The sequence below is a fragment of the Vanessa atalanta genome, chromosome 4 (genome assembly GCF_905147765.1).
Source record: "Vanessa atalanta chromosome 4, ilVanAtal1.2, whole genome shotgun sequence".
NCBI classification, from domain to species: Eukaryota; Metazoa; Arthropoda; class Insecta; order Lepidoptera; family Nymphalidae; genus Vanessa; species Vanessa atalanta.
The window spans coordinates 7,934,344-8,006,432 of NC_061874.1; the positions used below are offsets into that span (position 1 = coordinate 7,934,344).

General features: G+C 30.6%; 1 protein-coding gene across 1 annotated transcript; it reads right to left on the reverse strand.

The window, feature by feature from the left end:
• Positions 1–16,507: 16,507 nt before the first annotated feature.
• Positions 16,508–44,645, reverse strand: LOC125077800 (carbonic anhydrase-related protein 10). The gene is made up of 11 exons (XM_047689864.1): positions 44,417–44,645; positions 38,204–38,435; positions 31,772–31,822; positions 26,869–27,005; positions 26,107–26,298; positions 22,302–22,397; positions 20,493–20,559; positions 20,203–20,357; positions 17,312–17,443; positions 17,190–17,238; positions 16,508–16,640 (listed from the first exon to the last, which is right to left on the reverse strand). The coding sequence occupies exons 2-11, from the start codon at positions 38,265–38,267 to the stop codon at positions 16,618–16,620; spliced, it is 966 nt and encodes a 321-aa protein (XP_047545820.1). The 5' UTR covers positions 38,268–38,435; positions 44,417–44,645; the 3' UTR covers positions 16,508–16,617.
• Positions 44,646–72,089: the final 27,444 nt, after the last annotated feature.

The window sequence follows — 72,089 nt, forward strand, 5'->3', positions numbered from 1 at the left end:
TTTGGAGTGATGTTGACGATGAATTTACTAAGTTATTGATATATATTTTATAAATATGATCCGGTGACACTTGAGATATATCTATTCAGATACTAAATGTATTTTTTTTATCCATAATCAATGCTCCAGTTTTAAGATATTTTGAAAATAGTAAGCGCTATTTTAGCGTTCCGCAAGGACTGTCCTCTTAAGGTACGATATAATTTTGTGATATAATATAATTGTTATTGCTTGTTAAATTGTTGATGAATATATGAATTGTGTTTTTGCAATTATCAATATACAAAGTTAGTATAATTGTATTTAACTAACATGATTGTATTTTTGGATATTGAAAAAGAGTAACTACTGAGTTTCTTGCCGGTTCTTCTCGGTAGAATCTACATTCCGAACCGGTGGTAGATTTTCTTTTAAATAATTTGTTAAATGACGATTTTAAAATGCTTGTAAAAGCCTACTTAAATAAAATATATTTCGATTAAGGTAATTGTTTAGTTTTATTGTTAATTAATAATTGATAAAAAAAAATCTAACACACGTAAATTTTGTTCAGATCTTCTCATTCACTTTTTAAATACTCGAATCTTAACTGTCACAATACAGACGAATGTTCCCGATGAGGGATCGCCCTAATACAAACAAGCGATTTCTCAGACCCGTCAGCCTTTTGACTAAAACGCTCTTTTAGAGAGCTACGTAAGCAATGAGCCAAATAAAAAAATATTGGATTCACGGAAATAGCTAATTGTAAAGTCATATTTAGTGACGCCATGCGACAGGAACCAACGGCGAAAACGTTGTGTCGGACGTAATACATTTTTAGCATTACTGTAAGCAATCCATTAATAGCAAAGTCGCTATCACCAGGTATTGAACAGAAGATTTCATTACGCGTAGTGGCCGGTATCGTCTTTATAGTGTCATAAACGAGGGAATAACATTAAATGGGAGCATAAAAAGACGACCTATGGCATTGCATTCCTGTCTTAACGTTCATACAACGTTAAACTTTCATTTTAGCATGCTATTGCTATTATCTTCTTACTTTATAAATAAATATCTTGACATTACATTACGTTCAATATCAGATCATTGTTTATTTAATACATTATATTCATAATGTAATATTCAGGCTTTGTTGCCGTTAATTATTTTATTTTTGATTAAAATGTGTGATCTTTTTGAGAATAACTTACAAATTTACTTTCATGATAAAAAATAAATCGTTGTAAAATTTGAATTTATTTTTTAATTATATATTTGCACATGGTATAATAAAAATGTATCTAACTAATAATATATAATTAATTATAAACATTCGTAAAATGAACTGAGTTTCATGAGTTCTTATAAATAAATCTTATTATTAATTTAAATAATTCTTTTTAGAAAAAAACGCCTGGATTTAGGTTCGGATTCTATCACAGGACTGATTGAACATTATTTGCGAATATTATTAAACTGCATTTCAAGTCTGTTTATTTGATAAGGGCAAATTTCTTGTCGCTAGAGGCTGCTTTCCGAAACGGTGGTAGTGTTTAAACATTGGCGATTCAAAAACGCTTCATTATAAAGTTTACTTGAATAAAAACATTTGATTTGATTCGTTGTACAATCTTTCGATAGTTTACATTGGTCATTCATATTTAAAGCCCGTTTCAATTGCAAAGCGGGTCATATTTTTAATTTTTAAATATATTATATTAAATTGTCTTTATTCTTTCCCCATTTTTTAAACATAAAAATGCTTGAGTGATTTTCTATGAATCTATAAATCTCTAAAAGATTTTTTTTTGTCAGTTTGAATTTTCATCGTTAGCTTCGATATCGCTTGGACCGACAATTTCTTTATCCACCAACGTCGTTATATTTTAGCTGTACAAGCTTAAATAGCTATATAAACTTAAATTATATATAAAGTTTCATATTAATCGGATCAGTAGTTTTTCGAGTAACCGGAACAAACAATCGTACAAACAAAACTTGCCTCTTTGTAACATTGATATGATGATACATTATAAAAATATTTTTAAATAAATGAAAATGGTGGAATTTTTAACTTAAAATACATTTTTAAATGAATTAAAAAACGTTATTATAACAAACATTTTAACGTCACCAAAGAGAGCGTATATATATATATAATACCTGTAATCGACGACAGAGTAACATAATATATGCAAATCCATCAATAAAGCAACCGGCCGTCAATAACTATCTTGTTACAAAATCAAATATAGGGTACCAGTATTAAAATTAACATCGCTTAATTGATGTAAACAAAGGGGGGAGGTAATGGAAGGAAGGTATCACTCCATTTAATTGACCATATGCGCTGAGGTTGCTATGTTAATTGAAGTTAATAGCGTTTCTGCCCATTCTATATGGAAACATAGACTGTTTATAAACACAAAATAATTGAATTATTTCACGACCAGGCTTTCAGTTTCAATTTAAAATAAAGTTGAATTTTAACATCGTTCGGACTTTGAACGGGTATTAGAGATTAATTGTTACTCTTTGTTTTGCATGTTACCTAGTTTTTGGAATCTTTGAAGTATTAATTGAGTCACGTTTTAGGGGTTGGTCGTCAGGTGCTAATCGTAAAAAAGTAGCCTTCGGCTTCAAACTTGCCTCATACCAAATCTAATCAAATTCGGTACAGTGTTTTGGCTGTGAACGGCAGATAGACTGACAGACAGAGTTTCTTTCACATATATAATATTAGTATAGAAGTTGCAAACAACAACAAACCATTTATTATTATAAATTCTCATTATTTTCGGGTATATGAATTATAAGTAGGGTTTTATATGCACTAGTGGGCTGAAGGTATCGTCTCTGTATTTACGATTGATTGATTCTTCTCGATACTGTTACTGATATAAGTAAAGGAAAGTATTAGGTTTTATAATCAAAAGTTCGCTGCAGGGACTTTTATCTTAATCGGATTTTTTATAGGCGCGTAAATTGCCTCGACAAATGGAAATTCTTAAACAGATTTTTATTAGTGATTCTCTGAAATACTCATTTGTTGCTGTTAATTTGTTTTTGCATGGCTTGTTAAAATCGAGTTTAATTTAATGTAAAACAGATAAATTTCAAGTAAAATTCATGTATTTTCAATCGATGTATTATATTATTCATTGAAGTTCGTTTCTGTTTGCGATGAATTTAGAAAATGCTTTGTTGATTTATTCCGTTTTTACTACTAGACAATTTTATTAACAGAGAATGATTTTAATCTGAATATATATATTTTTTTATTCTAGAATAAAAATATATATTGTTTCTTTTAATACTAATAATTAATAAAAATAAAAATAATATGAGATTAATTTCAATATAACATTACTAAGTACGCGTTTGTAATGTAGCCGATACGTTACTCATCAGAACAAAGTGGCCGCTTGCACTAAGACCAATAGTCCGACAACGCATTAGTTAAATGGGTACGCTAAGTCCTACAGTTCTGTCTAAGTTACTCCACAATCCGACCAGTAACTTAGATCACTGCTGTTTTGCAATCCTATATCAAACAATGTCTACTTCGAAATGAAACGTCACTGCTTCAATGGTGATTCTGACAATAGTAACTCTTAAATCTGATGTGACTTTGTTAAAATAAGTCCATTTATTAGAATAGAATAAACTATAATTATATGCCATATAAAATATATATTGTTTTTAAATATTTGGCTCATAATAAAATTGATTAAACCAATTATTATAAACAAAAAATCTTCTAAATTATAGTCATCGGGAATATTTGTAGTACATTAGAAATATCTCAAAAATTTGAGTATATTTAGTTTTTTTTTTGTTTTTGAAGTCGGTTGAATTATTTAAAATTTATAATTTTATTTTTATTTTTCAGTGTAGCGAAGGTGGGATTGAAATTACTATAGCAAAGTTACCAAATTAGATAAGCTTATAAAGTTGGCAAGTGTATGCTGCTGTACTTGAAGTAAAAATATTGGACGCATTGTGTAATATAGAATCAAGTAAATTACATATGAAACTTATGAAACTTAATTTATTATATTTTTGAATCTTCGATTTGTTTCGAGTCATATTTACTAAATTGATAAAAATGGTGCCTGGTAAAGGATTTGCATCGTTTAATCCGGAGTACAACAAGGATCTAGTCTAGGACCCTTTCCTTTTCTTGTATTAATGACATTACTACTAACACTCTTTATTTGCTGATGACTAAAATTCAATGGAATCAGTCTTGCTGTGAATAAAGTCGCATGTCTCACAATTAGTATGACTTTTATTATGAAAATATTAATTACTACTTACACTTAAACAATATATGGTGGTACTTTCAAAAAACGAGCCTGCACAAAGCCCTATCGCGTAACTAAAATTAGAATAAATACAACTAAGTAAATTTATACAATATAAATTACATCTTTAACAACATATTTTTTTTATAAAAATACAAAAGTAGTTTCTATGTTTTGTAAATAATGTCTTTATTTTGAAGAAGAGACGTAGCTTTCATTTCTCCTAGTTCATTATCGATATCGATTCATTGCTTATTCTCGTACAAAGAGTCAGGTGAAAGTTAGAACAAATTGTAATGTGTAATTGCATCGTAAAATATTACAATAACTCTCAAGGTGATACCAAAACTAGCATTGTCGAGAGGACGGTATAGAAATAGAAGAACTAAATGCAATATTCAAACCAGTTCTGCGATGGGTCACACGGGAGGGACCAGACAAACGTATACATTGCTGATTACAGTGAAGATAGCGCTTCTTGTATGAATTCGTTTTCAGCAAAACATAAAAAAATATAACCTCGTATTGAGTAATGGCTCGAAAAGGCAAATGGAAAAATTAATAAATAAAAAGAACCAAGGTGATTCAGTAGCAATGCTTCATTTTATGGAATTACATATTCCTATTTGCAATTAAGCTTGAAGCTTGTGCAAGGAGTGGAGGGTATGACAATTACCCGAGGGGTCTGGATCGATCCTGCGACTTTTTTCATCGCTAGGCGGCCCGTAAACCATTGCGCTTTTGAAGCTTCAACAGATCGAACAGTGGATTCGCATGTCGCGGGTTCATATTTAAAGCACCATTGTGTTTTCATGTACGTTATATTTTAATAATTTGTATAATTCATATGCGAATATATATACATATAAATTAATTGTTTTCTCTCTAATTACGTCATTATCTCATCGTATTACCTCCCCTGAATTTTGATATTATGGGACGGATCGGATAGTATTTGATTCTTAAACATTTGCCTCAGGGGCTAATGCATGCATGAAATTCTATTTTACAGACGTATACTTCCTTTGCGAGCATCCTTTGAATGAACTTTGTCTGAACAAAGACGAAAATCTTGCTTTATCTTTAAATATGTTATGCGAACAATACAACTTTATTATTTATTTCTAGATGACGAAACCCAGTATTTTAGATATAAAAAGGTACAAAAATGATGGAAAGGTACAAATTTAATTTAGAAAGAGCTGTTTAAGTCTTTCATAACTGCTGTTATTTCGATAATTCGCTTCAATTAAAATCCAAAGTCAACTAAAAAAAAATACTGCGCCACAAAGCATATTTGAAAGTTTGACGATGAAAAATAAATCTCATAGGATCGCTATCAAGCTATTGTGTTTTAATAAAAAAAGAATTAGTCACAGCCGACATACGGGGACGGTACAAAATACATCGGTTTTTACTGTAAAGAAATTATCAGTTACATTAAATTGTGAAGTTAGCCATGCTTACACTTTACTTCTATGTTCCTGAACTATTTGTGGCCGAAGCGGTTGAATAGAAACCGTGCTCTCTGGAATAAGGAACTTGGGATCTGTAGACAGAACTAATTAACATTGACTTAGTTACATGAGAATTTACAAAATATAAATTAGTTAACGATAATGTAATGTTTTCTATGTATTGCCCAAAGCAAACTACTAAAGAAAATCGTTTTTCTTACCCATCGAGTAATATATTTCGCCTCGTCGCCGTGAATCACTACCTCGTAAGCATCTAATTTAAGGCTCCTAAAAGAACGGCGCGGACAATGAGATGTAATTAAAAGTAATAAATCTCTCAGCGGCAACAAAACGCGCTTCAATGAGCTTCGCATGTCTGCGGCCGGGCGTGGGAAACACGCCTGCAAGAGTTACTATGACCACGTTGCCTAATTGAATTTTAATTATCTTGAAATTTGATTTTTATTATTTAATCTAATCCACTATACATAAATAATGCATGATTTTTTTTTTTATTTTAATATCTCCGAGTCAATTCTATTTTGTTTGTACCGAATATTAAAGCAGTTTTTTTTGACTGTAGTAATTTTGTAATATATTTTTTGAATATGAATACAGCAGTAGTACATAGAAAAATGACCTAAGAAAAAAATAGTTAAGCATTTAAGCTTTCATTAAAAGTATGAAGTTTTTGAACTCAACTTTGTTATCATTTTATTTGCTTAATGAAAGGTTATTTTTATTTGATTTGATAGAAATGAACATTAAAAATAGGTATATTTAAAGCTCTTACACAATAAAGTATTACCTGCGATTTTAGTGTTAAACTATATTTAACATGCACGTGCGACGTCGCGCGTCGTCTAAAACATGCGCTTAATTTTCTTATGAAGTGTATGCAAATTCTAGACACGATATAAACTCATATCTATTAAGAACACGGTAAAGGCGTTGCGTTTTATATGCCACTAGCTTTTATCAACGGGCTTCAATCGGCATAAGAAATTTAGTAATCTCGTCGAAATGATTTCCAAGATATAATTTAATTCTCTATTATAATCGATACTTTGTACTAGTACTTTAATTTATCCATTTATTAGTCACCCGCCACGGCTTCGCACGTGTGTATGCTGATACTAAATATACTACAAAATTTCATAACGTTCACAGTTCGGTCTTCAGTTCAGTCGTCAGTTTCAGTCATTAGACAATACAAACCGCAGGGACCGTTTTAAATCTGTAATATCTTCGAAAATATTCATTTAAATTACATGCTGTAAGGGCCATATTGATCTATATTAAATTCAAAATCTATTTAAGTTACTTAATTGGATAAGGATTCATGCAGTATTTCTTAAAATCGCTTTGAAAATTATTTCTCGTAAAAAGTAAACGATAAAAAATGGTTATTGTGGGTTATCCTTAAGAGATAGACATATATCATTACGGACTTTTTTGAAGACCTTTTTAAGGTGTGCAATATTGTACTACATTATTTTGATCTATGCTATGTGAATACTGCCACAGATTCTACCACTAAAACAAATTTTATTTATAAGTTCTTTAACCTGAATTACAGGTACATTGACCTGAAAAGAACATACCATATTAAGTTCCAAGATTGTTGGTGCATTGGCAATGTAAGGAACGGTTAAACTTTCTGACTATGGGCTGTGTGACCAAGTACTTATCATTGGGTACATACATTCATCCTCCTGCTTAATTAAAAAAAAAGCAAAAATGTGGTACCTAGCATACTCCAAATACGAATAACTTTTATGGAATGGTTTTTCTGAAATAACATAGATTTTTCAGTTAAAAAATAGAAGCTAGATTAATTTTTACGCACGGATATTTCAAAATACTCGCCTCAGTGGTCGTGGTAATATTTGTCCCCGGTAAAATCTACTGCCCACCGGTCGTACCCTTGAGATAATAGCTTGTTTCCTAAAACCTTAATGTAAATCAACAACTTCACCGTGTTGCTCAAAATATAATTAGTAAAAAGAATGTTTGTATAAAGGGTATTTATTGATTGTTTGTAATATGTATGTTACTGTAAAAGCTTGAACTAAGGTAAATCTTAAGATTTTCCAGTAAAACCTAAGATTTACCGACTTGAGTTGGTAAATGTAAGTATTTATTATAAAGGGACGACTTTTTCGGACTTTCACCATTCCAGCCTAACCTAACCTAAGATGTAAATCCTAAGATTTACCAAGTGAATGGTGGTAAAAGCTCGAATCCGATAGTTTTATGGACATTTATCATTCATAGCTTTTACCGTAACATATACATACTTATTAATTTTCACTCAAAATATACTTTTATTATATTATATATACGTTATCGTTTTTGTTACCTGTATGTTTGTTTTTGTATCTGACTAAGTTTTGTCAGTTTTTAACAGATTTTTTTTAAATAGTAGAATTACTTGAAATCCTTAACTTGTTCTCTTGGCTCTATCAATATGTTAATCTATGGGTTTATAATCGGTTACCCTTATTGGAATATTGTGTAATGATGCGGGTACCAACCCGTCGGATACACATATAACACAACTTTATCCCATTCAAGCAGGTTCCTCACATAGCAAGGAAGCTCAAAACTAAGAAAATATTTTAGATTCTTATCGAATATTAGAAGAACATTCTTAACACAAATTATCCTATTAACGTTCATTGTTCGACGCATTTTAATGAACTCTAGCTGAATGGAATTCCAACGCAGGGATTTATTGTAGAGTCGTATTTCATGCGATATTTTTAACATGGTTTTTTTTTGTATAATATATATATATATATATATATATTTGCTCAGCATTGCTCAGTTCGGAGGTATTGGTATTTAGTATATTAAATCAACTATAGAATTAAAAATTGTAGAGATTTAATGTAATGTTTATTTTAATAAATTTTACTAAATTACAAACAATATAGAATACAATTACTATTTAATGTTAAAAGCTTAGGATATAAAACTATATATAATTTTAAAATTTACTGTGCTACGGATGTCCGGTCTGAAATACCGAGAACAATATTAGCCAAGGTTTCGCGTCTGGGACTTGGGGCCTTTCATGCTGAACCTTGTTTTGAAGTTGTAATCTTATTTCATTTGAAAAGCTTTGTAAAAGCACAAAACTTTTCAGTCATCATCATAAAAGCATACCTATTTATTTAGTATATTTTACTGCTTCAAACATTTCCAAAATTAAATATTGTTATTTACTTGTAGCTAAATGTTTCTTGTGTGAGAGACATATGAATCTCCAATTTCATTTCTTTTATTTTTAGACCGATTATTTTAACCGTAAAGGTTCACACCTGATGCTTGGAAATGATTTTTTAGCAAGAAGGCGATCGACAAATGTCTTGTGTTGTCAACCGTAGATATTTGTTCACAGAGGCCAACGCATGCGTGAAATCCTATTTTACGGCTCGTATCCTTACGTTGAGAGCGCCTTTTGAATGGGCCGTGACTGAGATCAAGTCTTAATATTCTAATTTTACTAAGGATTTTAAGACTTATTATATTCAAAATGATTGTATTTTAAATAAAGGCTTTTAAGAAAAACCTTTGGATATTAAATAATACCGGATTACGGTTTGAATCTATCATATTTCTTATCTAATATTGTAGAGTTAGTAGAGTTTTGTAAAAAATCTGTTGGGATATCATCGACATATAAATTAAATTTATTTATTTATTTGACATTCACAAATAATTATTTCTCCAAAACTTAATGTCGTTAAGGTCTCTAATTGTAATTAAACGTAACGTGACAGGATGTGTTCTTGACAGAATTATAATTCTGTCAAGTATAGTGTTAAAGAAAATGAACAATCATCATACTCTCGTAGGTATATGTATATAAATTAGTGCATATAAAAAATATAAATGACTAAAAAGTATAAAACTTAAAAATCGTATTTTTATAAAATATTGCTATATTTTCCACTAATGAGTAATTCATATGCTGTATTTTGATTTGCATAGGCTGGTGTCATTATAACTACCATATAGAGCAAAAAATGATTAATATTTTCTATCATTCTTTATGGTAATTTATCGGTAAGTGACTACATAGAGATTGTAAGAAATGCACCATTCCTACATCGCCAATAAGACACTTACCATGGTAACTTAGATTTTATGACCCTTTGCCTTAGTTAAACTGGCTCATACTTCAAACTGGAATACAACAACACCAAGTATTGCTCTTGACGGTAGAATATTACCTAATGAATATTTTCTACCTATTTTAAAATAAAATATAAAATAATATTTACTGTAACATTTTCAACTAAGTTATAATATAACAATGCTGTGATATTCCACAATATAGGCAGTAATATCGAATAACATACTGAAATGCGGTTTAAACTCGCGAATCCCGTGACGCAGCTTTATTGTTCATCGAATTTTAATGAACCATCTAACTCGCGATGAATACCGATGGAGGCCTTCTGTTTCATTCTAAACAAGCACGTCGTAGTACCTAAATTGTATTCGTATACAAATAGCGATACCGTTTTTATTCACACTGTTGACTTACGAGCATGTAACTTTTTCAAATGTAAATTTATATGCATATGTTGCTGAATAAAATTAAATATTTATTTTCGACGGTATTTGATTTTTTTTTTAATTGTACCTATATATTGATCACGCTATATAAAAATTTAATATTGTTTATTGGAGTAGACTATCGTTACAATTTTTATATCTATATGTTACGCTATATATTATTACATAAGTTATCGGCATAACGCTTAAGCTCGCATGTTTTAACACCACACAAATTAGAGCCTCTATTAAAACGAGCGTTACGCTACAAGACCTCATACGTAATGTATGGAAATACACCAAGCATGTCGCGGATTGTTGCGGCCGATGGTGCGAACGGCGAATGTTGCCGCGTGAATCGCACGAACGCCAGACAACGCGATGGGCGATAGAAACAAAGTATCAGTACGGATTCGCAGCGAATAGTTTAGGAACTAATGTCATTTAGTTGTATTCGTCGAAAAGTAATGAACATAAAAACTTATGTTACTAAAGTAGTAGCTAGATCTTGGCCAGCTATTAAAATAAAATTCTATTTATGAGGTTATAGAATGAAACAAAGACTCAATTTCCACAAAACATCGGGTACTTCACTATTTCTTCCAAATATAATTTCTTGACCGAGAAAATTACTCCTCCGCAGCAATATCGAGAGATGATATGTTTGTATATTGCAAGCCACGGGTAGTTGCAACCAGTATCGAACGAGAGTCTACTCGCAACTACCCGTGGTTTTTTGATATCCACCTCGTTTGCGTTGGCCGTTCCTGTGACCACACCATATTCAGAAATATAAAATGTTGCATTTATATATATTCCAGTCAATATTTCATAATAATAACACTTTTAAACTACACTTCTTAAAAATTAAATAAAACAATAGAGATATAAATTTGTGTCATGAGACTAGTATAATTTTTGATATTTATGATTTTTAAAATCAGTTCGCCTTTTTGATACATTAATTTACCTCTTCAATTAAGTTATTAAGTGTATCTCGAGCGATGCCTTAGCACAAACTACGTAGTTTGACATATCGCAAATAACAGCATGTGGACGTATTCTCACGCTACGATCGGCTACGGACTGTCGTAGCACAACTGTGTTTCGTGTGATTCGTATCACTTTATACCGTAGAGATTGTAAATATTAAGTACGACTTTCGTAATAATTACGATAAATTTGGACACAGCTACCATCTAGTGACCTGTTTGGTGTCTGTTTCCTGAATGTAATGAAAAATTGCTATCTTTATTTTTTTTAAATATATTTATTGTTTTAAAATGTATGGTTCCATAATATAGAGTAGTAAGTGTAGCAGTAGAGTGTCTTTAAATGTAGTATACTGCAGTATAGTTTACTTGTAGTATACTGATTTTGAAGATTTTGTTAATGTAATGTATACTGAGCTACCGACATAATTTTTATAAGTACAACAATAATTTATCGTTATAAACTATATATGAATAGGGTTGTTAGAAGATAAAAAACAATACAGATCAAACAATCAGGTGTGCTTAAGATTCCATAGTACATCCGTTCATACATATGAGACCTTTTGATGTGAAACATCTAATGCGGAGCGTCAGACCGAGTGTTGGCGCGATGCCCCGCTTCTTTCGTGCGTCGCTACGCTGTGTGGTTAGTATGTAACATCTAATACTCTGTGGTATTGTTTCGCCATGTACAAGTGAATGTAAGACTCTCTAATCATTTTTAATATTTCACATCTATCAGGCGTACCACGACGGCTCAATTTTTTTTTACTGTCCGACTTCAAATTGTAAATTTTTTATGTAAGGAAGTTATCAATTAGGATTTCTTCTTTATGGCTGTGTTCCTTGGCGTCTTAGTTGATAGTAACGAATTGTGGAAAATTTGAAGAAAAAAAACTCGTTACCTATTTAAGGAATGATTATTAATTCGCTATATAATATGAATATATGGGTTTTTAATTTTAGGGTTTGAAAATGAAATATAAAGAGAAGGGATCAATATTTTACATGCTCTAATTTTCTGCATGAAACATACCAAAGCCAGTACAATAGTTTCAAAGGGCATCGACCTGTGGGACTTCAAAAATCAAATTGTCGCCGAACAGCTGAATACGACAAGTGAGAGTATATAGAGGGGTTGAATAATTTACGATGCACTAACTTTAGCCAGCTACAGATGTCGAACTACATATATCAAAGCGACCCGATGTTACAACTTCAATAAAACTTTTGTAAAACTTATTCAAACGCGTCGGCCGGTGAAAGCTGTTTTTAACTTCTTCCCCTCGAGATCAGCCTTACAAATAAAGAGTTAGTTGAGGTAAAAAATTTCTTATCCCGCTTGCCACCGAAAACTTTCTATAACTTATGAAAATGATTTTTTAAAGTTGTACCTTTCTTCATATAGTAAAATATGCTCCGTAGTAAATAAGTGTTGTATAATTTGTTATTATATTTTAGTTTATAAATAATTTAGTTACAGTATGAATATATTATTACGCACTCATAATTACTTCAATGAAATTCAACCTGATTCGATGGTTTTATCTATAATTAAAACTCCTTCAAAATATATCTCATCAATGACACCGCTGATAATGAACTATAAGTAATTAAAGTCTTGGTCTTATAGAAAACATATATATGTATTATATTTATATTTTTAATACACTTTTCCTCTTTCATTCTTAGAGTAGTTGTAAAGATTATAAGCATAAAACATTTAGTCACAGACGAATTATTAAAATTAACGTCTTAATTAATTTCAATTTCTTAAGTATTTTCGAATTCAATTAAATTCAATTATTTCAATAGATAGTTAAAATCATATCGACAAAGTACGAAGAAGAAATTAAATTATATATTCTCATTAATGTCTACTTGAAATCAGCAATCACTAATTACACTCATGTGCCGTAATCTCATAAAAATGTTTATGTTTATTTGCTGACAAACGACGAAAGATAACAATATACAAAGGATATTCTTTCTAATAGCGTAGAGCACAAAAGGTAGTTCATATTGAATTCATTTCTCCACGATCATTGTTTTTGCTAACGACCTCTGTGGCCGCGCACAAGCTCGCCCGAACAGCAAATGCATTTGCATAAAGACAAATTGGCTTCAACAAACCGTATGCGACCCGCAATGAAAGTTTAACTAGAACTTCTATATTACATCTCTTAGCTTATTTGTAAAATGAATTCATTTGAAATCGAGGCAATAAAGGAAAATATCTACAACGTTATATCTGCTTCACATTAGGGTTAGTTATTTAACGTGAATGGTGCGAGGGCCCAATGGTTAAAATAGTAAATCTTAATCGAAAATTGCAGGTTCAAACTCGAGTAATTGTTACCGAGTTTTAATAATAATAAGTGTGCGTGTATTGTGTGGTGAAGGAATACTTAGGCAGGAAATCTGCGTGGGTTGTATGAAACTCAATATACTTCTATAATTCTGCACATATTATGACACCTTCTCGTTAAGTGGAAAGGAGATAGTGGTCCACCCGTGGGCAAAAATGGTTATACTTTTTATGGCGTGTCTTATCAAAGAGGGGTGATTTTAATTTAGCTACTACACTGTATAGCTAGTTATTTTCCTCAAAGCTGATAATAGCGAATCATGGTAAATTTTATTGTTGCAATTTGTCATAAAGAGTACATGAAGGCATCGCGAAATCTCTGACACTCAATGAATATAAAGCAAATAAACTCGACTCGAGTGCAAGCTTACACTCGTCTTCGAGTGAACACTCGACGCGCCCCACTCGTCAAGTGTTTAGCTGGCTTTGTAAACACCCTCGCACTTATGATTCTGTGATACGTGAATTAGTTTTTATAAAAATATTTTATTTTTTAGTAATTTATTTGAGCCCATTAATATTTCCAGACAAAATTTATACATATGTACGAGTGTATAGTAGTAAAAAAATATTTAGTCGTATAATTACATTGCCCTGTGGTACATACAAGTCTTCTTGTATAATAAATTAAAGAAACGACGAAGTTGTTCTGTTTAATTTGTTTGTTAAAGCGTGACGCTTTCATATCTTATCTACTCAACCGATCATCATGAATATTTTGCGGAGACGTTAGGGACGTACATTACATTTGACCTTTCCCTTACATGCGAGAGAAGCTACGGGAGGAATCTAGTCTAACAATAATCCCTGAATTGGCAAAAATATTCAGAATATTTTAACTTTGATAAAAAAAATCGATATTCGAAAGACAAAAATTACTAATGAGGAAGTGACGGCGTAAAATTAATTTTTTAAAAATAAATTCCATCGTTAACAGAAAAGCAATATTTTAAATATCGAGCGTTGGTTGGGCTAGACAATATTATTTTTAATGAACTCAATTTGTGTAAGTCTATTAAGGTGGATCGAACGGAAAGTTTTCCAATAACGCGGCTACACGTTCCATCGGGAAACTGACTTATATGTCTTAATTAGTTGTTCATTGCGATCGTGTTTGGCTTATGATTTATCCAAAATTTCTGTTATAAAATAAAAGGATTTTGCAGAAAAAAATATTTATTCCACAAATTATCATAATCAAGTTAAAAAAAACAGGTATTTTCTGTTTAATTTGTGTGAGTTAATAATATTCAAAGCAATCAAATATGAATTTTATTACAATTAAAATGATTTATGTTGTTTTTTTTTACAACGTAACGTTAATCTTGTCTCTTGACGTATCCGTTTGCATTGTTGAACACAAATAAAAATCATTAAAAAATAATGATCAGATTTGGAGCGAGTTTTTCATATCGTATTTTGTAATTAATTATTACAGCAAAACGAATATATTTGATCGTTGCGTAATGTTAATATTGATGTAGTAAGTCATTATTATTTAATTATTTGTTTGGTTATAAATATTACATTAAAATATTATTATAGAATTAAATTAATATAAGAGGGATAAATATTTCAGAAACGTTTTTGTATATATCTGATTTAACGCCCAACACCGAGATACAAATACTTAAATGATGAGTTATATTATAAATAGCCGTTATTAACTCGTAACATTGTTGTGAAAAAAGCGCCTTCCTTTTTTCCATTTAAACACTTTTTGTAATGTCATAATATCATCGCCACAGTTTTGTAAGTACTAATTTTCGGGTATCAAATGTAAAGAACGTCATGATGGAAGGATGAAACTCGATTAAATTAAGTTACAACAGCGAAAAGGAGAGCCAATTTCGATTCTCATAGAATTCAAATGAGCTTTTTATTCAAACACAGGACTCGAGGAAACACTAAAACAGACGGTTCTGCTCCATTGCGTTAGAAAAACGTAGAGGTATATTTTTAAACACGCGATTGCAGACTTTGTGACTCTGCAAAATGTTTCCGAATATAACTGGAATGGGCTCCCATTGCTCTCATAATTTACCAGCGCTTACTTAAAGGGAGGCTTTGAATTTAAAGGCCAATGAATAAAGGCATCAAGAAGTATCATTTAATCAAATAAAAAGACAATATCTATACTTTTTTTTCCAGATAAAAGCCAATTTAAACTCATTACATCTTTTATAGCCATGCCGATATATTTTATTATACATATATATTTATATTCTAACTTATTAAAGCTGTAGATGCTTTACAGCACTATACAAATCTAAATTTATTTATTTATTATAAGTTTGAAACCCATTTACATTTTATATATAAGAATGATATGGCTTAATTTCAATTTTTAAATATGTATATTTAGTTTGATTATTTACTTAGAATGATTATGTAATAAATATAATAGTTCTACCTACGAAATAACTTAATAAGGTCAATAATATTTTAAGATATAAATAAATTATATTAATTTTTATTTTCAAATAAATATATTATAATTATCAGCGGTTTTAGTTATATATTAATAATAAAGGATACAAACCCGTTAACATTGTGTTAAATTTTATAACTAATCTAATTCTATAAGGTACTAAAGTACAATGGATAGACAGCGAGAGGCATGTTCTGAATAATCTATCGGAAAATATCTGTTCTAAATTACAATTTTTCATAATCAACAATAATACACACGAGCCTATAAAATTTCTATAATAATAATTTTATCTAATATATCATAATGTTACTTAAGCGCTATAATTTATAATACATTGTAATACCTACGTAAAGTACACAATTAGCTCTTTTCATAAGCGATATAGTTTAACAAGGCTGTACAAAATTTTATATACAAAGACTTAGAAATTATTATTTTTTCATATAACATGTCTACACATATTACTTCTATATATGAACGCCTACAGTAGCCGAATATTTCTTCAATACTGTGTCCAGCTTTTAGCTGAAAGGGAAATATGAAGATTAATGTAATTTATTTTCAGTCTTCCTATTATAGAAGATATTTTATATTTGCATTTGAATATTTCTGTAACAGTTTATTCAATTTTTAATTAAAACGAATAATATTTATTCTATACGTTATTTTTCAAGTAATTGTTATTTAATGAGTCTATCATTGCAAATTTTATCTCGAACAAGTGGTTAGGAGAGATTTAGGTTCAAATCCGGGCATGTCCTACTGTTTTATTACAGACGGTTGCTTTTCTTTTTTGAGTGTTTTCTATTGAAATTAACTATTAGATAATATGTTACGGATATATTATGATATTCTCATATAATAAGAATGCAAGGATAATTACTTATATTTATATTACTACATTATTAAGGCGAAACGAAAAATAATATGAAACCGACAAAAAATACTCGTGGACTGTATATGACATGTTTAAAATGGTAACTGGGGCTACAGCCAGAGATAAATTAAAAAAAAAACACACACACTATAACGAACGACGATTTAGCTGATGATGATGATTAAAATTAATCATACCTTTATAATGCATATCTCGATGCATGCTGGGACAAGTCTTACCAGGATACTGAAAATAATTTATTTTTTAATATACATTTTAAAACAAAACAAATTCAATTCCTTAAAATAGTTCTAATTACCTTGCTCAAATCAAAGTCAATGTTAGTCCTTACTGCCCTGTGGTGTAGCGGTTGAGGAGGTCTGAAGTTGTTTCCTAGTGGGGCCTTTGGGTGCCTCGCGTCGCCTTGCATCAATCGCCGTAGGGCATGCAGCTAAAGTTACATATAAATTTAATTAACCACACAGTTAGCGGAACACTGACTAACTTTTCAAATTTGCAAAAGAGCTTTATACAACTCTATTTGTGTTAAATGTAAACCGTTTCGCGAGAGATGTATAAATTTCAGTTGTTGCCGTCATAATACGATTCCTATTGCATGTAAATTAGTCGAATTATTTAAGTGAATGATTAACCAAAGTAAAATCGATTACGTAATATTTTGTCCATTTTCATTTTAGTAAATATTTATTTGTATCTTATCGTATTCTATTTCGAAGTACACATTATTTAGCTTAGTACTTATTTGCAAACATTTACCAAATTCCGTGAAACTTTTCAGCATATTAGATCTGAAATTGCAGGTACTGAAAATGTATGCTATTGTTTTCAAACTCATTTGTGTTTCAGGAATAAAACGATTTCAGGTAAATTGAAACTTCTTTTATATATAGTAGTGTTGGTATAGCGGACGCGGCGGGATTAACTGGCCCGGCGCACGCGAGCCGCTATCATTCTCATCGCTGTTTACGCCGTATTAAACCGTTTGATTGTGATTATAGACATCACCTAAAAGCTAAGAATCATAGATTGCTGAAAAGATTCCCTATAGCTCTATTATCATTTAAGCATAATGTTCCACTTTATATATCTTGTGCATGTAATTTGCAACAAAAAGTTTTATTAATCTATATCGTTTTGAGATACGATCAAACAAATTCGAATTTCCGTTTCGATTCGAACAGATTGGAAATCGAAAGTGACAAACTTGGGGAGCAGCGTAAGACTTGGCGAACTAGCCGCAAGATTGCCAGCAGTTTCCACTAGCAGTTAATTTCCCTACCAACAAACGGAAAACATAAACAATGATTTATAATAACAGCCGTACAACGCGGCACTTTCAGTTTACTTTTAACACGTACATAACTCACGGTGGAGTCTTTGTCTAAAGGCGAGGGACGTGAGTTGTTTATTGTAGCATGAGCACAAATGAAAATGTTATTACGCTGGCCTCAACTACGGGCCGGTTCACGGACTTAGCGAGTACCCCACACGCTAGATGTGTCAGCGGCCGGTTATATATCTACTCATACTTTTTATCTGATTAAATATTTTCATTAAAGATATCTAAGCACTTTCCTTTAGATAATATCTAACATGCCTATAATATTATTAGTGAAATTATTTGAATTATTTCTTTTTATCAATGTATAATTTTTTAGATGAAATTGTTTATTTTGTGATTTTATTTTAATGTTTTTCTTCAAACATCTTTTTTGAATTGTCCCCTATTCATAGGGTATTAAGATGATAATTAATATACTAACTGTCTGTCTGGGATCATACTTCAAAGAGTTATTAAACATTTTAAGAACATAATAAAAAACTGAATACATTTCAAAGACCCGTCTTGGTGTTCGAACTCAATGTCTCGAGATCTGCAGGCTTACAAGCTAGTCAATAGGCTATATATATGTTGAGAACTTAATTAAATAAATATGAGTTATAAGGTATATTTAGCTACCCTTCTTAATTTCGAGTGCAAGCCGCAGTCGGGTCTTTGCTTATGAATATTATTACCGTTATACTGATGCATGCAAACATGAGCAGTGAACAGGTTTTCAGTTTGATTTACAAGTACCGGCTCGTATAAACGTAGCAACGTCGAGTTAAAATTTTGAGTAACTTCAGCTTCAAGTATGAAGGGTTCGAATATATGCTGCTATTAAATAACTGTCCGAGCGTTATCGAAATAATTGCTTTGACCTTTAAAAAATAAATAAATTTCCATGATTCTAAATTTAAATACACATGTCATGGCAAGTGTATTTAAATTTAGAATTGACCTTTTATGAATATTCTTAAATATTTAAATGGTATTTTTACATAAGCTTTCATTGTTTAATAAGGCGTGTACAAATAATACGACTTAATCTTAAGTTATGCTGTGTAGTTATGAGGTAGTTAGGATGTAGGCAGGTTCATTAAATATCCAAATAGCTTCGTAGCACGCACGTTCATATATAGTCAATCATTACAGTCACACTTATATCATAATGTATTTATGTTTATATGTTACCGCGAATTATACTAATATATGAACATACAACTACATAGAATTTGAAAGTATATAGGTAAAAGTAATTAAATATTGCTAATTAATTATTTCAATGTAGACAGAGATATAATTTAATCAACCCGGGCGTCATTTTCGTCACTGAATACAAGACGAACTAAATAAATTAATGCTCTGAATATTATCTACTGAGAAGTATGAGACGGAACATATCTACCTCTTAAAGATAAATCACAATAATACTCCAGCTTTGTTATTCTTTAAGAATACTCTTCGTATTTCAATCGTGTAATGTTGAAAACCATTTTGCAGGAGTACGCTGTTTTATTTCGTACGTTTTTTTAATACGTCTTTTTAAAATTGCACGATCGTGTTCGACTATGGTTTCAGAGTTTATTCTTATATTATAATTCCACTTATTAGTTAAACACGTTAACGAATAATGACTGTAAGTAACATGTCGTTTTTGCAATTTGAATGAACCGTTTCTAAAAACTATGACAGATGGCGTTGTCATATTTCAGCCTAATCTTTAACCTTGAACTTGGTTTAACTTTGAACGATATAACGTTGCACGTTGCAAGAAAATGAAACGGACATTCATAGAAAAACCACAAACGTTTATGCAATATATACAATTTATAAGATATCTGTTAAGTTGCAATAGATTAATTTACCTGCTGTTTAGTGATGTAGATGGGTTTGTTAATAATGATCCATGTAACAGTCTCGTAGCAGGCGGGCGCAGTGGTGGAGCCATCGTATGTCATATAATAGTCCGTGTCGGGCAGTAACCCTCGGACAGACAGACGGTTGACTGGCATTTCTGCCCCTAATGAAATATAATTATTTGGTTTATTCGAGTAGCTTTAGATATTTCTATTTTATATTTTATCTATCATAGTGTTCTTGAATTGAATTATTCATTCAAAAAAATATTAATTGATATTTAATAGAGTGATTATACCTCCATATTTTATATTTTCTAATTCCTCTGTTAATATTCTGAGTTCTGGATTTGACAAATCACCAAGCTGCAATAAAAAAGCAAAAGTTTTAAAACAATTTTAGACGTAATTATTTTTTAACCTTAATTCGTAATTAATCAATTTACATGTGAAGTGGATATTGATATAATTTACATTACTAATTGCATATTGAATGTCATATTAATTTAGGATAATTACATCAAAGCAAACAGAATCATCTAGCTCATGAGTTAAATTTAGTATTAAGAGAAAAATAAACAAACGTCATGAACTTGAATAGTAAATATACCGCACGGAATTCAATTATTATACAAACAAGTTATGGGAGAGTTAGAGACTCGTAGGTAACTCAGTAGATAGCCGTGTGAAAATCGCTGGCTTTTGCATGTTTCATATAGCGTGCTAGCTTGTGGAAATATGAACGTACTCGCAAACGCCCCTTGGGACAACAGTCTGCCTTCATTAAGGACTCGTAAACGATCGAATAGTTTATAACGCTACAGGAAAACTGTCTTGCAAACAGTATAAAATCCACGCAACTAATTAATTGTGAACACTGGATTAATTGTGAACGTAGTCAAGGATAATATTAGCACGTAGTATTTCTTACTTGACCTTTATTCGGTTTTGATTGTGAATATATAAACATATATCTTTCGTATAAATCAATGTGACAAATTAGATTTTTTTTTTAAGATCACTGCAACAGATTTATTTATTAATTATATTATTATAAGTATTGAGTTTCTTGCTAGTTTATTTCAGTAGAATCGATATTCCGAAACAGTGTTAGCTTTTGATTTACAATTTATATTTATTAGCATTTGTTTTGTTCTGCATTATCAAACAATCTGCTAAAACGCATTCCACCTAGTATTGGGAATTTAAGAAAACTTCGAGTATTGGATTTGGAAGGAAACAAAATTGAAGTGCTATTATTTTGGTCATAAATTATTCTTATTTAATTTATTTAGAAATACGTGTCCGAATAATACAAACAATGAAACAGTGGGTAAATTAAAAGTCTTTAAGGGTCGAACAGTTGAAAAACTTAAACAAAAAGTTTGGGTAACTATTACATCATATTTTTGTTTCATGCTATTAACATTAAGGATATTAAAACAAAAGGATAAGGAACATTAAGGATATTAAATTAACACTTAATAAATATCCATTCGTGTTTTTTTTTTCTAGATTATTTGGTAAATCTAAAGAAAATAAAAGTAAAAATGTATAGTTTAGTCTTACGTTCATAACTTCAGCATAATATTTGTTAATGTTTATTTTCGTTATTGTACAATACTTGTCGTATCTGGTAATATCGAATATACGAATTATTTATATAAGAAGTAGCGAAATTCATGTCGAATTTAAAATGAAACAAAGGAAACTAGAAATTCATATAACTATCATATAGAATGAAGTTATTATTGAGAGAAATATCGTTGTAAGCGATCCATATTTTTATATCATAGTTCAGACAGTTCTTAATTTGAACTAATAGCTTCAGCTAATCCAATGCCGCGCAGAAAATTCCAATTTACTTAATTAACTACCCCAGTTTGGGTGGAAGCGATGGATAGGTGCGGCCCATTGATAACAGTTCATCGATAACAACGTTAAGCCGCATTTCACTGTGAATAGATAACAAATAATTTGTTCCTTTTTTTTTTAAATTATTACGGCTGTAAAATTTGCTTCCTAAAATTTAAATATGGAATTTTTACACGTCAATTTATTCTGATTTATAACAATATTATTTTCAATAAAATTGAATATTAACTTACCTGTAATAGTAAAGATATTGATACAATTCCTTGAGCTTTGTGTAGAGCTTCTGAGAAATTCGAATAGAGCTGTGAATTGAAACCAAATATTTGAATCTGCAACAAAGTTGAAAAGATTTATTTGAAATATTTAATTACATTATAAAATAAAATTAGCTATTCCATCACAATAATGGGATTTAAATTAGAAGCTAATACAATTTGTACGAGTTAAAATAAAAAAAACAAATGTTTATTCAATATCTCGACCCTTACGTCGTCATTAAATCCACGCCACCAATTTTGGGAACTAAGATAATGTGATCCTTAAACTACGTTTTTTTTAATGAGCCAACTATGTCGATGATCCAGCACATTTATATTATAAACATATATATACATAAGAATGGTACTAGAACATTCCCACTGCTGTGTAGATTATGACAGTGAAAGAAGCATAAAAATCGGTCATATAGTTATGAAACAATCGCGTGCTTACAATGATACGAAGGAAACAGAGACACTTCCTTTTTTTTTTGCACTCGGTTATGCTAGAACTTAATATAAACGCTGAGAGATATTTTTGTAGGTATTATAAAATCTCGATTCAATATTATATTCAAAATATTTATAACAAAAAAACCCTTTCCTTAATAAAGTGCGTGGATAAAAATATAAATCCTTTCAAGAATAAGCACATGATTTTGGATTTAACGTGGCTGTGTAAGAATTTGTCACATAAATAAACAGGAGGTACGCTTGAGTTGACTCGCAGTCGTTCTTCGGGATTACATTAGGGATTTGGGCGCCTCGAGGGGAACGCACGGCCTATGTGTGAAAACATCTGTTACGTTTTCTTTGTTAAGTTTCTACAAAAAATCGTTCGTATTACCAATAAATCCATGAAACGATTTATAAATAAATTAACTCAGACATATATAATGAAACGTTGGATTACTTCGTTAGCTTAGAAGGTAATTTATGAGTGGCAAACATGTAAGACTTGAATACACTTATTCAAGTCCGAGGTGCTTCGTTACTTCGTCGTAACACGCATCGCGTATGATAATTATTGCTAAGAGTATATATAATACAACCGTTTTAGTTATTTTACAATGCATTAACCTGTCAATGTAATAGGTCATTAAGAAATTGTAGGTACTCAATACGTTTGAACAGTAAATTGCGTGCGTTCGTAGTGTGTTGGCGTAGCGTATAATTTAGAAGCGTATTTATTGTAGGTGTAAATGTTTGCATACGTGTGTTGCAATCAATTAGTGCGCATCTTCCCTCTGTTTACTTGGTGAACTTAGACGTGCCTACAATATTCCGATGAATATCGACTAATTATATAACAAGGGATATTGGTTTTCGAATGGCCTGTGTTTTGCTCGGCCTGGCCGTGTGTTATACATATTGACGATAACGGCAAAGAGATTTCCGTCCGATGAAGAGAAAATGGACGTAGATAGAAAAGTTATAAGTAACCGATATAAAATGATCAAGAAAGACAGAGATAGATATAATTATTATGTTAGTAGTAAATACTACTCAATCCTTCTGAGATTATTTTAATCATAAATTAATATATATACTTATATATATATTTTCTCACAATATATTATTTTGTTACATATAATTAGCGTAATTTGTGGATAAATTCACGATATATATGTTGGTGATTATGAGGTTCGCTTTAGTCAATCACACTACGTACTTATAAGAGCGGTTGAGTTTGTTGAATTTAATTGCAGATATAATGATAATAGCCTTAATATGAACGCAGCCTACAGTATTATAGTTTGTTTATTAGTGGCTATTTAATAGTGGCTTAATAGGTCAGCATAGATGAAAATCACCTGTCCGAATGCTTTTCAGGTGAACATAATATAACTGTAACAGATGTACTAAAGCTTTGAATGGTAAATTTGTAAATTCCCAAAATGCCTATAGAATCGTCAGCCATGGTTTATATTTACCTTTTGTAGATAATTCAAAGTAATCACTTTTATTAAATCAATTTATTGGTTGCTTTCGAAATTTTGTGTAAATAGTAATAATTATTGGTGTATATATACATATATGTACTAGCAGTGTAGACATTATTCAGGAACTAAATGAGTTTGTAAGTATAAGAAACTTTTGGTCAAGTTACCAATAGAATTGCACATATCACACACACACACACACACACACACAAACAAAACATTTGTCTTGGATAATTCAGCTTATTTATTATAATTTAGGGACAGTTTCCCTATTATCCACAAAAACTTATCAAAGTTCTGAACTTATTACTCCTAATAAAATTTTAAAAATATAGAGAGTAGTTTTAACACTTTACAAGTTTCTGTAAACTATAAATAATCCAAACCTGAGTATACCCGATACCAAACATCTTGCCTGCGTGATTAAGGGTAACACATTAATTATTTGGATTAATTGGTACCATCTTTTAATGTAAGAACAGGTAGGTAACAAATGTACCCAACAATTATGTAGTAACATCAACGAAGCGGTTATATAAAAAATAATTACTAAATTCCAACAATTAGAACATTGATTAAATAAATACATATATATAATTATAGAGACAGAAAAATATTTTTTTTTTATTATTTATACTTTTGATGCTTAAATGTTAAATTCCCATTGAATTTCATATTTTAAGCATTTAAAATTTCCTGCCCAATTTAACCATTTCAGAGGTGATGTATTTTCAATAATGCGGTAACAGCTGTCTTTTAATCATAAACAGAAACCTAAATACCGTTTAACATATTTTTAAATTAAAAATTACATACTTTTGTACAAACTTTCACCCTAAGTTTCATCCTCTGAAGTGATGAATTTAAAAATAAAGTGTCTTAAAATGAGCCTAGATATCGATTTTTCTCAGCGATGAATCTTGAATAATCTTTTCTAAGACTTCACTTACATTACCGTAAGAATTCATGTATAAAATTTCATCCTTTTAGGTCCACTGGCTTAGGCTATACGTACGTATTGTCTGTCAATAATTTTAAAATTATCTTAGGTAGAAAATATCAATAGAATAGTGTAAGTATAATTAGTTTTACTTTTAATTATCTTTTTGGGGGTGGGTATACGTATTAGAATAACCGACTACATTTTTTTTCTTCAAATTAATTGTAAGTTTTTGCAATCAAAAAAATATTTTTCTAAATCATAAAAAATAAAAATAAAAAACCTGAGATTTTATTTACACGACTCATCTGCTATCAATTAAAGCACGTAATTAAAGACATAAATGTGTGTTTGCGTATACATGTATACTTACTTATGTATATAGTGTAGGTATGTATGTAATTGTTTTCATTTTCGTTGATTTTAAGTTCATTTTGAATATTCATTTACTAAATTTTACTTATTGTAGATATAGATAACGGATATATATATTTTTTATTCATTTATTTGACAACGCCAACAAGTAGTACAACAAAAATAAACAATAGACCAAAAGTCATCATAAGTAATAGAGGTAATTGCCTACTTTTTTACAGTTGCTCTAAAATTACTTGAAAAGTCAACACTGTAAAAATTATAAAAAGTTAATTGATAAAATAAAACATTATTATAAAATTAAAAATAATATAATGAGATAACAGAGAACAAATATAGTTTTTTTTTGTCAAAATATTAAAAATAAGTTGAATAAAATAAACGATTGTGAATTTAAATACATTAATAGAATTTGTAAAATGTCATAATGGATTGCTATTGGATATTGTTCCGGTGTGTATTATTTTTGATTTGCTTACAATGTATGTTTATTGTAAATTATTATTTACATAAATAAACTTACCTCGGCAGGGAACGAATATCCGTTGATAGCATGTTCAGATCCAAATTGATCGTGTAGTCCATAGTGTATGTGAATCTCATGAAATTGGTATTTATAAGAGAGAGGTCCGCCAGTGATGTTGATATGATGACGAGTCTCGTTCTCCACGGTGAAGATGACCGAATGGCCCGTGTTGCTGATCAGACCATTTATCTGTTCATATAACTTTTCATTAGCTCATACTTGAATTAACTAATATATATAAGTTTTAATATTAACGATATAATGTTTTTGAGTGCTTTCGTTGCTTAAATAGATTTGAAGGGTTTTCTAATACTACAATACAGAGTTAGTTTTTAGATAAAAATATTACTTATATGGTTTATGCAAAAAATGCAAAGTAACATTGGACTTATATTATTATTAATTAAAGATATAGTAGGTATTCGAATATAGTAGGTAGGTATAGTAGGTGTAGGTATAGTAGGTATTCAAAAACCGTTTTTTTTTTAAATAAATGTCAAATCAAGGCGTAATCTTAAGAGTTTTTACTCTGACTAACAATAAGTAAGTGTAATAATTTCTATATTTGAATTTAAATGCTAGAATTTATATATTTTGGCTATAATAACTTAAAATTACATATTGGAATTTGATTTTATGTAATATTAAATCTGCATTATAAACTTTTGAAATTCGTGAAACGTCTTGTCATTAAAAAGACAGAGCGTTACAATATTAATAAAATATTAAATATTATTTATAGTATATAACAAAACCTACTCTATGTTTATCTATATGCAGAAATCGAAGATTGGGATCGAATAGCAGCTTTTCCGGTTCGAGGTTGACCGGGGACTGCCTGCGCCCCTTGTTGCATAGCGACCACTCGGGGTTTATGAGACCCCAGAACGCTGGACCTGTGGAAATAAGATTCATTAGCCCACGTAAATTGATTTATTAAGCTGTGCATCGTGACTATATTACTTCGTCAATTAAGAACTTAATTGGTATATAAAATTTACTAATAAACTGTAACAAAAATATTAAATGAAATGTTACCGACATTATTAATATTGATTTTGGACACAGATATATAGTTACGAACATCGAGGATATTTATTTATTGTTTGCACTGTGTTATACATGCATAAAATAAATTATCAGATTGTTCAAAGTGGCAGCAGGTACAATGGCAAATTGGTGGCCTTTATAGACATACTCGTACTGCCGTCGGATGTCACGGTAGCCAGCATACGTAAACGATCCCGTAGTGTCGCTCAAAGACGCAGAGGGTATCGCAGGGCTTAGTGGATACAAACCGAGTTAAAACAGGCGGACTTAACCCAAGCTACCTATAGTATCTAGTTTTTTATGTATGTAGATATATAATATGCTTGTAATGTGTATAATTATAAAACTACAATGAATAGCGAAAAATATTCAATGGCAACTCGGGGCCATATTTAACAATAAACAGTAGTCTTGTTTTTCTTTACTTTATTTATGTTCTTTGTATTCGAAATGTAATAATATATTACGATGTTTTGATTCACAGCATAAATTCCTGTTAAATTTATAAAATAAGTTTAATTTCGGATATATCAACAGCAACGCTGAATTGTTTAATGAGAGAATCAAAACAAATTGAAAGGGAGTATTATTATAAAATATATCGTCAAATAGTGGGTGTTCAGCATGACGTGTTCGGTGTACCTAGCATGTTTCATGCCTACGCAGTCCGCTGTAATCAGTTGAAACCAAAATGTTCTGTTAATTATTGTACTGTCAAAGCGTCATAAAGGCGCATTCACACGGTGACCGCAAGCAATTAAAAATAGTGTTTTATGTATCATAATACGAATAATCGCTAACATATATTTCATCCATGTACAAATATTATTATTTCTAATTGCTTCGCCCGACTCTGGTAATAAAATCAAGTTAACGTTCATATTCGGTATTTCAATATGGAGAAAATTGTACGAAAGTGGCCAAAGTGCTTTGGATAGCGTTCACGTTTTTATTATTTATGACCTTGAAAATTGCACGAGTAAGCCGGCGCAGTGGTTGCGGTCACGCCTACTTTATGGCCACGCGTTAAGTGTGTTTTTTTGGCATCGGTTTTATGAAAGATAAAAAGGGGCCAAAGAATATTGCGTTGTGTTAATTAAATTCTACTTGGGAATTACAACGAACATATTCATTTTATTAGTAGTTTTATATAGCACGAAAAAGGCCCTTAAAGAAAGTTTTAATGACAATATACAAAAAAATAAAAGTACATTCCAAAAAATTTAAATGTATCTATAAAACACACGATTTTGTATAGTCCTTTAGATAGTAGCAATAGTTTCGCCAGGGCCGGATTTAGAGGACGCCACAACCGGGGCCCTCAAAAGAGAGGGGATCACTCAATATAAATTTAAAAAAACATAATCAAAAAAATAAATCGTAAACCATTTTAATATAATATATGCACAGTTTTTTACTATTACTGACATTTTTAATATTACTGTCATTTTAAGTGTTCCTATACGAAATAGAAAAGGGAAAAAAAATAAAAAAAAAGTCTGTAGACAAATTACTGTGTGCCTGATAGGCAGAAATTAAATTATTTAATTTGAAAAATAATAATTAGGGCCTCACTGCCCTGCCCTGCTAACAGTGGGTGGTCTTTGGGCCTCTTTGCCTCAAAATCCAGCCCTTTATGACCTAGCTTTACATTTTAATTTTTAACATTTCATAATCGTTTAAAAGGTTTTAAAGGTTCGAAATTCAACAAATAAATTATAAAGTTTAAGTTCGTAAATAGTCCAACTTGAATAAAATACACGCTGTTTTATACTGCAAACATAAAAATAAAAAAAACATTTATCTAATTACCTAAAAAGTATCACATAACAATTACTTAAACATTGCGACCAATACAACCATGAATTTGTATTAGTTGTACAAACAGCGGCGCAGCGGTTGTGGTGGTATTCACTTTATAGCTTGCAGCTACTATAGGTTAGGGTAAATTTTTTTGGCACTGTTCACGTAGCTGTGGATAAAAACTGTAATTACGTCAGCGACAGTGTTCTCACTACACTATTAGAGGAAATGTGACCGCAAACCGCTTGCTACCTCCCTAATCTTTTTTTAAACACTAATTGCAACGATTTACGTATACGTCATAATTTATAAGGGTATTTTTTTTATTTTTCGTTAAGTTTATGTCTAAGTACAAAATAATGGGTATTTTTATATTATTTGAATAGTCTTTAAGTTTATATATATTGCTGATATTTAAGCATATATGTTTTATTAAAAACAGCATAGATATTAATTGTAAGATAAGCTTTCGTTTACAAATATGGTTGAGAAAAATTAAAGCATAATAATAAAATAAAAAATAATAAAAAGTTAAGATACGAGACAAGCTAATAACAAAATTAATTTATACAAAAGAGATGGAACATGGGATAATATCGGAATGCCATTACAGTCATAGCAAATGTTATCAAAAAAGAGAGGCAAAGTATCGTAAGCACGATTACTAATGGGCTTGAATATTAGGAGGGATGGGGCTCTAACGCACGCAACATCGATTCTGGACTTCGAAAACCACGGCCAATGTTTGGACAATACATTTTAACTTTGGTTTGCTAATCTACTTAATTTTAATTTTATCTGTTAATTTATTGAAAAAATGGGTTGTGGATTTAAAATTTTGTGTATTTTTGACTGTATGATTAGAATTACTTGGATGATGAATCGGCATATAGAGTCAAAGATAATCTTGGCATAAAATATTGACAGAAAAATTCGAATGATAAAATTCAAGTAAGACCATAATATGAAATATCTGTAGCCGAGTGATGCGATAACACACCTCACAATTTTGCGAGTAACGCAATATGAATGCAAGATAAATCGCCCGTATAAATTTCATGTCACGTAAACTGGCAAAAATGTTATCGGCACAGAGAAATTGATACGGTTCACAAACGAAATATTTTCGGATTTGGGGTAGGTCATTCGATTGAGATTTTCAATGTGACCCCAGATCAACAAACGTGTAATGGCCCAATGGTTCCGTACCTTTACTTTGTTGATCGAAAGTTAATTGGTTTCAAATAACTACGTTATGTAACATGATAATTGACCCAGTAAGTCAGTATACTGTAAGAATAAATTAATGAAATTTAAAACAATAATTTTATTATTAGTTATATAAACTACCCATATCATGTTCGTTTATATGTATAATAATACCGACCTACTGCTTTAATAAATATAGAGCTCTATCTGTTACGAGTAGAAAGCTCACATCGTTCAGTTGCTGTGTTATTAATGCATTTTCTCAAGACGACTCCTTCAGTGAACGACTTATATATTTCGAACCAGCATTAAAACGTGTGTTGTGCCCGGTCATTTAAATTCAATTGTATTTTTATGGAGCTATTTCAACTAACCTACAATTAAATTCAGTCAAGTAATTACAATATGATCATTACATTTATTGTTAAAATAATAATAATTAAATAAAACATTATTTATGTTTATTTCAGCCACGCGGTTTCAAATGAGCTGAATAGAGTCAATTTATCTCAATCCGTGGGTGCCGTTAAAGCTCACTAAGGGGTTTTTTGTGAAGCGCACCCATTAACCGAGTACGTAAGTGCATCAACTATATTTTTTTCATTATAAATAGGTAGTTGGACGTTTAAATGAGCCACTTCATGGTAAGTGGTCACCACCATCCTTAGACATTCAAGCTGTAAGAAATCATGTATAATTGTTAACTAAGATGTTACCACTCACCCTTCTGGTCTAAACAAGCAGAATACGACAATACTAAGTTTTACTGTTTGTCGGTAATAGGTGGTACCTACCCAGAAGTTTTTTTCTCGAAATTACCGAATCTACTAATCACCATTTTGGTGGTTAGTAGATATCGCTCACACAAACAAAAACATTCCCAAGGAGAGTTAACGCCAGACAGGTGGGTGTATGAAAATGTCTGCGAAATTATTTCCATGGCGTAAAATTCTTCACACACTGTGTCGATTCCAAGTAAACGGAATAAAGATGAGAATCGCTAACATAAAATTCAATGATTTGAAGAAGCGAATCAATATCAATTTACAGAATTTAATATAAAATTAATAATTTGTTATTACATGCTTTGCTTAATTTTCATTTTATTGTGCTTATAAAATATTAAATATTAAATACAAATAATTATATTCAAAATAATGATAATCTGACTTAAATAATAAATATTTACTTGGAATAAACTCATAACGATCGTTTTGAATTTGCCTTTTTACGAATAACATTTTCCGAATGTGTGAAATTAAGTAATTAATTTATTTAGTTTATCTGGCACGTAATGTCAACATATTAATAAGTAATAATTATATAACATAAGATGCGTACATTACATACTCTATACTAATATTATAAATCCGACAGTAAACTAGTAACTCTGTCTGTTACTTCTTCACTCTTAAGCCGCTGAACCGATTAAGATGAAAACCGGTATGGGAAGGACATAGCTATTTTTTTATTCACCCTTAGACTAGAGTTAAAATGGAAGATGATGGCTGATGTGCCATAAATAAAGTTTTACAAATTTTCGTGGGTAAAGCCGTAGGTTTAGCTAGTAATAAATATAATATCAAAGTATCGTGCTCACCTGAAATGCCGTCGTAGGTCCACCATTCCTCCCAGCTGACGCCGCTGACGGCTGCAATCAAAACCAAGTCTAATTAACTGCACTTTCGTTATGAACATTGCTCTTAACATTTCTTGTATAACCTTTGTTTTAATACAATTTACATTTTCTGACTTAAATAAGTTAAAAAGTATTACGTCCTCACAACTTTACTTAAGTTTAATTATTATTATTTTTGTAATTGTAGTAACAACTACTTCGTAATATAATTTTGTATATTTTGTTAGAAAACTGGTTTGCACATTTTTTGTTTTGGATTTATTAATTAATTATATAATACTCCGTTATGCGATTGACTAAAAACAATGAAATAAAACATAGAAAATGTATACAAAAAAAAAAACAATCACAAAATGAACTCTAAATTTATTTTGATGTGTGCGAAATTTCTATTTCACTTTTACTTTACTAACAAACAATCACAATGAAATGAAATAAATAAGCCAATGACGCGGAAAAGCGGTCTTCTTTCGAAACAAAACATTTTCCTTGACGAGGCGATGTTGTACACTTCAATTGTTCTCAAATCGTTATGTCGATTATTTTGCCGCCTTTTTGTTTCCGAAACAATGTGCAAAACATAAAAGTGTCCGTTATTGTTTTTGCATTAAAACGTATGACATAATTCATGTTTTATAATTATAATAGAGTTTTATTTTTTAAATACCATCCCGTAATATTAGTTAATTTTATTATTATTGTGGCAACTTTCCGTGACTCACCACTCCAGAGCAGAGATAAAATTAAAACACGAATAATTTTTACCTTAAAAACGTAAATATTTCAACTTCACGGACTACACCAACTCACGAGAGACGGATTTTCAGGAGATTAAAATTTCTAATTTGAGCGTTCTGAAGTTCTCTTAATTAAGATTATAGAATTATGATACTCATAATATTTCGGAGCAATTAATTCAAAAATACTTAAAATGAGATTCTTATACCGTAATTATCTAAGAAGTTGCTTTTCTTGTTACAAGATATTCTCACTTAACGGACGGTGGATAATTGTCTTAACAAAGCTGTAATTAATGTTTAATTTGATTACAGTTTCGTAGTGCATTATTTCCGCCGCAGAATACAAAATAATAACTGAAATAGCAAACAAATTTCAAATATATAAGCGATATCCATCGTAGTACATATCCCAAAGCGTACAGTTAAAATGTATACCAATCTCGAACTTACTCGATACACGCCTGATTTATGCTTTTAATTTAAATTTTTGCATTCGCCAGGCGAAGTTCGCCACGGACGCGCCGCCTGCATTGCAAATATATGTCGCAGTCGAGTCGAGAGATCGTTTCCAGTTTCGATTCGATACAGCTTGAGCGAACTGTCGACTTTTAATCTTTTAATGCTACTCAACAAACTTTTGCCTCACGGAATACGTTCACGTTTATTTCAGTTAATAATATGTTTCGAGTAACTGTTTTCGCAGTGAATTAAAGTTTGTGATTGGAACGATTTCGTAAATTACTTTAACCTTTTAGACGCAGTGCTGACGTCACTATTAGTTGTGTAAGGTTCGTTACGATAACTAATGACTTTTTCATTGCTTTGTTATACAAGAGCGTGGATAACATTAACCAAGCTTACGAGCCTACGAGCCCAGTGAATACAGCTCACAGCGGCTTAAAGTAACTTTACCGCCGAAAACGACACCTGGGGCAGCAGGCACATTGTAGGAGATCTATGAAATACTAAAATTTGCTTAATTAAAACACACGACATATTATGTTTTACTATAAACATACTATCGACATATATTGCCGATGACGAGTGACACAATGTTTCTATACGAAAGAATTTCGTCAGATTATTACACTTGGTATATTTGAAAATTAATTCATACTCAAGATTACTTCCAGAGACTTAAAATAAATACTTTTAAATTATTCCGCATTTCGACTCGTTTAGTACTGCAAATGCTCTGAAACAAACATAAGATTGAATTCTTATGCATTGTTGCATTTTGCAGACGCGATTGCTACGTGACGGAGGAAAGTGCCCGCCTGGGAGATGCCAGTCAGCGTCTGTTTTGTAGTCTTAACTCTCGACCGAGTCTGCAAGACAGAGCGCCGGTTCTACCCAAGGGAATACGAAATTATTTTGTATGGAAGAATTAGATTTCCTTCGGAAATTGAGGCTATACCTTAACTTTTAAGTGAATAAAATTTATAACGATACAAGCGCAGAAAAACGATCAACCATCGAACAACAATATTTCAATGGCATTGATGTCGCAATCAAATGTTGAAAACGTGAGCAATTCGCAGCCGACGAACTCCACAAAGAGCTTCAACCATGCATCGGAAATGAATCAGTTTCCGTTTTGAGTGGGGCATATGATATATCTCACCAACAAAGCGCAATCCAATATAGACTCTAAACTATACGCAAAAATGTTCGAACTAGAAATCTTAACTGAATGGAAACAAGAATAGTCAGGGACATATCGAACGTACTTATTCGTGCATTTTAAATTCATAGTGTAAGTTCGTGAACATTCGAGAATTAAAAGTAATTTAATTTAGTTTTGCACTTGCTTTTTGTGCCATGGGGTGCATGTTAAAGCGCTTTGCTGAATAAGTTAAAGTTTGTAACATTTCAAGTAATGGCGACTTTACGAAACAGCGAGTCACAACGGAAGGAGAACAATTTTATTGACGTATGAAATAAATAAAATCACGTGGAAAATAGGCTATTTCACGGTGCATTGAATGTTCTGTGCGTGGCAAGTGCAGCTAGCGATGAATCCTTATCGTCGGCACCCGCGGCGCAGTGCAAAGATTGCATTGACGCGTATAATTGTAATAGGTATTTTAATATCACTCGATTGGAAAGGAAACAAAAGATCGAATAATGCTCTTTAGATTAATTTGAATAATTATAACATGGTAAGCCTTAAACATGTTTAATAAGCGATTGATTAAGTGATATTTGGAATAATCATAAATAAATACATACATAACTAAGTCTATTGTAATATAATAATGATTTGAATATGACAAGAGACTTTTTTTTAATAATTGTCTTGTTTGAATAAAGCCTTGATTTTTAAAGCAATATTATTCATTTCATATTTTACGTCATAAATATTTCGATCTATTAATAAAGAGATTATTTTAAATATCAATATAAAACATCCAGCAAGTATCGATATCGTACAAAAAACGTATAATATAATAAACGTATAACGTATAATATTCGTCTTCTAGGTAAGCCGTGTGTGTTCGGATTTTGGATTTTTTCGTATTCTTAGATTAAAAAAAAACAAATAGTTTATCAAAATATTTCATCAATATAAATAAATCGATAAAATATATACGAGTATGTCTCATTTCGAAAATTAATATTACTATGTCATCGGACTTTTGCGTCCGGTACGGACGGTGATTGTTTGAGTTACAATCTACTTGTTATTCATTTTTTGTCTATAAAAAGTTAATTAAGGTTGTCCTTTATTTCGTTCTTTAATTAATTATACAGTTTGTAAATCTGTTCTATAAATTCTTATATTTCCAGATATTACAGCTTGGTTTAAATGAAGTCCATTATTTTTGCATAAGCACTGACAAATTAAATTTACTTATGGAAAAACTTAGTTAAGACTTAGGTTTATATTTTCATTAAAATTTATTAATTAAACTAAAATAAACAAAAAGTTTCTTAATTTATAATTTGTTGTGGTTTTTTTTTAATCTTACTATTTTAAAACAGCAACGAGAAGTCATACTCTTGTTTCAGTCAGTTAATAAATATAGTTACTAAATATGAAATAACTTGAATTGTTTTTTTAAATTAAAATAGCAAATCAGTTTTAGACGTTATAGTGTTTTAATAACTAGAAATTATTACAAGAACAATATTCAGTGAAGCAAAGTTAAATTAAAGTCGTATGCGGATTTGGCGTCGGTTCGCCTGAGCTTAAGGCCGGGCACCTGCGCCCTGGTCCCGACCTACCAGTGAAAACACAATTTGCGGTGCGCCTTTTGTGACTCCTGTTTACTTTTATGCAATTTATTTTTCGTGTTTATGTACGTTGCACGAGCATTCATTCAAGCTTTTCTCTAATTCGCCAGATGGTCACCGCTGTTAGGATTTCTAAACATACGCCGTTTTGTCTTTTGAGGTTTTATTAGATTAACGACGGCTCTTATAAATATATGTTTAATTTGAATTCTGTATATATCATATTCACAAAATAAATAAATAATAATGTATTTACTTCTTAATATTCTTGTCTATTAAATAACTAATCTATCCATAAACTATACATAATTTGTGTTTCTGTTACTAAAAAAGGTGCATATAAACTTAGCACTAGTGTGTATTAATGTAATTTAAATAGTTAATATTTATTGTATTACCTTAGTATAAAATAAAACGGCAACTAACTTTTTGCATCAAGATCGCTTACAAAAGCAATACAATGTTTCAACAAAATAAATTTATCGAAAATCTGTATGGAAAATCTTTTAGTATCAGAGTTCATAGCAATTCTATTTATTTTTAACAGTTCATTTTTGTATTTCGCAATATGATTTAGTCGTATACATCGGAATACATAAGAAATCATTGAGTCATTATAAAATTATTAGCTCTTGTGACTTTTAAACGGATATCACTTGTAGTTAGGTTTGTGCAAGCCCGTCTGGGTAGGTACCACCCGGTCATCAGATTTCTCTTTTCTATTAATCGGTTTGATGGATGAATCAGACAATGTAACATCTTAGCTCCCTAAGTTGGTGGCGCAATGGTGTGATGTAAGGAATGGTTATTATTTTTTAGTCAGCGTCAATGTCTATGGACGGTAGTAACCTCTTACGATCAGCTATTACATAATATATTTACAAACAGACTTTTAAATGTATAAAACATTAATAACACACATTATTGCTAAAATCAATGGCTATAAAAAATCGCGATACATGAGAGTATATTATATTTATATACGTTTTCAATACGTACAGTCGATACTTCTTGGTTTATTTACAAATAAATTATAGCATTAAAACTGCTTTAAACTAAACCTTTTAAGCGAGATTTAAATGGAAACAAATAAAGTGTGAAGCAAAAGGAGCTCAAACAAGGTCATAAAACATGTCACTGGAACGAGCCTATATATAATCAGCTTAGTGATAAATTGGTAAATAGCACGCGAACGACACAGCTGTTTCCGGGCTTAACCTCACGCCTGTCTTCTTCATAGCTCACCGACTTCGACCATTGCAGTGCTACGGAGATAGTCGAAACTGCGACGAATGACGTTACGACAAGACATACTTTAAAAAGTTTTCAGATAACTTTATGCGACGCTTACTACAAAGCGTAGGTGTTGATGCGAGTTTCTTAATTCGTTAAAAGTAAACGTGAAATTCAGAATAAGCCTTTCACTTTGACATATCAATTTGTATTGTTATATTACAGATTAAGTTATTAGGCATTCCTTACATAGTACACATGCAAAGAGCTTAGATTAAACCACAAGTAAAATTATCAATCCACATAGTATTTAGAATATTAATATAATAGGCGTATGTTGATAATTAATAGTTATTCCATAAGACGATTGTCTTACTTAGTCTTTTCAGTATTTTTTCCCTTGTTATTTCGATCGTTGTTGCTGTTTCGATCGTCGTGTCGCAGTGCTACTTTAGACCAACCGACCGACGTCTCAGATACCAAACAATATTGACCTGTATCGCCGAGGGCTACATTGAATTTTATTATTTCAAACATAAATAGAATTCATAACAATGAACTTCGTTTATCCATACTGTTGTTAGTTGTTTTTTATCAGTTCTATGAATACATTTTTATTTGTTTTCAACTCCAGTATTTTACTAGATTTAAAATAAAAAAAAGCTGAATTCCATTGTATAGATAAATAAAGTATGACTTCAGTAAACTGAGATATTTTATTACAAATATTATACGATACTCTTTTATCGTTGATTTTTAATAACTTTATTTTCTAAATACAAATAGTTTTGGGTTGTTGGTGTAGTTGTAAAGTTTTATTGATATGAATACAATCATTAATTTACTTGACGTCACGTGACGACCTGCTTAATATGTTGTACATAAACTAAAACGCGATTACTATAAAAGGCGAATCAATTTCCTTACGAATATTATGACAGTCTACTTGATATTTACAATCTTAAACAGTATCTGTATAAAATTATACATTTAGCATACTATTAGTTATTGGTAGTTTTTTAATCCGTTAATAGCAAGCCAATGCTTGCTTCTAAATTAAGCGCCTCTTTCACCTCACCTCGCCATTAATCGAGATATTATGCTAATTTATTTAGTGATTATATTAATTGTATAAACATCTATAATTAACGATTAACTCTTTGATGTTTTACTTAAATCTTACCTGTATAAGACAGTAAAATTTGCAGTATTGCCGACGCTGTTACCGCACCAAGGAGGTTGTACATTGTCTATGACATATCTTTCGGCTCCGGCATTTGAAATTGTCTATAATCTTGTAAGAGTAAAATAATTGTCTTCCTTTAACTTTTTCATGGTCAATAATTCGGACTAAATCAAATCTTATAGTTGTGAATGTCGTAAGCGTGACTCGTTGCTCCGTTTCATACTGTCATCTGAAACAAAATAATCGATATACTGTTTCAAATTTTATAAAAAAACAATTAATAAAGAAATATGTCGAATTTTAGTGCAATGTTTCCATATGTAACGTTACTCTTGCTAAAATGTTTCATTTCTGCCACGTACTCGGTTGCACGAGCGTCATTTTTTTTATAATAAAACAATTATTATTAATGAACGAACATAAATGCGAGCTCATAATTATGTCAACATTTTATTTTCCAACGCAATAATTTAAAGTACTATTAAAATAAAATCACTCGTTCTATATTACGGATAAAATTAAATATTTAAAACATGGTTATACAGGTGTTTTTGAAAGATATATATTTAATTAAATTAATAACATATTTTGTACAATATGATATTGATTCCCTATTTTGAATATCATATCATAGTTGGACAAAAACATGCATGTGAATTTTCTCTTTGAAAGTATGTTTATCATTCTGTGGAAAGATGGGCCTTAAAATGTATGTTTTTTGGCACTAGTATTAGACTTATATATAAACGAATTTGATTAATGAAAAATATAATTCAGTTATAAGTAATTATAACTTCATCAACGTCGTTTCCAACGACATTGTATAAGATAAATATTTTTCATTGAAATTCAAATCTATGTATTCGATAAATTAACAAAAACAGGTTGTTTAATTTAAACGTATCTTATACGGAACCCAATGTTTACTCTTGCAAGTACATTTATTGCTGAATTTATTCAATAAATAGAAACATTTTTGCATTCGCGTACGTCTGTTGCAAAATTGGCGCAGCATTCATAAATCCTTCATAGCCTTTATAAATTAATGCAGGCGCGATTCCAACACGTAACGTTACGATTCGAAGAGTTGCTTTATGGGATTAATATAGAATTGTGATTTTTTTATTTGAATTTTATTACATGTAAATCTAATTACTTATTTGATTTGTTAACTCGTAGTTTCATTAATTGTCATATAAAAATGACAGGCGGTAAATTGATATCGGTTCGGTGTGACATTGATTCTAAATCGTTAAAAATAATTTAATTCCAAGCGAAGAAGTGTATGCGAATTTTTAATAAGAATTAAACACAATTTATAATTTATAAACGGAAACAAAAAAAGGATGCATTTAGGATGTATAAATATATATAGCCGAGTACCGTCCTCTAGCATATATATATAGGTATATATAGAGGAATTTGTTGTATTTATAAAGATAAACGATTTGTATTATTTTTATATTTTTTGATATACCTATTTATTAAGAGATATACAATAATTAATTACGATTTACTATTTCATCACATTTTATATATTTTATTGCAGCGGAAAAAGATGAAATAAAAAATATCTACTTAAGTAACCCCACGTTATTAAAAAAAAACTTTACTAAACAAATTTTATACAACTTTAAAATATAAATGCGTTACTTAAAAAATCATTATCACATGATAATATTATTATTTAATTATTCGTACAATCAGTGACAGTGACAATGATTATTTATGTTATTTCTGTGTCTTGATTTTTAACTTAAGGCGATATATAAACAATACGCGTAGTCCGTAAAGACATAGTGAACCCAACGAAATGTGAATTACCTAAAAATACCATTTAATAGAATGAAATAAAAATTATTTAAATTTAGTTTTTCGTCGATGTAATTAAAATTAGTCTAATGTAGCGGAATTAAAAACAACATGACTTCGAAAAAATATATATATATATATATATTATTAACGAGTTAGTAGGTACATAAAAAGGATAAGAATGCTTACAGTAAGTTATTATTACAAAACAAAATTGTAAACAAAATATTTTGTCAGTTTGTTTCTATTTTTCAAAATCTTACAATAATAAAATCATGGCCGCACTAAAGTACAAGTTAGACACATAAATTCAAAGAATATATTTACCTAAGAGTGCTTCACACGAGAGCAACGCTTTCTATGCATGTGGTAACGAATGTTATAAATAATATGCATCGCAGTCTCCTGACAAAAACATTTACAAATATACCTACAATAATATAACAGAAATCACAATAAAGATGTAAAATAACGAAAGGTAAGGTATTTTTGTAACGAATTCATAACTAATTGCTACTTCAAAAGTTGTTACAGTAATAATTTCGTAAAAGCGGAGATTTGTGTCTACATAAGTTATCGCTTGAAACTTGCTGATAATGGAAATTTGATAGGTAGCGGTGTTGTAACACTTGGATGTAAGGTCCTACGTTGGTTCGCTTCATCGTATAAATAAGCGTGAAGTTGTGTGGTATCACGCGAACCGGTCATTAACCCTGCTTCACGGTTTACTAATGGGAGCTGAGGGTGTCAAAACGACCGCAACGAAACCGTCAACTATAAGCGGCGGCACAGCTAAGATTGTAATACTTGTTTGTATAATAATAGAGACTACATATACTTGTTTGTTTAATAGCTTATCATAGTTCGTTTATATTCTAACATATAGTTTTAACACCAATAAGTTCATATATTATCGTTAATTTAAATTGTTTTAAAGTTAACTGTTGACTCTTTAAAGCCTGATCAGACTAACAGATTGACAGAGCTTTAAAATACCAATAAATAAAAAAAAATAAAGTGTAAAAAATATTGACAGGTAATACTTTCATATATTAAGTTTCTTATTAGTTTTGATCTAAGTCAATTAATAGAAAGTACATTTTTATTAAAAAATAATAGTTTGAAAACAGCAATTGTTATGTTAACAAATCACAATCCCTACTAATATTATAAATGAAAATATCCTTACTTGTTATAGTGGATTGATGTGAATGATTTGATTTTACTTATATTGGTTTTTTTTTAAAAAAAAGAAGGCGAACGGTATAAATGAGCCGCCTGATGATAAGTGGTCAAAATCGGTCATAAACTTTAGCTTTGTAAGATATATTAACCATTACTTGCATCACCAATGCGGCATCTTCGGAACTAAGATGCTATGTCCTTTATGACTGTAGCTACAATGGTGTATTCATCCTTCAAGTCTGAATATAACTATACTAAGTAATGCTGTTTGTCGGTAATATAGGTGTGGGTGGTACCATCCACACGGGCTTGCACATAGTCCTACCACCGAGTTGATTTGCAAATAAACACAAATCGAAAAAATACAACTTAAAATTAATCATATCAGTTTGTTAATAGGATACATTTATCAAATCAATTTTGTTGCATAAATTTTATTGAATTGAAAAGTGAAATCTATTCAAATTAATATTAGCATTGGCATTAGCAGCCCGTAAATGTCCCACTGCTGGGATAAAGGCCTCCTCTCCCTTTGAGGAGAAGGTTTGGAGCATATTCCACCACGCTGCTCCAATGCGGGTTGGCGGAATACACATGTGGCATGGCAGAATTTCGTTGTTTCGTTGTTGTTCAAATTAATAATTTAACTTTAAATACAATTAAGTTTGATTAAAGCAATGCAGAAATAAAACAATAATAATGTAACAATAATTGATCCAGATGATCTGTTATCTTAGTTATATTTAAATTATTTAGCTTACTTTACGTACGACAGCTAACACAAAAAAAAAACATCAAATAAAAATGTTCATTTATATCGTACTCTAATGTCAATGTATTCATTTATTTTCTTCAGAGTTGAATCGAACATTGAAGATATTTTATCCTCAATTAGGCGGATTATATGAGGGTAGTGCCGTTTAAATCTTTGGTGTTTTTAAGCTCTAAATTTTATGAGAATCATAAGCTTCAAGCCGTATTCCGTAACATTGTTCTCACTCTCCACATGCAGGTCGAATATCATCCAACATGCAGGTTTTATTTATTTTTTTATTTAAGAACATCCATTATCTTGTATGGAACACGCAACGCCTTCTTTAGTCAAGATTCGTGTGTGATTTTTATTTTCTCTTGTCATTAAAAAAACGTCAAAGTATTTTAAATTTTTATTTAAATGCATCTAATCGATTCAGATATTTAAAATTGTAATTATAATACTCAGGATTTAAACAAGATCATTAATTTATTAATACATCAAATGTATAGTTTGGTGAATTAAAGTTATATGATTTTATAGATTATAAAAGCCGCGGTCGACGTCCAGGTTTCAATGAAAAGCGTACACATTGCTCAGTTCTATGTGCACATAAAAGTTTATCGCGGCTGTCGCATTTATTCGTAATTACGCGTAATTGGATGCAAGATAGTAGTACGAATTCAAATCTACTGAATTTTGTATGTAATGTGTGTGTTAATATCGTGGTATAAAATTGCAACATGACTTTATAGTAGCGAATTGTTCGATTGTATATCAACTGAATGTAAGATTATTTCTGTTAAAATTAAAATTATGTTTAATTTGCGTGACTCGTCCCCTTTACGACAGAGAATTATGCCAACTTTTACGGTGTAAGCACATCACACGTGTCCTTGATTTGTTGATTGCTTGGCCTTTTTCTTTTTTTTTATATATGGCAATTAATTTATTGCGGTTACACGGTTTGATCTTACTTGGTTTTATTAAATACTAGGTACCCGCGCTGGTTTCACACGAGAGCAATGTGGGTTATACTTAAGATATAACTTTCTAAAAGTTACAGAAACAAAAATATTTGAAATATCCTTTTTATATTATAATATGCATAAATAATACATATAAATCTTCCTCTCGAATTACTCTGTTTATTGGTGAAAAATGCATTAAAATCTAAAAGATCTAAGCGCGGCAGGAAGTGACTCTGATTGATGCTATGTAGAAAAGCAAAACTTGTTGCGGCTTCAAAATTTTTTTTTCATGTTTGTTAAATAGATAATTACATATCTTCTTTTTATTCGTATAATTTTTTTCATAAGTATAACGATTTATTTTACTATTTTGCCAGTTAATTCATAACAACAACTTACAAGTGAATATTTAATTAAATTTACGTATAACTAATAAAGGTACTGTAATTAAATAAATAACAGAAATTAAACGTATTCACTAGAATTATTAAGCAGCAGGGTTACAAAAAATGTCAATAACATTATGCTAAAAGCCGTGAACAGAATGGAAGCAGAGCGGAGTGGAATGTCAGGAAAATATTTTTTGAAAAGGTTCGCTTTTTCAAAGCCACGTCGTCGTTGTATTGAATGCGTTTTAATGAAAAAACATGCACCGATTCGCAACAGTCTAGGGAATTAAATCCTCGGAGCGGCGTTCACGATACCAAATGCATCGGTTGGAATTTTCATTCGGCCGAATATTATTTCCACGGGGATTTGGCATCTGCCTATTTAAAATTATGGCAGCGATTGATACATTTTGAATTAGTTCCGAGTGTTACAATCGATTTACCATCGAGTACATTCCAAATTGGTTTCAGTTAGGCGTTTTATGTTTTATTGAATTTATATACACATTATGAAATGTTAAATATAAATAAATTAAATTTAAAAACTTAATATTTAAGTGAAAAAGATAAAAAAAATGCATTAAAAGGGAAACTTAAATAATATCGCGAAGACCACAATAGAAATAGTTTTCATATATATCATAGTGTTTGATAAATATAGAAAAGTTTTTATTAATTTTATAGTTATTCTTATATTTATAAGTATAGTTATATAACAACCAGAAATTATTTGCAATTTTTGAATTCGACAAAAATGTTTTCCAGATTATAAAATTATTTAAAATTTTAGTAAAGTAAATAAAATAAATTAAAAAGTAATATAAGTAAATTTGTATCATTATTCACTAGATCGTCTTCAACAACTAATGTTTTATTTTAAAATATTATGAAATAAATAATTATATATCTCACTATATACACATTAACTAGAATAACTAAAGAAATCGGTTTACTTCTGATAGTAAAAATATACGATTAATATTTTAAATTATTTTGTTGCATGTAATACGAAATAAAATAAGTGTAATACACTATATGATCATATGTGTACTTCTAAATAAATTATTATAATTACTAATAATAAAAAAAACGTACGTACCTATTTTAAATACGCTGGTTTCTCAAAACAAGTTTTATACATTTTAAAACACTGATATCAGTTTAAACCTATTACAAATACTAGCTAAACTTTTTTCTGAAACGAAAATATATTTGGGATTTTTTACGAGAATATTTTTATCGCAGTTAAAAGTTTGAGCATTGTCGTAAAGTTCCCGCCATTTCACGAAATATAGGTCTTAAGTCCCGTCTATGCGGTACAAGGTGCGCGGCGCGACTGAAGTCTGAAGGCATGTTTCACTGGGAACCACAGTCAACATGATCCCGCTGGCCTACCTTTCAAGTTTTCTATTCACTGCTACGATTCGAAATGTCATATACGGCTTGTTTTGAACAATGTAGATTCGACTATAAACTAGTATATTTAACGTTCAAAGTCGTTTGACGTGAATCATTTTTTGTATCGTTTGTAACTACTTTCAAATAACGCTTTACTGAACGGAGTTACAAAAGGATGAATGAAACAAATTGTTTCACAGGAAATTAAACTTTGAAACACTATTCATAAGGTAGTGATCATGAGATTGGCCAAAAAGTGAACCTGATACGGAACGCTGGAAAATGTTTGAATTTTTCCATGCCAGACGGAGATAGATAGAGTTTTTAGCGACAAAAGGGTACGGCCTACACAAATCAAGTGGTGGGGATGATCTTAAAATGTTCTAAGATGTGTGAAGACAAACTCGTTTATCTATCTATACCTCGGTAGAAATATAGATTCTTCGATAGATTTATGAATATAATATAAACTGGAGTACAAAATCAATAACACAGAATTATTCTTTAATAATATAAATACGAACTAGTGTAAGAACTCTTTCATGAAACATGTAAACATTTTCAAAGGACCTAACTCAAAGCAAAATGTTGTTTATTTTGTTAGGAAAGAAAGCCTGTATACAACGAAGAAAACGGCACATGTCAGAGCATGAATAAAAGAAGAGCTATGTTTCAGACTTTCAAAAGTTTAGGTAGTATTTTTCAGGGAGATACTTACATTTCTCATGTTGCGTGTCGGTCGTTAGAGCCATCTCGGGTTCAACGAAGTTGCTTTTATATGAAACTCGTTATTTTTAGAATGAAATACAAAAATCTTCAATTGTTTTAAGCGAAGAAGATAATAGTATTTTTGTTAACAAACAATAATACTCTAGTGAAGCGTTGAAATCTTAAGTTATTGTTAAAGATTGCTAAATGTTTAAGTGTTATTTTATAGAATAGTTATGATGTACTAAAGAAATAAATATCCACCTTCACAGATATTTATTTAGTGGTTTGAAAGCAGTTTTATTTAAAGTTTATATGAAATCTAAAGAATACTGTATGTTTGTTTATTTTACATATATATGTATAAGATGGGCTTTAGTTGTTTGCTACTAGATACAGTAGATAATAGAGTGTAAATATATGAGATTTTTTTTTTACATAAGTAAATGAAATACAAAAAAAAAATAAAGTAAATTATTATCTGCTGAGTTGTTTGTATTTTGTAATAACACTCTCGAAAATCTTACTTACTTAGCCCACGCTAGAAATCTTTTAAAGGGCGGCACCTTTAAAAGGAAGAACAAAAAACTAACAGAAACTTCAAAAATAACAGATATGCACTAAAACTGAAAAACAACTCAATTGGATTTTTATAAAAAAAAATGTTTTTGTTTTACAAAGCTTTTCAATTTTAAGTCGGTGCCTTCAATCAAAAACCTTTTAATGAAAAGCCAATTGTGTTATTTTTTAGTGCTTATTCTGTTTTTTTTTTTCGAAGTCAGTTTAATATACATATTTTTTTTAATTTTGTAACTTGTAAATCAAATTTTTTTAATAATATCATTAGTTGTTTTTTTAGAAAGTTCAATGTAATTATTGAGTATGCCAGTGTAATGACGAGCACAAGGGACATGACATCTTTGTTTCCAATATTGGCACATTGCTGATATGAGGAATGATTATTACATCTCCCCTAAAGTAACCGATTTCCACGGGTAGTCGTGAACAATCACCATCTGGTGGTTTATTTACGGGTCAGCCTAAGTATAAGACTTAAGAAATCAGAACGAATGCATTTGTATATGCATTTATGTATTATCAATGCAAAAATATGATAATTTAAAATTATGTTGTTATATTTTGTGATGTTATTGTACTCTGTTGGTTATTGATGAAATAAACATTATTATTATTATTATATATTATTATTTTTGTACTACATTATACAATAGAGTAATTTTTTTTGGAAAATGATAAAAAACAGCTCTTAACAATTTTGGAAAATTAATAGTAATCACTGCCTTATGATCGTAACGTGTTGCAATTGTTTTATTAAATGAACTCGCTGTTAACGTATGCCACATTTAAGTAGTGATTACCGCATGTCAATATTCAAAACATCAAAATTTTGGAATTTTATTCATCATGTGTCAGAATAAAAAAGTACGTCCGGTAAATAAAAATAATTTCAGTAAATTAAGCAAACATTACTCACACATTTCTAGCTCCTCTAAGTCCAGCATTGCGGAACGATAGCAATAATATACCAACTAAAGGAATTTACGAGCCCAATGTTTGACCCTAAATTCGCGTAATAAATTATGGTTTACTTTGTCGTTTATGAGGGCTGCTGTAGACATAACCGTGCTGGGAACATGTGTAACAGATTGCGGCAATAAGGGAAATTGTCTTTTTTATGAACGCCAGCCGACGTGAAGTAACGTCAAGAACAATCTGACACTTACGGCTGATCGCTTTCGTCTTTAACTTAAACGTCTTTTTGATAGCAGATTTATTTTATCGTTTATATTATTAATAACGTCATAATTCTATTGGATTACCAATAATTAAATTAAAAATTGAAAACTTATTAATTGATGGTGATAATTACTACATATGGATGTACGTCATATACTTAGCATAACATCAAGGAAAGTCACATGATAAAAGTAGTAACTAAAGGAAGTGCTATAATTATACTTACGACATTTTTTAAATCATTATTATTATTTATATATTAGTGTGATTGAATAAAAATGTGTTTTAAGAAGCTTTCGATACACAATACTAAGTCTGTATTTATTTCTTTAGAGTTTATACTAAAACGTACTTTAGTGATTATTATAGCAGCATCAAGCACATCAATATAACGTCACTGTAAATATTTATCATACATTTTTAAGCGAATAGCAATGATTCTCTGCTGACCGATTTCAGCCACGGCTGTTATTCTCTGAGGTCCAATAATGTGTGCGCAAAAACTAGTGGTCTCTTTACTCCCTTACTCTCATAAACCAACGGGATAGCAAACCGGGAAGAGTTCAGGTTAAGCATCCACAGCATTACGTGATTTTTAGACACGAGGCTGTTCACACTACTAACTTCCAAACTTCGGGATGCTACTAAAATTTCTTGAAAATAGAATTATTTTACGTAATAAATATCTTGAGGCAGTAAAGCGTTGTCAGGACGAAAGCTAAAGCACAGTATACTAATGTAATAACATTTAATCTTTTAGATAAATATTGACAAACAGGCAAAATGCCACCTAATGGTAAAAGGTCACCACCGATACCTCTCATTATATAACAACAAAATAAATGAACAGCGTTTAAAAATATTTAAATGACAATGCTTTAACAGTTATTTATTATTTTGTTATTAAATAGAAACAAATAATAAGTTAAAGAAAAATATCTCAAACCGTATACAATGGAAAGAGATTGAGAGAAAGAGAAAGATAATGAGAAGGCCACCTAGAGCGAGCATAACGTTATTTTCCTTACGAGGCGACTTTGTTACTGTGTCTAATTATATCTAGTTTTACTGACTCTCACTCATCCATCAAACCGGAATACAACGATTCTAAGTTATACTGAGTGGCATTAGAGTATATTATGAGTGGATGCTACCTGCCCAGACCGCCTTGCACAAAACACATACACACATACTATACATATTATAATTACGGTTTGAGAGGACTGGCGAAGCTAACGCGTAACTGCTTGAGATGCATCTTAAGCATCAGAGTGCATAGAATCGCATGAACTTTACTGAATGCGTACACACATATGAAAGTTCTCAACATAATATAGATACGTACATACATATATATAGTTTAGTGTGCAGCAAATTAATACAATTATTTTAATTTTAACTCAGTCTAAAAGTTACATATTGGTTACTAACACCGACATAATATGGATTAATTTATATATATTATTATTATTTTATTTCGAAATAATAGTACCTAATTATATTGTGTAGGTATTTCCTTTTAAATTTGTATTTTGTATTCATTAACGAGACATGAATATGAAGTTAGATTTTAAGCGATCAAATTGAAATTCAAAAATCACTTTAAACGCAAAAGTACAGCTACTTTTAAGAACATCAATATAGTCTACCTACAGTATTTCTAGTGAGTTAATTACAATTTAGTCGTTTATCTTTCGTACCTGAAGTGTCCAGTGTGAACTGAATCCAGAAGTTAATTTCACGGCGTATTTCTCGCACCGTAGGAAATCGCCTCCTTATTTTAAAGCGCTCTTGTGTAAAATGGAATTAATTTATTTCTTTTTACTCATTACAAGAATTGTACCTATTTGTTATTTTCTTTCCTTCAATGGATCTATACAGATATTTTTCTATAAAAATATATAAGTATATATTTTTTTAGTTTTAGTATCGTAAGTGCATTAATTACTTGTGTACCTATCTATTCCAAAACAACTTCTATCATCAGTTACGTTTTTCTAATTTAAATATTCCAAATATTTATATTTTCTTACCGTGAGAAACCCTTAAGTTTTAACGAACAAGCTATCCTTAATTTTCTATGTAGTTTCCTTAGCTACTTTAAATGTATAAACCTACCCAACTGTCTCTGACAGACAATATTATGATGACGTAAACTTTATAAGATACGGCGTTTGAGCGAGGTAAGTTACTTGCTTCCTGTATAAACGGTTTATAACAAAAGTTACTTTTGTTGTAAGACAATAAACTGATCATTTTAACACACCTTATCCATAATATAATTCCAACAAGATATCTTGACGATTATCCGATTTTTTAAATCGTCATTTGCATACATTTTTTCTTATTGAATACTATACCATTTTATATAAAAAAAAATATATTTTATATTATATTTAAATCATTTTTAATAAATATTGTATATAAAAATCTGAGCTATGACCAGTTGAAAAGACACTGGTTCTTAACAATAGATCGCGGGTTCAAATATAGACAACTGGATGCACTACTGAAATGACACGTGCTTAACTTTAATTTATAATTCTTCTCGTCTAAAAGAGAGACAGAATACCGTATCCATCTCCCTCAGAGATGAGGCAGGCAGCTTAAGCCCAGCAGTGGGTTATTTACATCACATAAATTTAATAGGGATGCAACCAGGGAATATCCCAAACAATAAAAAAAATCCAAATTGACTCATAATTCATGGAGTTCTAATGTAACATACATAAAATATTACAACCGAATTGATAACATTCCTTTTTAAAGATGGTAAAAATGTAACTATACATTTATAATATAATTTAAAATTTAGAGAGTCGTTGTCAAGAATATAAAAATATTTACAAAACGATCCAAAGGGAAAACACTGTCCATCATATCATCCACCAAACAATTTCCCCCGTTGTCTCAGAAATTATCTCAACAGGCGACGTTCCCCGTACGCCATTATTTTCCTGACATATTTTTCTGTAAGAACGTTTTATCCGTTTCAAAATATACTTTTACAATGTCTAATATCTATTATATTCGAAAAATACTGTCTCGAAGACTTTAATGGAAAATTCTGGAATAAAAAAAAACTTGATGCGAACGAGGAATTTGTTAAAAAAAAATGTTAAAAATCTACGATAAAAAGTTACCTTTTAGTAAATTTTTCAGTTAAGATTATTTAGAACAGACAATTTTGATAAGAATTACCTACTTTTTATTTACTTATTTAAATTAGCTACATTATTACAATCTTATATTTATATGTGACTAAATTTTCATAATAACAGATTAGATCAAATTATTAAAATATCTGTAAATTAATATCCATTCATGAAACTCAAAAAGCTTTTCTGTAATGGTTATTGTCTTGAAGCGATCGATAGTAATCTTGCCACCGTAGTCGCAACCTGCAATCTCTGAACACGCCTCATTACAAGAAAACGAAGTCTAAATTTTTATATCAATACAGCAATGGTATCCTGGCCACCCTGCGTTATAAAAATTCACAGTTTCGATCATGACCACGTGGTCTATTATAGTCTCCACTCCTAGCACAAGATTTAGGCTGGATTGGAGGGTTAAATAGTAATATTAATAATTTCTTAAAATGGGCTTAATTGATAATATTAAATAAAACGTAACCTATGGACAAATATTTATCTAAGCAACAGACATATAATAATGAAGATACAGAAGGCAATTAAAATAATCTTGAGATATCGAATCAGATGTTGCAAGAAAATAAAAATAGACGGATACATCACAACTACTAAACTGTAATTGTAAGATCAATGACACCCACAATACGCCTTTGAAGATCTTAGTCTTATAAAGGCCAAAAAAAACTATTTATATCATATTAAATATTGTATATTTTGTCGTTCGTTCGAAACCATTCTATTTCGGCGCAATTGTGCAAGAAATGTTAAAAATGCTACTTTATTGCCTCCACTGGTGACAGGATACCTCTGTTTCGCATTGAGAATCGGAATTGCAATACAACGGTGACATAACGAGTATATGCCACTAGATTTATAAACACCATTTTACTATGCAGTTATGATTCGCTTAGTAATTACTATTATATAATTAACGCTATTTTTGTAACCTTTTTACATTTCCTAAAATAATATAGTGTTATAGAGAATTTTCAAGCAAAATAAGACATAGCCTGCATTTCCTTCCCTCCAATTATTTGTCAAGGCTTGTCAGTGTCAGGTAGACGAAAGAAGATACGTTAGAGGGATCACAACATCCTCGGGCTCACTTTTGTGCGGGCCATTGCGAGCGGTGGTCGTTTGATAGTTGCTTTTGTAATATTCATGGTTCTTTTCATTTTATCATTAAATTATACTAGTTTCGTAATTCGTAATAATTGTTCTAATTATTTAAACGATTGCGTTGGTTTTAGGAAGTGTAAGATTAGAAATAATATAAATATTTAAATTGTTTTTCTGAATAATTATGAGAGATTAGTTACGTGTTGTTTTTTTTTTAATTTACTACTTCTGCTATTTAATAATAGTTTCTTATCATAATATTTCGCCAACGCAATGAATATATTAAGTAAAAAAATATTTACGACAGCTTTACGTAAATACAAATTTAGGGAATATTTGCGTAAAAATCGATTAAACGATTTACATAATTTTATGAACGCTGTTTAATTTTTTAAAGATATTTATTATATAAATGATAAGGTTATTAAATAAATAGCGTAATCTGTACACTAATCTTCTCGTTGTGTATCCCCTATTCAGTATTTTATAGGAATATTAACCGCGATCATACTGTTCTAATATTTTATATTATTTCTTAAATTAAATATGTTTTATTTTTTCAATGTGTGTGTGCCAGAGTTTTACAAAATTTCAGCATAATTAACGAAAGACATTTTTCTTAATGTGTAAGCTTCGTTGTTATTATAAATAAGTATTCGATTTTAGATAACATGATTATAATTTTCTTTGCAATTATGGAAATATAACCTCTTTTTGAAGAAGTAACTATAAAATGTTATTATGGTTCACTTTTTTCAGGTCCTGACGAGATGCAACCAAAAATGTTGATTTTTACCCAAGTTATTTTCTTCTTTTTTTTTTTATTAATTAATTATAAACTTTTTGCTCTTCGTGTTAAGATTGTTAATAAACAGCAAAAGTAACTGTCGAGTGGATGATTGAGATTTAATTTCCTCAAGTCAATCAAAAATTTTATTCAACTTATAAATTCAATGTCATTGAACTTTTCTTTGTTTGACGTTATAACCACAGGCTAGCTGTCATATACAATGGCAATCACGTTTCGGTTCAAATTAAGAGCGACTCGTCAACATTTTGTTTTACACACTCGACACGAGCAATATAAATGAAATGCTTTTAAGATAGCAAGTGTTCGACATTCATTATTTCGTCTTATTTTCCTATTTATTTTTTCTTACTGATTCATTTATATAATTATATTTAATGTATTAACTTTTACGTGTGATAATAATTGTATTACTTCGTGATGATCAAAAAAAAAATTAATATGACAAAATACTAATAAAAGTTTTGTCACAGTTACATTGGGAACAACGACAGAGTTAAATCGAGTCCGAATATGACATGATAGAAAAAGTTGAAACAAATCAACGATACGGTGTAGTCTGAAGCGTTTTTATTTTGTCTGCCACGTAATTGAATTTTGTGGTCGGTTCGATCATAGACCGGCCCGCGGACTGTTTGTTTACTGAAATGTATTAGTATGCGGCATGCAAATGTTTTCAATTGACATCTGAACTGTACACATTCCGATATATTTAAGTACACATTTTAAAAGTCTCTATTAGATCAAATATTATTAATTCTACCGTTAAAAATTAATTTGTCGGAGTTCATTGAAATTTTTTAGTAAAAATTAAACGCTTAGACTAGAATAAGGTTAAGGAATTTGTTTCGAAACTCAATAAAAATGTTTTATTACATGAACTATAAATATACTATATATAAAAAAAATATATGTTATACTTGTATTATTTTCATAACATTGACAAAAACTTTGAAAATACAGTAATAAAATCTTCTTAGTAATTAATAAGTATTAAAAAAATAAGTATGTATATATGTATGTTAACAAATAGAACTTTAACACCTGAGTCGATTTTAACAAAGAAAAGGAAGTTACACTTGAGTTTCGCCTGAAGCTGTAACTTATATACTGACATCGGTCATATACTATCCTTTATACTAGGTTTTACAGGTAAAACTGTTACTTATGGAACTTTTTATTATCAAAAATAATAAAAAAGGGTGATTTTTTCTCGCTTACCTTTCGGGTGAATCAAATATGACAATACAATGTCATAATTTATCATAATAAAATATACACATTTGTGTATAAGAAACCTTAATCAAAAACGATGAAACTTTTTTTTTTAGGTTTCGGAAATAAATAATCTTCTCGATGTATTTTAGTAAATAGACTGAAACACTTAACGAAAATATATAAAATCTTATTCAAAGGGGTGATCTACATTTGTGCTCACTTGCAATACAAGTATAGCTCGCGGGCAAAATAAAAAGTGTGAACCACACCTGCTCCGTTCGCACGGGTTACCAGATAACTTTCGTATTCTAATCCATTCGTTTTTCGTTTGAAAAAAGAATTTTCTATTTCACGTTTCGATCTTATCTCGATAAGAATTGAATTAATACACTAGGAAATAAAATCGATTCGGATATCTACAAGTATAGCTATTATTTTATTTATATTTGAAAATTTGAAGTACAAAATATATTTCATATATGTATGATAAGAAAATATATGTAAGAGGTAGTTCATAAAAATGAATTGTAAACAATAAAAAGGGTAGCTTTATGCAGTTAATATAATCGAGTCAAGTTCTACAAAAAGGAAAGCATATTTAGTTTCATAAATATTTAAATTCGTTACGACCTTCGTTGTTTCGTTGCGGCAACTTTAACCATTTTTATTGTTTTAATCTCTTTAAAATGCCATACCTATTTGATGCAACTATATTGTATGATATTCATACAAAGTAAAGTAATAAACTGTATTTACTTACACTCTATTTTTGGGGATAAGTTGTTAGCGGGTACTTTTGATATCATTAATAGGTAGACGGGTAAATTGGTCACCTTACCATCAGGTGACCAACTACTAGATGTGACATCAGTCGTCACTACTACGCGAATTGACATTAGATATTTTCACTCCTGTTTGCATAACCAATGTACCACCAACCTTGCGAGCTTGGATGTTATGCCCCTTATGCCTGTTGTAACACTGACTCACTCACTCACTCACCTATGAAATAGGAAAACAATAATATTGCTACTTTGTAGAATATATGATGAGTGAGTACCTACCCAGACGGACTTGCAAAAAGGCCTACCACCAAGTCTACCACCACTGTTTTCATTATATCTTGTATCCACCACTTGCAGTAGAATTTCATCGGACATAAATTAGTCACATAAAAAATTTGTGATGTTTGCTGGGATTGAACCCACACATTTTACGCATTATAACCACTGGTTTATCTCGGCTATTTACTTATAAAAGCTTAATTTATCTTTGTCAAAATACAATATTATACAGAGCACACAATGGTCAATAAACAAATATAAATAATATTTATAAAACAATAATATATTTCCTTTCAAACATGAAAAATGAAAGGCGAGAAGAAAAATGACGAAAGTCCACAATACGGAACCATCGCTCAGAAGTCGCAGTGTGCAGTCAATAGCTGGTGTCAAAACAGTTCTCATTCTATTCAATACGTCTGCTTATGATTCAATAATGGCTCTCAATGCTTCGAACATAAATAATTCAACTTCGAATTCTTTATATTGTTGTTATTCTCACGGTACGATGGAGTTATTAGTTCTTGAAATAAATAATACCTATTATATACGATACACTTATATAATATTATAATAGATTATTAGTTTCAGTTCCATTGACATATATAACTTAAAATATTTTTTAAAGCTTATGATATTGTATTTTGATATTAATTTAATTATCAACCGTTTTTAATAATTTATTATTATATACCTTATGTATATACCTACGCAGATCTTACGGTGCCCGTGTGTTAGGTGAATACTCACCATTATATTTTCAACAGTATTCTACATATTGTCTCAGAAATAATTATAAAAATATATTACTTTAAACTTACTTTATAATATTTTATATATCTATCTATATATCTCTACCGATTTGTATATAATAAAACGACGGTACTAAAATCAGAATATAACTTACTTCATAATATGCTAATAATGCTATATTATTCTTAACTACTTTAAGAAATAATAAGAATAAGAGCAACCCCGTTTATCTTACGTCCGGTTTGAAGTGGGGTCCTCGCAGGTATAATCGTAAGAGGTGAACTTTGTAGACCTTGGACCTTTTTAAGAAGCACACTTACGGTAAGAGGCATGCTCAGCTATATTTTGGTCATATCATTAAAAATTAATAAGCAAACACTTCAAAATTTATCTCAAGTACACTCAATGTCTTAAACTGAACAGCGAGTAGAATATAATGTAGGATGAATAACAGAATCCGTTGAATTTAATTTATATATTTTTATTATAAGATTATTGTTCGACACTTCCATTAACAACTCCGATAATCCGAGCGCAGCAAACAAAAGCGGCAATTTTTCTTACGAGATTTACAACTCTGCAAAAAGGTTCTTAGTGAAAAGGTGTTTCTTTTACACGGAAAGTATCTGTTGTAAGTGTCCAGGGGTTTGTTACGTATTTCATTCAATATTTTATTTCACCTCTTTCTAAGGATTTACAGAATAATAAAGTATATAAATAAATTCATTAAATAATTTATTTTACTTAAGATCACTAACGATTATTTTATAGGGGCAGTATCTAATCATCTTCCTTATTGTAACTTTTATTATTGGCTAGCTTATTCCGAAGTCATTGGTTTTAACTAAGAGTCGGCTCAGTAAAAAGTTGAAATAAAACTAGTTTTTAACGGATTTAATCGCGTATATTAATTATTTTAACATCCCGACGTTTCGAGCACTTTGCAGTGTGGTCACGGTCTGCCCGTGACCACGAACACTGCAATGTGTAATAATCGCGAAAATCTAAGACAACATCAGTAAAAAGTTCTTAGGTATTTCAGTCATTTTTTTTTTAAATATTAGTAAGTAGTTATAGTTAGTTATTATTTTGACGGTAGCCTGTAAAGTCATTTTTCCTGAAACTGAACTCCTTCAAGCCGTATTTGATTAGTCGAAATAGAGAGTTATTAGGAAATGCATTTGCATATCATACGCACTTGTACATTATAATATGTATTTTGTACCTGTGGTAGCTAAAGCCGTTCATAAAATTCCAGCAAAATAATGAAAAACCAAAAAAAAACTCTCATATTTTAGGTACCGTCGACTGTACCTGTGTTCAATGGAAATAGCAAAGAAGAACTTTGATGATAATTGTGATTTCACAATATATAAATTATCAGATACAAAATATTACACAAAATATAAAAGTTATATAACATATGATCCGACTATCCTCTATAAATATGTTTTGAGAGTCTTACAGAATTTAAAAGAAATGATATGATGTTGCTATTTTAAGCTCGAGAAAAGCATTTTCGAATATGTGGTACTTGTATTCAAAACAACCGTTATTTCCACGAAATTCTTTTATGCTTTCGCAACGGAAATGTTCCGATCGGTGAAGTCGCCTCTTAAACTGATATAAACATCGTAGCGAGGAGAAACGATGGAAATGCGAGTCCCGAGGGGCCCAGAGTCATCGCAACATACTTCCGATGCATTCGCGAGAACTGACAGGCGGTTTTTAGTTTTATGTCAAACAAAAAGCAAGACTCTAACCGATAATGTAATGTTACAATAAAGTGTAATTTTTAATATTTTAAGATTTTTATTTGTAGTTTTTTTTTAAGAAATTCATTTATGACCGGTTACTATATTTAAAATCAGTTTTTCTTACGCCTAGTAGAATTAACTATGAGGCGTAAGTCGTCGTCTGAGTACGAATACCGGATAGCTGTAATTAGATATTTTTTAATTTTACTTTCTACAAGCAAAGCGAACTGTTTTGGAATAATAGCTCAACATATAGAAAATAAAAAGATATAAACAGTAGCTTCGTGGGATTTATAATTATTATCTAAGAGCAAGGCAAGGCAAACTCATTGGGTCGTCGCGTGATAACAAGTCATACATTACAACGTCTAGGTATACACGTCTCCATCTGCCGAGACGTTTTGTTTACCTGGCTGTAAATTATTTTTCATAATTAGCTAAAAAAGTATGTCAAATTTTATTTAGTATAGTAACTGCCTGTATATGTCCCACCGCTGGGCTAAGGCCTCCTCTCCCTTCGAGGAGAAGATCGAATAATACCTACTAATACCACTACGCTACTCAAATGCATGGATGCACATGTGACAGAATTTCATTGAAATTATACACAAGCAGGTTTCCTCACGATGGTTTCCTTCCCCGCCGAGCACGCGATGAGCTATAAACAAAAACTAAGCACATTGGACTGAAGTGCCTGGGTTTGCTCAGTGATAGTAATAATATTTAAATACTTGATGTGAAGTGGTAACTTTGCATATCTAAGCATTATGTAGTATGTTATTGGGACTGTATTAATGTTAAGACAATGACAAAAATAAATGTTTTATAATTAATTGTAAATGTAGTTTAATAGCATTCGTTTAATTATCACATTCATTGTCTTATTATAAAGAAAGAGAAAACTTCATGTAATTTACTAAAGAAAAAAAATTGAATTCTTATACAACGAGACCGTGCCTCATAGGTACATTTTTACGCTTTAGTAACGCTCTACTTAAAGAGACTTATACACGAAGGTTCGCGACCTTTATTACTATACCGCGAACTTCGAGATAAGATCTAAAAATATGTAAAGTCGATTTTACACAATAATGTAACAGCACCTATTACGGTAAGCCCTGAGGCAATCTTAACATTACCATTGAAGATATGATATCCATAAATACAAAGTGTATGAGGCCCTCGTTATTCGCTAATTTGCTATTCAAAAAATGAAATTATCTTTTACTTTCGCTAAGAATTTAAGTATTATATTGATATATTTACGAATATGTGATACTTTTGACATTTTATATTCGGTTCTCAATTGAGTGAATGGTTGGCAGTGAATATTTGTTATTACTTAGGAAAAAGATTAATTTTGTATAAAATTTAATCCTTAATAGGATAAAAGTAAAAATAATTAAAGAGTTATAGTATACTAGTTGCTGACCGCGGATACCCCGCGTTTTAGCAGTTAGTCGGTAGGTGTTAGGCATAAAAAAGGCGTAGGCAAGGACTCCTTAGAGTTCAAGCTTGCTTAATAGCGAATTTTATCAAATTCAGTTCATTGATTTTGTTGTAAAAGAGCAACAGACAGATATACAGATAGGGTTGCTTTTGCGTTTATAATATTAATATAGATTATTATTTTACGGTTTTTATAAGTTTAGAAAGGCGAATGAGCAGTTAATACCACTTAAGTGGTAAGTGGTCCTTACCTTCACTTATCACTGCCTTGCAAGAAGAATAAGCCGCTTACACCGTCAATGCGTCGACAACCTCGAGATTGAAGATGTTAGATTCCTTGTACCTATAATTACACTGGCTCACTCGCCATTTAGATCGCTAGCTATTTGACGGTAGAATAAATATAGAAGTATGAAGTATATTAATGGTAAATGATGGTACCCACTTCGACTATCCTTCCCAACTTAAAAATATTGTCTAAAGGGTGCACACATCCTCAGTATTCAAATTTGTATGAAAAAGATTCGTGATTATTTATTCAAGGGACAGAAATTTACTCATACTGTCAAGATGATACATACAAGTCGTCCCATGTCAAGTTTAACGGGCAGGTGCAATATTACAAACATTTGTGCGCTATAGCCCAATTTTTCCCTTCGGTATTCTCAAATGGTTCTGAAATTATATACCTATAGATCATGTGTCAACACTAACAAGCAATTTACTTTAAAAAAAATGGTCAATTTTAAACGACATCATCATAAACAACATATCTAATAACCGTTTTAAAATACCTGGTCAAAAAAGTTAATTAAAACTGTAGACGGCTCATTCCCTGGGTAGTTTAATTCATTGCTTCGTTTATTTTTCTCTCAATGTAACTTTGAGCTTGTAAGCTATACAAATAAAAAATATTTATATAAGAATATTCAATAGAATTTCAATTATAATAAGTAATTTGCTATTCAATAATTAGCACGTTAATTAGACAGGATTGCATTAATAATTTAATAGTTAATACATTAATTCATCTCGGAGGCAGAGATAATATGGAATAATAGCTTGTTTTCATTTAACAAAATATTTAAATGAATTATTGGACTAAACTTATATCCGCTTTTTGAATTTGTATGTTTTCTATCTATAAGTAGATATATTTTTTTATATGTAATAGGTGAAGCAGCAAATGGGCCACCTCATGTTAAGTGGTCACCACCGCCCATTGACATTGGCGCTGTTAGAAACTTGCGCCACCAAACTTGAGAACTAAGATGCTATGCCCTTGTGCCCCTAGTTAGACTAGCTCAATCACCCTTCAAACCGTACTTATCCACACGCACTTGCATAAAGCTCTACCACCAATAAATTTGTTATAATTTGTACAAATAATAATAGCGAAGATTTATTATTATCAATATTCTGACACAAACGTTAGACACAATCGTATTACAAGTATTTATTGCATAATCTTTTCATAAAATTACACAGAGCAAAAAAAAGAAAAAATATATAAAATTAAAAGTTCGTAACTGACAATATAATTAAGTAACGTTTAACAATGAAAAACGTTATGACACTTAATACCTGTCACATATTAAGTTTTGCAAAGTTGTTTTTTATTTTTTATTTTAATTAAAGTTTTATCATTATTTCACAAAGAGCTTGTTAACTTCAGCCAATATATTAGGTCTTAAAGCGATAGTTAAAATTACAAACAAGAGTAAATAGCATGTTAGCAAACTATTCTTAAGCAGTCCGGCTCTACGCCCGTTAGTTTCCTTTGTTACTACTCGACTTGTTACACACACTACCAACTCCTTCTATACATAATTTTCCCAAATTTGCATAGATATTTACATTATAGATGTGACTTGAATTAACCCTAACAGGATTATTTTGGTTTAGTTCTATAGCTTCGTCATGGTTATTTCTTCATAAACGTATAGAAGTTAAAATTGAAATTAATTATTGTGTGTAAAATATATCGCCGTGTAAAAAATGTAACAATTTTCTATGCCATCAAAATTAAAATTATAATTCCTAAAAAACATTTTTTTAATAATATGTTCGTACTACTACTACTACTGCCGGTAGTAACTACTTCTTATTAATCTTAAATTTAAGTAATTATTATTGACAGAATTATTACTTATTATATAATAACAAATCTTACTTTTATAGAGACAGTAAATACGCAAGATTGATAATAATAATCGAGCAGGCTTGAAGATTTTCTTTGATTTATTTTTTAAGAATCACTTCTAGTTTATTTATATCATTTGAGATGAGCGCATCCGTACCGGCGTGAACTGAGTGGCGAAGTTAATTTCGCAGAGTATTTGTCTGCTGCAATATATTACTTACTTTTTGTATTTTTGTGTATTATATTACTATTATTTTACTATTTCATATGACAAATAATGAAGAAATAATGTTATTTTGTATAAAAAAATATGGTAAAAATATTGTTTATTTAATTGAACCTTGCTATTTTATCTAGATTGTCGCACTGTGAAATAATCATAGATCTATTCATAAAAGAAGGCACTCCGCATTAAATTATTATCGGCATGCGTACCAAAGTGACGCTCGTGCTTATAAGGTGTCTAAATGTATGTGAGATGTAACATAAGGGTAAAACCGGCAAAAACAATACAACTTAAATAACATTTGTTACTGAATATTATTTATCGGGAGAGGAGCGGATCTGTAATTATTATATTTATCTTTATTTAATACTATTACATAACATAACATATACATGGTGGTTTAAATCACCAATACGCCACCGCCCACCGAACTTTGGAACTAAGATGCTATGTCTGTTCTGTCTGTCTTAGTGTACAAACTCCCCCACCCTTCGATCCGGAAGACAACAATACCATGTATTATATATGTGATGAGTCGATGGTGCCTACCCAGGCCGTCCTGCCACTGCGGTAGCTTGCATCCATATATATTATTATATGAGTATTGTATCAATTACAAGATCTAACTAGTTGTTAATGAGCTTAAATATATAAATGAAAATCTTGACTATATAAAACTATTTTATTGCTTTAGAAACATTATTATTTATTTTTCATTTACATGTGAGGTATTCAGGATACTATAAACTGCGCTCCTTTAATTTGATACATGTATACACAAGGCTCGTTCTATACATAAAAGTGTCGTTTAAAACATTAATCTAACTCCTCGTTATATTGTCACTTACACGTTGTCAATGCGACGTGTGTTTGTCCGAACTGTTGTCGATGTTGCGAATCAATTACTATCAATTTTTATTCTAAAAATTTTAAACTTAGGTTCCGTACCTTATTGTTATATCTGTTCTTAGTATTGGATATTAAGTCTTTTAAATCATAAACAAATATTAAAACTGTAACATACTTTATGTTGTTATATTGTTTTGTTATATTTTTATTTATTTTAATAAAATATAACTGTGTGAATCACTCATATAATCGTTTGTCTCTCTTTACACGCATCATGTATTTCAATAAAACTTACCTCGATAGCTTGCAAACTAAATACAACGGGACTTACATATAGTTCTTTTTATGCCAGGAAGTGTAATATAACTAAGGGGATAAAATGAGTACTGTAATTTCGTTTTCAACCTTAGCAAGAAACGCGTACAGTATAGAAGTAATACTGATAAATATAATTATACAGTACCTATAAAAAACATATTAATGCATTACGAAAAAAAAGCAGCAATATCATAAATTAATATTAACCGAAAACCATATTTGAATAACACTATATTTTATTAAAATGTTTATTTATTAAATAGTTTTGAAAATCGTCTAAATTTTCAGCTCGGTCGGACCTTAAATCAAACCCGGGAACTAGTAGCCTATTACTATCGCAGTTTAAATTTATGTGTTACCTATCGTTAGTGAACACCTTTGAAAATTATATTTGGCGTAGCTGCACTGCGGTGGGTTAGTTGGGTTAAAGGAAATGGCGTCATTAGCTTTTCTCGTATTTCTTGCGGGTAGACATTTACGCGCACCTTTAAAGAGTTGCTGCAATACACTATTTAACGTTTTTTAGCGATCAGTAAATAAAATAAGAAGAACCATTATAAAAATATATTTCTGTCTTTAGATATTGAACACGAAAAATAATGTTATTCTTATATACGGAATATTTGTGGTTTACATAAAAAAGAATCTTAACTTCAGAAAATAATTAAATTTATCGTATTCATCCAAACGCATTGTCCTAAATGTATATGCAATCACGAATAGAAAACTATAATATCACGTGACATGACAGCATATAATATTATATGATACGATGAAATTTTGAAAACTTGTAATTTTAAACTTTTTAAACGGAATATTAATTTATTAAACGGAATCCTGTACAAATGAACGCGTCAGGCTTAATATATTTGCTTAAGCGATTTTCAAGTCGTTTTATTTTCTTTGACCATGGACTTCGCCTAGAATTAGCTCTACCTAAAGAATTCCTTCGCGTTTTTTTATTGCAATGAATGCTTACTTGTCAGTTTAAATAATGTCGCGTACTTTTATTTTGCATATTAGCATGTAACCTTGGGTTCATGGTAGTAACAGGATATTATTTTATACACCGATAAGGCTCTTTGATTTTTTATGCGCTTTTCCGAGTTTTATTTATAATTTAAAAACTTCTGCAAGGTAGTCTAATACACATTTTTATTTATATAAGAAAACTAATGATTTCGAAGAAAATATATCAATGTTAATTAAGTTTTGGTTTACTTTGAAAATAATTCGCATATAAAAATAAATAACCCTTGCATTTGTTTTAAACGATCCTTAGATCGAACAGTGCCCGAGGAGTACGCTTTGTAGTGCAAAGCAGGAAGAACCAACTGTACAGGAACGTACGTTCCATGATAAGAGAATAAAACGTTGCAAGGGACAAATAATTTTATCAACGTAATATTCTTGGAAGGCGCCGAAGAGGAGAGAGCTCAGACTGAGAGACGAAATTTATATTTGTAAAGAAAATTTGTTAAACTGAATACAGATATTTTTAGTAAAGGAAATACGGATATTATTTAAAATACAATATTGAGTAATATTAATTCCGTCTCTCTGACTCGAGGCAAGTTTTATTCAAGAACTATTACGCAATGAATATAAAAATGAAATTCGAGTAACAATTAATAATTAAATGTAATATATACATATATTAATTTGAAATATATATGGGCGTGTATTAAGGGGGATATACAGAAGGAAATAAGCACATTAGATCGACTCGTGTACCTTGACGGCAAACAGCATAACGTTCCTTATGCCGTCATGTCCACTATCTGCAATTGGTCTCTACTTACAAGCAGCTAGTGCCTCTACTAATATTTCTACTTCATCGCTATATATATTATTATAAAAATAGTCTATTTATCTAATTAACAAAACCCTATGTTTTTTTTTATTTCACTTACTATTTTTTCATAAGTATTTTTAAAATTTTGAATTGTATCTTAATTAAGTTTTAATACTAAATAAGTTCACTTGTAAAAACAGACAAAGCCTTATTCTAGATATGGGAATAACTGCGCTGCTACATATATTATGTAAACGAGTATATTATAATTGGAGTTCAGAACGAATGTAAAGCCTAAAGGAATTCAGCGACTCAGGACGGAGCGTACGTCTTCCTGTGTTCCGGAGCGCAGATAAACCGCTTCCCCTTCCTGCCCCTTGCCCAACACCGTGTAACGGACAAAAGACAAAGTATAAGTATGTCTAATGTGCCAGTTTTCGCCTCACGTGTAACAAGAGAAAAATAAAAAACAGTCGAATTGTCCTTTTTTATATTTTTGTATGATTATAACATACATGTTTAATTAACATTTTTTTCATTTCACTTTATTTAAGTTAGCATATCTTAAATGTTGGGCTATCATCGATTCCAAATATATGTATATTCCACAAAGAAGGACCGACAAGAAACTCACTCACACACTCGTGAAATTTTGAATGACGTATATATATCCTCCTATATACATATTTTAAAATTACTGTAGTCAATGTCACTATCACATTTTGACATTTCATGTTTGTGTGCTATGAGTTTCGAGTTTCTTAATAAATTTAACCTTCTATGTAATCTTATATTGAGTAATATGCCTTTTAATTCATGTTTTTATAACACAACATTTGAATTAATTTATGGTGAATGAAGCTAAAAATATCTGCGGAGTTTTTATTATTTATTGCCGGAAATGATATCTTTATGACAGAAAAGACTGCAGAGTCGAACTGAGATAATTACCGGTCCTTTTCATTTTGTAGTATATACATATGAATTGATAGTAATACATAGTCGAAATGAAAAACCATATCTTTTCATATGATAAATTGTAAATATTATTCCAAGCAAAACATAAAAAAATTTGAATATTTTTAAAGGTGAAATCGATACTGAAACCTTATCGAAACCACGAGCCTCGTAAAATAAAATAGAGTTGTAAAGCATGTGTACAACATGAATACCTTTTAGTAAACGCAAATTCCGATCCACACAAATTCCCAATTTACGTTCGGTTTACAGTTCTATTTGACATCCAGCAAACGAATGTAGAGAAAAAAAACAGTTACTCAGCCCAGGACAGCGTCCGCGCGCCCGCACGTAATTTAATCTTACATCACTTTGACTAAACCAGATATAAAAAGTTAATCAACAAAACCTTTCTGATATTAAAAAATATATGTATTGACGGATTAAAATAGTCCGTTCAATCCACAAAGACACGCTTCACTGTTTTCCGCGAGGGGTAAGAGCGGGATGAAGGAATCTCAACTCAAGGGTTAGTCTCGAGTTCGAATCAAATACAGCCCAGTGTACACTGTACATGGCCACTTTAATTAACATTACCTTGGATATTGAGTTATCGGTGAAGTTGATAGCATTTTCTTTTGATCTATATTTTTTCTTAAATTACCATAAATGGTTAAAAGGTTTTAACCATTTATGGTAATTTTTTTTAGTATTTTCTAGTATTTAGGATAATAGATAATAATATATTATTATCTATTATCCATCTTCTGAAATATGGTAAAGTATTTTTATAATGCTGCTTAGTATAACTCTGGTTCGGAAAAAATGCCGACTCCCAACTACAACTACAGAAAGACGTACAATATAATAGAAAACTTCGACGATTTATTAAGTGATCACGGTTTCATAGCATTGCGCTTGCTCACTGATCAATTGGACTTAAATCCAATCGAAAACATATAGGGAATAGCAAAAACTAACGTTGGTCATCTTAATCAAAATCTCATTTATACTACAAATTTTAACCAAAGCGTTTAATCACGTGAGTGACGTTTGTGCCAAGGATGTCAGCACATTGAAAAATGAAAGTATTAGTAGTATTTGATATACTCTAATTTATTTTAATATATATAACTATAATTTTCTGTGATTCATCGAGGTAAGATTCATATATTTCTGAATTAAATGACAATTAAAAATCACCAGATTTTTAGTAGGTATATAAGGATGACGAATTATTGTATCGTGCGGATTACGATAGTAGTTTGAGGCGTTTTAAAATGGATTAATTGCAGAAACGCTGCTCCGTAAACGATTTATATTTTTAAATAAATTGATAAATGGTAAAATACAATAGCTAGAGCTTGTATCTAAAACTCCATTGAATGTCCCACGCAATTTGCCAAAAATACATTCGCTATACCTAGATACCGTACGAATAAGGATAAATTATCACCAATTAGGTACTCAATGCATCAGGACTCATAATTCTATAAGCAGACTTGACATCGATATCCACTATCAAAGTTTCTTTAGCTTTAAGAGATCATTTTTATACACTATAAGTGTGTAGCATAATTACTATTGTTTTTATTGTACTTTTATTTTTGTTTTTAGAGCATTACAAATGTTGTATTTTTATTAAAGCGTTAAGCCGTTATCTTTGTCTATGTTTGTGCTAGTTGAAGTTTTTATTATTTAATTTAAGAGTGTATTACTTTTTTATTGTAATTTAATAGTGTTGTAAATACCTGTAGTGGTGTAGCACACTGCAACAGTCCGTGTACTTTTCATTGCATTGTTTTTGTGAATATGCCGATGGTGTTTCAAATAAATAAATAATATGTACATAAGTATAATTAAATATCAGATATTCTACCACCAAACATTAATATTTGGTATTGTTGTATTCCGGTTTGACGGGTGAGTAAGCCAGTGTAACTACAGGCAAAGGGGGTAGTGCCACCTAACTTTCGAATATTTCAATTCAAAAGGTAGGTAACGCATTGGCGATGTAAGGAATGGTAATTTTTTTTCACAGCATCAATATCTATGGGCAGGTGACCTTCCATTAATGTGGTAAAAAAAAACAGAAAACCATCATAATAAATGAATTAAAGTAAAGCCTTCTTTAAAAATATCTTGGACTCAGCTTGTAGCTGATGTCAAGTTCGCCAACTTATACAAATAAATCGTATAATTTAAAATAGAATAACCAATTACAACAATTAAATCAGATGCGAAACAACTTCTTATAGAAAAAGTGTAAAAATAACTATTAAGTTTCTTGCCGGTTCTTTTCGATATAATCTACTTTCCGAACCGGTGGTAGCTTTACATTTAATTCTACAATGAAACATGGGGATTCAAATGTGCTTTTATGAATCTACTTGAATTAAGATTATATTGATTTTGATAATGTTTTAGGTTTCTTATTAAAAAAAAGTTTTTTATATGACTCAAATAAATGATTTATATTGAAAAGTTAAATAACTATGTAGAAATCAAAACTAAAAATAGCTACTGTAAAAATATTGATAATCACATGGATTGATGGTAAGACTTTTTTTGTTTATAATATCAGAGAAAACACTTAACATAGAGCAGACAAATGAGCCAAATGCTTAATTATTGTGGTTGTACCCACTTCATTATTAGACCAATGAGTTAAAGCGTCGAACTCAAAGCAATAACTAAAACTAAACACGTTTGTAACAAGTTGTTTGTTGTGTTATCAGCGTTGTGCCAAACGCTCCCACTCGCACATTCGCCACAAACTTACTCGCTTCTAATGAAAACTTTTCCAGGCAAACGAGCCAGACTTTTGGATTTCAATCTAACAATAACATATAAATAAATGGACGTGTTCCAAAATAGATAAAGTATCTATCTAAGATTTGTTTCAGAAGTTATTCTGTTTCGTGAATTGAGTGACGATCTCTGTTTGAGAATTACAATAATTACTTTAAGCATACACATGCCTGAATTCCGAGAAATATATTTAACAATAATACACGATTTATTTGTGTGAGGAGAGGAAATGTGTGCGAATAGGAAAGTAAATCAGTTGAAACAAATGTAGAGCATCAGTCAGACCCGGTCGGTGGGCAGCCGGCCGTCGTTAGTGGTCGGCGCCGACTGCGATAAATCTTCGCGCCGCCTTGAGGACAGCGGCTATAAAACAATCCCTGATCGGCTGCTTTCTAAATAATTTGCACGCTCATTAATTTCCTATAATTAATGATATCGTTAGATCATTCGCATATTAACCATCTCCTGATGTGTAGAAAGATTGAGTCATAATTAAAAATAAACATTCCTGGACTATTTATCCAAAAGCATTATGCAGACATGCAAGTTATGGAAATGTTATTCCTTTGGAATTATTACAAACATTTAGTAGCCAGCTACTGTGTACACTATCAATGTCAATAAAAATAATTACGGTTCAAAAAAAACATTGTAAAAAGCAACGCAACACACGATAGCCGTAAAAGCCTTTCCGCGCTTTGATCTCATACAAAATAGACAAATGGATATGAAAACTGAAATTACGGCGCAATCCATCCCAAGCGCGATACATTTTATTTGTAGGTAAATACGGCCCACATTAATCATAACGAAGGGAGGCAGCGTCACTGTAGCGAGTGCATGTGCACTCAAACAAAACGTACCCGTACGCCACCGCAAACAACTGTAGCTTGCACAGGACTTTTAATTTCCCGAGCACCGAACGGGATGCCTTGTAGCCACATAACATCAACTGATCACTCGTTGGCTTCATAATACCTATACTGATTCCTTTTACGGCTTTTTATTGAACCCCATCGGCATGCTGCATTTAGATACGTACCTATTTCCGTAAATACTAGGCGAGTGATTTGTTGTGGGCATGGGTTTGTTTTCGATAATGGCTTTAAGCATCCCTTGTGTATATTTTAAACTAGGCTAGTGTTAAACTATCTAATTACGAAGAGGTTATTTATTGCTAATTACATGAAAATTAAGTGCATTATTCGATGTTAAAAAAGTTTTGAATTCTACACCTGGGTTATATTTAGGCTTCGGAATAACTAATATCTATGTTACATATATAGAATACCTCGATGGCTATGTGGCTTAGTTTATAAGATGGCAGATCGAGATGTTCTTGGTTCAAGCCCGACATTGGACAAACAAAAATTTATTGGAGTTTCATCTCAAGAAATTCTTAGGTTTTAACAGCTCAGCGTCTGGAAGTTGATAGTGTTTACTCTCCCTTGCATCAGTTAGTAAATCCTGTGCAGTCGCACTTGAAATACTTACCGTAGCCAAAATACGTCGTGAGGACATCATGATGAGTATCTAACGTGTATTTTATCTTTACAAAATACAATTTTTTTAATTATTTAAAATGGATATAATAATAATTAAATAACGCTTTATTTTTTATGAATTCAAATGATAGTTTTTCTATTATAACCTTCGCAGTATGTACTGGTCTACCATTTTTATCCACCCATGTCGCGGGGAAGATAAAATGTGAATAGGCTAACCAGACATTTCCGATTACCGTCTGATTGCGTTTGCGGCCGTTATGCTATCCACAGAACCCTGCATCTTGTTTCAAGTACTATGACGTTAATTAAAAGTTGCCGCAAAATGAATTGTTTCAAGTAAAACTATTGATATTCGTATTATACAAGTAGACTAACTTCGGTTTAAAATTGTTTACGCTTTAAATCAATAGTCAAATAAGATCCGTAAGCGATTTTTTTGAATTAATTTACATCTCATGTTTTAGCTATTTTCAAAGGGGGTTTCGCAATTCAGACTCCAAAATTAGCTGATTAGGTATCGTAGATATTTAAATATTATTCTTAAATTCAGGTATATGTATGTATGTACAAGCGAATTTGATTTTATACAATTGTAATGTGTTATTTTTTCGGAAACATAACATATATATAAACATGTCACGAAAAATATATTTTATTAAATATGTATATTATTTATAAAATATAAAAAATAAAACCCGAGTCGAATTATTGCCTTTCTGTTTGTTTGTAATGTCATAGCGAGTAAGCTAATGGCATTCAATTCGTTTCGTCGTCATTAAATTTGACAGAAATGTATTATCTTACTAAGGGATATAATAAAAAGGCATATAATAAAAAGAAGTTACAGATATAATAAATGCAGACGGAGTCGCGAGATACAAAAATGCTTGTATGATTGCGATACCAATAAAATATTGTATTTTATATAATTTTATAATTTAAAAAAAGGAAAGAACTTTTATGTTAATATAATAACAAAGAAATAACTGTACTGGGAAACATTTAAATATATTTCGAGTTTAAATGTATACTGCAGAGGCGGGCGGCCGTAAAACCTGACAATGGAATGTATGGCATACACTAATCATACTTTGCTTTCTGTTTTATTTCGTATTTCCATTACCGTATTTCAAAAGGTATTGACGAACGAGTCATTTTTACGGGTTCTATAGCGCTTACTGAACCCTAAGTTTCTGTTATTGTATTACTTGTAAAAAGTTTTTATGTTAGATAAGTTCATGCATATTTTCAACACGTTCCTAAAGTGCTCTTATTAGGATAGTACGGATTTATATTTGAAAAAGTTCAATTTGTATGCATATTTTTTCTTGTGTATATTATACTGTTATCTCATTATTCATGACCGGGTACTTTAGATATATTTTATAAGATGAGAATGCTTCAACAAATTACTCAATAATTTTCTCAAAGGCAGTCATTGAATCTATGAGCTCGAAATTTGCATCCTCGTAGGGTATAGTCTAGACCAATAGCGTAGCCAAAGCAATACATTACTATTTAGTAATAGAACTTTTACAGGGATACTATAATTCATAATAATCTAGTGATTTAGTTTTGCGGTGACTGATAATAGTGTTATAATTCTCTCAAACAACAACAAATCCTACATAATGTTACTTTAATCACTTCATACGACACTTCCGTTTATATTGGTCAATTAAGGTCTGGGGGTTCCGATCCAGTTTGATTTACAACAAATTTATGGCTTCTTAGATTTACAAACTTGTGGGAATTATATATTTTTTTTAAATTAAGTCTTCTTCAAATTTTCTAATATGCTATATTTATTTACATACATACATACATACATACATACATACATACATACATACATACATACATACATACATACATATTTACATACATACATATTATGTATGTATGTATTTATTAGCAGCTTGTAAATTTCCCACTGCTGGGCTAAAGGCCTCCTCTCCCTTTGAGGAGAAAGTGTGGAGCATATCCATATTGTGGTTGGTGGAATACAAATGTGGCAGAAATTCGTTGACATTAGTAGTAATTATTACACATGCATGTTTCCTCACGATGTTTTCCTTAACCGCCGAGCACGAAATGAATTATAAACACAAATTAAGCACATGATGCCTGTCTGGGTTTGAACCCGAAATCATGGGTTAAAATGAACGCGTTCTAACCACTGGGCCATCTCGGCTCTTATTTAGTTAATAAGTTAAGATATATAGTATATTAGGTTAAAATTTTTGCTTAACAAGTCATCCGTTGTAAATGTACCCAGCACACTGTTTTTACTGGTATATTATTGAAACATTTTTAAAATGTCGTAGGTTATTTCTGTGTGTCAAATAATTCGAACGAAAGTTATCGGGAAGTGGGCGTTTCGACGTTAAAAACTTTATGCTACTAGTTTTTATAAATATAACAAATTTAATGGCAATCCGTTTCCTTTTTATTCAGAATTAAAATAAAACATACTAAATGTGTATGTGGTGTACTGTTAAAAAAAAACATATATTTTAGTGCTTAACAAATAGCCTCCAAATAAGGCCAGTCAAAATGTTCATTTTTAAGTTTGTTGGTTAATAATTGAAAAAGGAATATGATTTCTTAGCCATTTATTTTGCTCTTAAGTGTATCCAACAGAACTTAGAGTAAATGTAACAAGTATATAATTTAAAAAAGTACTATAGTTATGATTTTCTTCTTCTCTACTGTGTTACTTCTCATTTTGTGTACGTAATAAACCTTGAATTCAACTATAGAAGGGTAGTTTAGCAAGCGGCCAACGTAAACAAGGCACAACTAATGTGATAAATAATGTATGGAGACCAAACATGGAAGTTATCCTGCAATACCGAGAGGGATCGTGTACATTTTCATGATCATGCGGTTTGTGATACTAGCTTGTTAATATTAGTTTATAACCCTCTCACCGCATTGTTTACAAGATTTGCGAATTTCTTATCAACATGGACACA

What these genes read in the sequence shown, in the direction of transcription:
- LOC125077800 (XM_047689864.1), bottom strand. Translation starts at nt 38,267, where the DNA reads ATGTACAACCTCCTTGGTGCGGTAACAGCGTCGGCAATACTGCAAATT. An exon ending in AGAAAATATAAAATATGGAG is followed by an intron (nt 20,358 to 20,492) that starts GTATAATCACTC and finishes ATATTTCATTAG; the next exon opens with GGGCAGAAATGCCAGTCAAC. An exon ending in TCGAGATATGCATTATAAAG is followed by an intron (nt 16,641 to 17,189) that starts GTATGATTAATT and finishes TTTCCCTTTCAG; the next exon opens with CTAAAAGCTGGACACAGTAT.